This window comes from Budorcas taxicolor, chromosome 12 (genome assembly GCF_023091745.1).
Source record: "Budorcas taxicolor isolate Tak-1 chromosome 12, Takin1.1, whole genome shotgun sequence".
Classification (NCBI taxonomy): Eukaryota; Metazoa; Chordata; class Mammalia; order Artiodactyla; family Bovidae; genus Budorcas; species Budorcas taxicolor.
This window is the reverse complement of record NC_068921.1, coordinates 12,770,663-12,842,751: the sequence shown is the minus strand read 5'-3', so window position 1 is coordinate 12,842,751 and position 72,089 is coordinate 12,770,663.

The window sequence follows — 72,089 nt, the reverse complement described above, 5'->3', positions numbered from 1 at the left end:
CAAGGAGATCCAACCAGTCCATTCTGAAGGAGGTCAGCCCTGGGATTTCTTTGGAAGGAATGATGTTAAAGCTGAAACTCCAGTACTTTGGCCACCTGATGCGAAGAGTTGACTCATTGGAAAAGACTCTGATGCTGGGAGGGATTGGGGGCAGGAGGAGAAGGGGACGACAGAGAATGAGATGGCTGGATGGCATCAGAGACTCGATGGACATGAGTCTGGGTGAACTCCGGGAGTTGGTGGTGGACAGGGAGGCCTGGCGTGCTGCGATTCATGGGGTCACAAAGAGTCAGACACGACTGAGCGACTGAACTGAACTGAACTGAACCCTTCCTTAATGTACAACCTAAATCCCTACTTCTTATGCAAAATAAGAACGGCAGATTCATTTGTCCTGAGGCAAATTGTGTGAATTCTATTATTTTATCAGATTTCGTTTAGATTCAGTGTCACTCTCCTGTGACATATTCAGGCTGATCTTTTTTTTTTTAATTGGAGGATAACTACTTTACAATATTGTATTGGTTTCTTCCGTGCAACATGTATCACCTGTAAGTATGCATATATGTCCCCTCCTTCTTGAGCCTCCCGCCCACCGCCCCCTCCATCTTACTCCTCCGGGTCGTCGCAGAGCACCAGGCTGAGCGCCCTGTGTTATACAGCAGCTTCCCACCTGCTGTCTGTTCTATACATGGTAGCCTATATATGTCAGAGCTGCTCTCTCAGTTCGTCCCACCCTCTCCTTCCCCTGCTGTGTCCACAAGTCCGTCGTCTACGTCTGTGTCTCTACTCCTGCCTGCAAATACTCCTGGTTCAGCATCACCAGTTTTCTAGGTTCAATATATATGCACTAATATACAATATTTGTTTTTCTCTTTCTGACTTACTTCACTCTGTATAACAGGCTCTGGGTTTGTCCACCTCAGTTCAACTGACTCAAATTCGTTCCTTTTACGGCTGAGTAATATTCCATTGTGTATAGATACCACAATTTTACCCATTCATCCGTCCAAGGACATCTAGGTTGCTTCCATGTTCTGGCTACAGTAAATAGTGCTGCAATGAACAAACCTAAAAACAAGATGAAAAGACAACCCTCAGAATGTGGGAAAATAATGCAAATGAAACAACTGGCAAAGGATTAATCTCCAAAATATACAAGCAGCTCATGCAGCTTGATATCAGAGAAGCAATCAACCCAATCAAAAAATGAGTGGAAGACCTAAGCAGACATTTCTCCAAAGGAGACATACAGATGGCTGATAAACACATGAAAAGATGTTCAATGGAGCTCATTATTAGAGAAATGCAAATCAAAACTACCAGTCAGAATGGCCATCATCAAAAAAATCTACAAACAATAAATTCTGGAGAGGATGTGGAGAAAAGAGAACCCTCCTGAGCTGTTGGTGGGAATGTAAATTGATCCAGCCACTATGGAGAATAGTATGGAGATTCCTTTAAAAACTTGGAATAAAACTACCATATGACCCAGCAATCCCACTACTGGCCATATACCCTGAGAAAACCATAATGAACTGTTTCTTACTACATTCTCCTGGCCTCTTACTCACAGAAGGATCAGATACTATAGTGATTATCTTGCAGAGGCTCACTCATTGTTTTTGGAAACAGGCCACAGATGAAGTAACAATAACCACATTGACAAAATAAAGTTAAACCAGCAATACAGTATTATGACAACAGATTGCCTCTTGATTTGAAAAAGCAGAGGTGGTACTCTGGCCTTTTTTTTTTCTTTGTATATACAATATCATTTCCCTTGCCGTTCTGCCTCTATCTACCACTAATAAATCTTCATCCAAGAAAGATAGTTCAAAGTTTTCCCCAAGGGCCCTCAGGCATGACTAACTGGGTGTGGTTGACAATACATGAGAAATTTTACTTCAAAAATAAATATTTCCATTATACTTCCTTAAGGGATACATGAGGTCAGGATATGTTATACAATTCTTCTTCACAGCATATAATTTTCTAATTTTCACCACAATTATTTCTCTTCAAAACAAATTAGAGTTCTTGCCAGAATGTTTCTTACAAGATTGCTTAGAGCAACTAAAAATGAAAAGCAACCTGAATGTCCAACATCAGGGGACTGGTTGAATACAACATATGTGTACCTATCAGTGGAATATGATGTAGCCATTAAAATGATGCTGTCAAAAAAAGTTTATTAATGTGGAAAGATGTTCATTTCATATTGTCTACTGAAGAGAACATATTAAGCAATAATTTATACTATAACATGTATAGCAGAAATAGCATTATGGTTGCAATATAGGAAATTATGTATGTATTATGACGTAGCAGACATTACATTTTACAATGTATGAAATACATTATAACATATATGTGTTAGTCACTCAGTCATGTATGACTCTGTGACCCTACGGACTGTAGCCTGCCAGGCTCCTCTGTCCTTGGAATTCTCCAGGCAAGAATACTGGAGTGGGTAGCCATTCCCTTCTCTAGGGGGTCTTTCTGATTCAGGGATCAAACCGTGGTCTCCTGCATTACAGGCAGATTCTTTACTGTCTGATTTACTGTCTAATGTATTATTCTTTGCTGTCTAACATTATTTCTTTGCTAATCACAAGAACATACCTCTCAGGTTAATGATTTTAGTGTCTATGTATGGGAGGATGTAAGGGTGTGGGCTCATTTTTTAAAGATCTGTTTGGCTTCACCAGATGTTAGTAGTGGCATGTAGGAGCTAGTTCCTCGACCAGGGAATCAAACTCAGGATGCTGTGCTGGGAGTATGGTGTCTCAACCACTGGCCTGCCAGTGAAGTCCCAACGTGTTAGTTCTCTGGCCCTTTCTGGGCCTCAGACTCCATCACTGCCTCTTGGTAAACACTCTTGCAGCATCCTGTACTTTCCTTTCATAGCAAATGAGTGTTTACTTGCTTACTTACTGATTTGGTCTTTTCACTTGAATATAATCTGCTGGAGGGAAGGGACGTGTCCATCTGATACACTGCTGTATCTAAGTGTATCTCGGTTTTAGCAAACAGTTCAAAAGCTGCTGCACTGTTGAATGAAAGAATTACTGATGGACAGAGCCGCGGCCTACAGTCCACGGGGTCGCAAAAGAGTCGGACAGGACTTAGTGACTAAACAAGAACAGCAACGAATATGCACAGAAAAAAGTCTGGAACCTACATATCAAAATGTTAACAATGATTTTTCTGTAAAGAGAGGGATTATGGGTGATTTTTCCTTTCTTAATTTTCTAATTTTTCCACAATGGTTATATACTTTTTTTTTTTTTAATAAAAATGACTTGATGGGATTTTAAAATTGGAAATTGTTTCCGTTGGCTTTTGGGCTGACAGTGCTTCAATCAATTTCAAAATGTCAACGTATTACAACAGTAAGATCTTCACTTCTCACTCAGTCTCGGTAGGTTGGCTGTGGGAGCTGTGTTCTAGGCTCCAGGTTAAGTTCAGTTCCTGCCTCCTACAGGGAGCCCAGCAGAAGGATTAGTTCCTACCTGGCTATGCTGTTCTCATGGCAAAAAGGAAGAAGCCCAAGAGGGACCAGCAGAAACACGCAACACCCTTTAAAACCCCTGCCCAGGATTCACACTGCCCCTTATGCCCACTTTCTGTGGCCAAAACAAGTCAAATGGTCAAGCCCAAAGTCATGGAGCAAGCAAGTGTATTTGCCTCCTAGGAGATGTGGGAGCTTCCCTGATACATCAGGGCTTCCCTGATAGCTCAGTTGGTGAAGAATTCACCTGCAATGCAGGAGACCCCGGTTCGATTCCTGGGTTGGAAAGATTCCTTGGAGAAGGGATAGGTTACCCACTCCAGTATTCTTGGGCTTCCCTTGTGGCTCAGCTGGTAAAGAACCCACCTGCAATGCGGAAGACCTGTGTTCAACCCTGGTTAGGAAGAACCCCTGGAGAAGGGAATGGCTACCCATTCCAGTATTCTGGCCTGGAGAATTCCATGGACTGTATAGTCCATGGGGTTGCAAACAGTCGGACACGATTGAGCGACTTTCACTTCACTTTCACTTTCATGAGGCATAGGAAGTCACACAATAATGGCCAAAATATACTATTACAGGGAGAAAACAAAGATTTGGGCCCAATAACTCAATCTATCACAACATAATACTTTCTAACAAATAAGGTCCCTTTTATGCTACCAAAGTCTAAGTTTAAAAGTCAGAATTGCAAATGAGTATCAAACTCTGAAAAGAAGGGCTGAATCCCTGAACCAAAAGACAGCTTTTCAAAAACACATATGTCAGCGTAGATAATCAGCACAGCCTCAGAATGTAAGGTTAGCAATGCAGCAAAGAAAAGCAAACTGAAGTATTGTATCAGTTGTTGTATGTGGAACTGTTGCATTCAGTAAAATTGGAAAGAAACTGTTGCATTAACGACCCTCAAAGATTTACGCCAGGTTCATATATCCCTATGGGGCTTCCCAGATGGCGCTAGTGGTAAAGAACACTCCTGCCAGTGCAGAAGAAGAGAAGTGGGTTTGACCCCTGGGTCAGGAAGATCCCCTGGAGGAGGGCATGACACCCCCCTCCAGTATTCTTTCCTGGAAAATCCCATGGACAGAGGAGCCTGGCAGGCTACAGTCCATGAGGTCACACAGGGTCAAAAGCAACTAAAGCCACTTAACACACACACATATACATCTGTAAATCAGTGATTCCCAACCAAAGGCAGTTTTGCCATGCAGAGGTCACTGGCAACATCTCTAGACTTGTTTGGTTGTCATGACTTGGGGGGAATGGAAAGGTTGTCATGACTTGCTACTGTGGTACCAAGACTGCTGGAACATCCCACAATGCACAGTGTAGCCCCCACCACAAAGAACTATCCAGAACCCAGTGCCATGAGCATTGTTGACAAATCCCGCTGAAAAAAGACCGTCTTGGTCAGTCCTCTCTCTTATTTATTTTGGATTTGACCCCATGGTCTGCTTCTTCCAATTCGATATTATCCATGATGACCCAAGAAGTATGAAAGTGAATGCTCACTGCAGCTTGCTATCTCTTGCTGCTTTTGGAATCCCAGGAATCATGCAAAGAAGTCTGGACTTTCTGCTAACTGCTAGAGTCCCATGGCCCAGCTACACCGATTATCCCAGGCAACCACCAGTCACGTGAGCAAGGCCATCAGGGCCAGTTGTCCCCTGCAGAACCCACCTGTGGTCATGTGAGTGAACCCAGGCAAACTCGTTAAGGACTTCCCAGCCCCAAATGGACAAACCACAGTAACCTGAGCTAATGAATGATTGTTGTTTTAAGCCATAGGTTTGGGGAATGCTTGTTACATTGCACTTGGCAGGATACAGGCTAAGAGGCTGTAACTGCTTTAGTTATTTCAAACTCTAAAAATTATTGTTAACTTGACTATGTGCATGTATCAGATGGGGTTGTTATTTTGTAGCCAGAGAAATTCAGAAAATTGCTTCCTTGCTCCATTCACTTTGCTGGTATGAGTCCATACCACAATTTGTATTCCTTTGTGGAGGAAAACATGTCAATATCTATCAAAGTGGAAGATAGCATGCAAGTTTTCATAATGTAAATATTTTTTTCCCAATGTCCCAATCAAAAAAATTTCCCAAGGAAGTGTTCCCAACAGGCGGAAGCCTTCAGAGGAAAAGCCAATGCCTCTCCACAGTCCCTGGAATGCTTTGGTATCATGTTCCCATTGTTGTCACCTCTTTACTTCATAAAATTTCCCCTAGTCCATGTTAAATTCTCTCATTCCTGAGTACAAGATCATAGGGCCCCTATAGACCGTGGAAAGGGTTTAGTTTTAACTGAGTAATATATTCAACATAGTATAAAACTAGGCAAAATATACAAAAAAAGAGTAAGGAGATATGAATGCCTTGTAAAGTGAGAAACATGTGTTTCTTCTCTCCATGGGGAAAAAAAAAAAAAAGGAAATTAAAACTACACAGAAATATCAGCTTTCACTTAGAGTCCCCCATGTCTGGGGACTTCCCTGGTGGTCGAGTGGCTAAGACTCTGTGTTCCCAATGCCGGGGCTGCAGGTTTGATCCCTGGTCAGGGAACTGGATCCCACAAGCCACAACAAAAAATCCCACGTGTCACAGCAAAGATCGAAGATCCCGCATGCTGCAGCTAAGACCTGGGGCAGCGAAGAAAAATAGAATCCCATGTCTGATGACACACCATTGGTGAGAATAGAGGACAGTTTCCTCCTCGCATGACAGGAAAGAGAAGCTGTTTTAACACATGCAGAGATAAATTTAGCAGATACCACAGAATTTTAAAAATTCAGTATTTTCCTCCAGAAGCAGGGTCTCTGTTACCCGATGCTCTTTCATTGCCCTTTTGTGCCCCAAACCTTTCAACTCCCCCCTGTTCAGAATGCATTCCCACTGCCCCTGCACCAGGCTTCATCCTTGCCTGACACAATCCCAGACCATCTTTCCAGACTCAGCTCAAAACATCACTTTTAGATGGAGTGGAATGTTTCTCCAGCCTCTGTATTCCCACAGCTTTGAGTTGTTATCTAAATTAGTGCACTTAACACTTTGCTTTGGGATTTATCCCTGAACTATGACTCTTGTCCAATGGACCGGGAGCTCCCACTAGAGCAGGACTCTCTCTCCTTTCTCATTGCACCCCCAGGATCCAGACCAGTGTCCAGCAGAGGGACAACAGGCAATTAACATTTGTTGAATGAATTTGTTGAACCAATTATTGCCAAATTCAGACTTAAATTGAAGAAAGTAGGGAAAACCACTAGGCCATTTAGATATGACCTAAATCAAATCCCTTATGATTATGCAGTGGAAGTGAGAAATAGATTCAAGAGATTAGATCTCACAGGCAGAGTGCCTGAAGAACTGCGGATGGAGATTCATGGCATTGTACAGGAGACAGGGATCAAGACCATCCCCAAGGAAAATAAACGCAAAAAGGCAAAATGGTTGTCTGAGGAGGCCTTACAAATACTTGCGAATAGAAGAGAGCAAATGGCAAAGAAGAAAAGGAAAGATATACCCATTTGAATGCAGAGTTCCAAAGAACAGCAAGGAGAGATAAGAAAGACTTCCTCAGAGATCAGTGCAAAGAAATAGAGGAAAACAATAGAATGGAAAGTCTAGAGATTTCTTCAAGAAAATTAGAGATACCAAGGGAACATTTTATGTAAAGATGGGCACAATAAAGGACAGAAATGGTATGGATGTAACAGAAGCAGAAGATATTAAGAAGTGGCAAGAATACACAGAAGATCTATACAAAAAAGATCTTCACAGCCAGATAATCAGAGTGGTGTGATCACCAACCTAGAGCCAGACATCCTGTAATGTGAAGTCAAGTGGGCCAAAGGAAGCATCACTACAAACAAAGCTAGTGGAGGTGAAGGATTTCCAGTTGAGCTATTTCAAATCGTAAAAGATGATGCTGTGAAAGTGCTGCACTCAATATGCCAGCAAATTTGGAAAACTCAGCAGTGGCCACAGGATAGGAAAATGTCAGTTTTCATTCCAATCCCAAAGAAAGGCAATACCAAAGAATGCTCAAACTATCACACAATTAATTGCACTCATCTCACACGATAGTAACAGAGAAGGCAATGGCACCCCACTCCAGTACTCTTGCCTGGAAACTCCCATGGACCGAGGAGCCTGGTGGGCTGCAGTCCATGGGGTCGCGAAGAGTCGGACACGACTGAGCGACTTCACTTTCACTTTTCACTTTCATGCATTGGAGAAGGAAATGGCAACCCACTCCAATGTTCTTGCCTGGAGAATCCCAGGGTCAAGGGAGCCTGGTGGGCTGCCGTCGATGGGGTTGCACAGAGTCGGACACGACTGAAGTGACTTAGCAGCAGCAGCAGCAGCAGCACACACTAGTAAAGTAATGCTCAAAATTCTCCAAGCCAGGTTTCAAAGTAGGTGAACTGTGAACTTCCAGATGTTCAAGCTGAATTTAGAAAAGGCAGAGGAACCAGAGATCAAATTGTCAACATCCGTTGGATCATCGAAAAAGCAAGAGGGTTCCAGAAAAATATCTACTTCTGCTTTATTGACTATGCCAAAGCCTTTGACTATATGGACCACAACAAACTCTGGAAAATTCTTAGAGAGGTCACTACCAGACCACCTGACCTGCCTCCTGAGAAATCTATATACAGGTCAGGAAGCAACAGTTAGAACTGGACAAAGAACAACAGACTGGTTCCAAATCAGGAAAGGAGTACGTCAAGGCTGTATATTGTCACTCTGTTTATTTAACTTCTATGCAGAGTATATCATGAGAAACGCTGGGCTGGATGAAGTGCAAGCTGGAACCAAGATTGCCAGGAGAAATATCAATAACCTCAGATATGCAGATGACACCACCCTTATGGCAGAAAGTGAAGAGGAACTAAAGAGCCTCTTGATGAAAGTGAAAGAGAAAAGTCAAAAAGCTCACTTAAAACTCAACATTCCAGAAAATGAAGATCATGGCATCTGGTCCCATCACTTCATGGGAAATAGATGGGGAAACAGTGAAAACAGAGTCAGACTTTATTTTTGGGGGCTCCAAAATCATTGCAGATGGTGATTGCAGCCATGAAATTAAAAGACGCTTGCTCCTTGGAAGAAAAGTTATGACAAGCCTAGACAGTATATTAAAAAGCAGAGACATTACTTTGCCAACATAGGTCCATCTAGTCAAAGCTAAGGTTTTTCCAGTGGTCATGTATGGATGTGAGAGTTGGGCTATAAAGAAAGTTGAGCACCGAAGAATTGATGCTTTTGAACTGTGGTGTTGGAGAAGACTCTTGAGAGTCCCTTGGAATGCAAGGAGATCCAACCAGTCCATCCTAAAGAAGATCAGTCCTGAGTATTCATTGGAAGGACTGATGTTGAAGCTGAAACTCCAATACTTTGGCCACCTGATGCAAAGAGCTGACTCATTTGAAAAGACCCTGATACTGGGAAAGATTGAAGGCAGGAGGATAAGGGGACAACAGAAGATGAGATGGTTGGATGGCATCACCAACTCTATGGACAGGAGTTTGAGTAAACTCCGGGAGTTGGTGATGGACAGGGAAGCCTGGCATGCTGCAGTCCGTAGGGTTGCAAACAGTAGGACATGACTGAGCAACTTAACTGAACTGACTGAATAAATGAACTCAATTATTCTTTTAAACTTCTTCCTTTTTTCCACTGTTAATAAACACAGCTTTTTAATTTTTTTTGAAAACCTGGTTGTAACTTCTAGAATTCTTTAAATGAATTAATTTTTAAATGTTAAAAAAAATGGTTCAATAAATTCTTTATTTTTCACTTTTTATTTTGTATTGGCGTATAGCTGATTAACAATGTTGTGTTAGTTTCATGGGGACAGCGAAGGGGCTCAGCCATACGTGTACATGTATCCATTCTCCCCCAAACTCCCCTCCCATCCAGACTGCCACATAACATTGAGAAGAGTTCCCTGTGCTCTATGTCAAGTCCCTGTTGGCCACGCCCGTCCCAAGCTCTCTAACTGTCCCTTACGCTGATCCACCCCCTGGCAACCATAAGTTCGTTCTCTAAGTTTGGGAGTCTGTTTCTGTTTTGTAAATAAGTTCATTTGTATAATTTCATTTTAGATTCCACATATAAGGGATGTCATATGATATTTCTCCTTCTCTGTCTGACTTACTTCTCTCAGTATGACAACCTCTAGGTCCATCTGTCTTGCTATAAATGGCATTATTTAAGTGAACTCTATTATACAGGTGAGGAAATCAAGACTCAGAAACTAGCTAACTTAGCTAAGCTATACACATGTTGACTCATATTTTCCTTTTAATTTGAGAAATACTTTCATACAAATTAAATCTGATGAATAGGAACAAGAGAGAATTAAAACTAAATTGAAAACATGTAAAGGACTCAGCTTATAAGAGGTGGCCCAGGAGCTGCAACCAGGCTTTCTGACTGCAAACTCCGTGCTTTTCCACCGAGCCAGGCTCCTTACCCAAAGTGGATATATGTCATCTGTGCTGACTGGCAGAGCTTTATTTCTTGTTTATTGTTTAGGTGACTTCAATCTTAAGGGTTGCACCAGAGTACCCTGGGAGACACATGTTTGCCCACCAATATTTCGTTGCAGACACAGCCATAAAACCTATGGCTTCTGTCCAATGAACCCTTCCAGTTACCGCAATTGCACAATGAAGCAAATGCAACGTGTAAACAAAATGGCTCAAAACACAGAACGTAGCTGTAGCGGTGACAGCCACGGGAAGCAGTGAGATGCTGAAGAGAGTATGTCTCGCCGACAGCGTTCTGAGCCGCAGACCAGCGCGTTATCTGGTAGCCACTGGGCTCCCAGAGAGCGGCTGGCCAGCACGACTTGGCAGCACTCCCTCAGGCCAGGCTGGTTCCTGGTGGCATCAGGCAGGTTGCCAGGCATCACCCTCTGTGTGTGAGACAGCAGGGCAAGGTGCCCGAGGGCTAGAGACAAAAACATCTGTTGGAGTCACCGAGTTGTTGGTTGCCTGAGTTCACCCGCAGAGAAAGCCAGGAGAGCCGACTGCCAGGCCATTTCCAGGATGTGCCCTGTCCCCGTGAGGGACACTGCAAGCTTCAGGACCTGAGCCCAGAGGTCAGCCAACATGGAAGCAGATGCAAAAGCCTTGCCATCAGCATCTGCCAGCGGACAAGAGCTGGGGGCAGAAGCACAGACCCTCCTGACTCGTGGTAATATGCAAAATGCCAGGTTGGAATTACATCTAAATAACAGCCAAGCGCTGGTGGAAAAGTAAGCGAAAAGACCATCATAATTTTTTTTTTAATGTTACCTTTTCAACAAGACACCAAGTAACAAACAGCTTGATGAATTGTCTTTTTTCATAGAAAATACTGATTCTGAGAGCAGCAATTTTCTATTTTGTTTGCTTTGGTTGGTTTTTATGGACTTAGAACATTTCAGGGACACACGCGTCCATAAAGGTCATCTCCTCCAGTACCCTGACCCTCACACAGAGTGGCCTCAGTCCTTTCTGCTGAGTTAGTCACTCTTTACCGTTATATCAGAGCAAAGTCAGACAGAGCATGTGTCTGCAAAGGCCAGCTAGCTCACCTTCCTGGCAGGATCCTAAAGATCAGAATTATATTCGTCACCCATGACCACCCAAGCCACTTTGCCATTTGGTGCACTGTTTTATTATTTTCAAATCAGAACTTATTCCTCTTTCTCATGATGCCCATGCCTAGATTCTGATTTGGAGAAATAATGTGATCATTTGAAGGATAAAAGCAATATGACCAACTTATTTTCAAAATATATGGGGTATCATTACAGTCCAGGTTCGATGCAGGATACAGGATGCTTGGGGCTGGTGCACTGGGATGACCCAGAGGGATGGTACAGGGAGGGAGGAGGGAGGGGGGTTCAGAATGGGGAACACGTGTACACCCGTGGCGGATTCATGTTAATGTATGGCAAAACCAATACAATATTGTAAAGTAAAAAATAAATAAATAAATAAAAGTTAAACATATCAAAAAAAAAGAGAAAAAAAACAAAATATCTGGGGTACTGTCTAAGTCTGTTTGGACTGCTATAACGAAAGACCACAGACTGGGTGGTTTATGAACTACAGAAATTCATTTCTCACAGTTCCAGAGGTTGGGAAGCCCAAGATTAAGGCGCCAGCACATTTGCTGTCTGGTGGGAACCCACTTCCTGGTTCATAGACGGCCATCCCCTGGTTGTGTCCTCAGATGGCACAAGGGGCATGGGAGCTCTCTGTGGTCTCTTTTTTATAAGAGCATTAATCCCATCCACGAGTGCTCCACCCTCACGACCTCAGCACCTTTTGTAGCCCCACCTCCGAATACCATCTCGCTGGGGATCAGGTTTCAACATGTGAATTTAGGGGAGAGGCAAGCATTCAGTGCATAGCAGACCCCATGCTGGGCACCAGATCTGTTATGCTGAACAAAAGCCAGCAGTTTCCCTTACAAAACTTGATGAGTCTAGCAGGAGATCTTCAGCCATCAAATCGATGAGCTCTGAATGTGGGGAAGGTGTAGAAGCTGTAGCATCGATATATATGCACTATTTTACCATGTGTGAAATAGATAGCGAGTAAGGAGCTGCTGCCTAGCACAAGGAGCTCAGCCCGGTGCTCTGTGATGAGCTAGAGGGGTGGGATGGAGGAGGGTGGGAGGCAGGCGCAAAAGGAAGAGGATCTATGCGTATCTATGGCTGATTCCCTTTGCTATACGGCAGAAATCAGCATAACCCTGTAACGCGATTATACTTCAACAACAAAACTTTTTACAAAGTGGTAAGGCAGACCCCACGACCACACACGAGCTTTCAAGGAAGCCCAGCACTTGCCTCAGGGAACTCAGTGGAAACGATGATCTAAATCACAGGTAACTTTAGCTATTTTTCTGTTTTGAGTCACTCACCTTAAATCTGGCTAGAAATTCCTGAAGATTAAAAGGGCTAGCCATCATAAAAATAGCAGGGTGTTACTCATTGGGTGATTAAACATTATAAAGCCCCTCCAAGGAAGAATAGCATGTGCAAATAGAACTCTGACATAGGGAGCCAAATCTTGATCATAAGCCTGAGGCAGGCTGTTGTAAAGTTGTTCCTGCAGGTAAAGCCCTCAGGGACTTTGTCACTGTGCTGGAAACCTCAGATGGGATTTAACTTGGTCAACTTGGAACTTTTATTCTAATTATTCCCCGGTTCAGTATCCTTGACATGATCCCTGTATTATGCATTCAGCACAGCTTTTTCCCTTGTGCTTTCTTTTAAAAGATTATTTATTTACTTGGCTACCCTGGGTCTTAGTCGCAGCACATGGGATCTTTAGTTGCAGCCTGAGAACTCTTGGTTCTCTGACCAGGGATCAAACCCTGGCCCCCTGCGTTGGGAACTGTAGCCACTGGACCGCCAGAGAATTCCCTCCCCTTGTTCTTTCATCTGTATAATTCAGAATTCATTTTCCTAATGAGTATCCAGCTGTATGCATCTCACTAGCATCACTAAGATGGTAGAAGTATCCTGAAAAATCCACAGTTGACAGAGACCTTCCTCTCAGAGCTTTCCTGGTGGCTCAGATGGTAAAGCATCTGCCTGTAATGAGGGAGACTTGGGTTCGATTCCTGGGTCGGGAAGACCCCCTGGAGAAGGAAATGGCAGCCCAATCCAGTATTCTTGCCTGGAAAATCCCATGGACGGAGGAGCCTGGCAGGCTACAGTCCATGGGGTTGCAAAGAGTCGGACACGACTGAGCGACTGAACTGAACTGAACTTCCTCTCAGAGCTAGTGAGTTTCACAGGAAGCTAGCTCTTGGGGTTAAGAAAACATATAGGGCAAACATACAGTGACATCAAGGCCTCCTCCCCTGACGCCAGCTGGGTGTTTGATGTGGTGACACTCTGAAGCCATGTGATGCCGGGCTCCGGTGCATGATTCACATTGCTAACCTTTGGAAATGCTGAACATAAATGAATGAACCTAAATGCTACCCAGCTGTACAAGAAACACTATTTGTAAATAGTCTGTTCCCTGGTGTAGTATCTGAACTCGGAGAAAGTTACGCAGCAATCTAGCCAGTTCAATAGTTTGTAAAGGAACTACGGTCACAACTTGCGAGTGGCTTTACCTTACCACTTTTGCTGCTAATGAACCATAATCAGCATTTATACTCAAGTATTATTAGTCTTATATTCCTATTTAAAAGAAGTAAATCAGAAGGCCCAGTTCCCTTTGTGTTGGGCTTCCCTAATGGCAAAGAATCTGCCTGTCAAGGCAAGAGATGTGGGTTTGTTGCCTGGGTGGGGAAGATGCCCTGGAGGAGGGCATGGCAACCCACTCCAGCGTTCTTGCCTGGAGGATCCCAAGGACAGAGGAGCCTGGCGGGCTACAGTCCATTGTGTAACAAAGAGTCGAACACGAATGAGCACACACACATACATCCCTTCACGTTACCATCCCCATCACCCAGAGGGACGCAGTCCTTAGAGGGTCCACTTGACTTAACATCTGAAGTCTTACGTCCTATCTGACTGTGCAGCTACAGAGAACATTTAGGATAGGAGTTGGCACCATCTTGAAATCATTTGTTGTCTTTTCAGGAAAAGTATGAGAAATGCTACCACAGTTCTAATGCTGATCAGACTGCCACCAACCTATGTTCAGAAAAGTCACACGGGAACTTCCCTGCTAGTCCAGTAGTTGAGAGTCTGCCTTCCAATGCAGGGGACTTGAGCTTGATCCCTGGCTGGGAAACTAAGATCCCATAGGCCACTGGGCAACTAAGCCGACTTGCCACAACTACTGAGCCCAAGTTCTCTAGAGACCATGTTCCACAACAAGAGAAATCTGGTTATCACATGAAAACTCAGCACAGCCAAAATAAAAGTCTAATGCAAATTTTTTAAAAGTCACATGTGGTAGCATTTGTTTCAAAAATGATTTTCTGATACAGATTCAAAAAGAAAAATGATTTTGCTACTATCTGTCCTAAACTTTAACTCAAAGTGAAAGTGTTAGTTGCTCAATTGTGTCTGACTCTTTTCGGCTCTGTGGACTGCAGCCCGCCAGGCTCCTCTGTCCATGGAATTCTCCAGGCAAGAATATTAGAGTGGGTAGCCATTCCCCTCTCCAGGGGACCTGCCTAACCCAGGGATCAAACCTGGTTCTCCTGCATTGCAGGCAGATTGTTTATCATCTGAGCCACAAGGGAAGCCCCCAAATTTTAACTCAAGTACAATAGAAAAATGAATGGCAGTGTATGGTGCAACACTTAAGAGTGTTCAGTGAGTCATTTCAGCAGAGATGGTGGTAGAGGTCAAAAGCTTATAACAATACTGCTGAGGGTCATGTATAGTTTTATTCTTTTATTAACACTTCTAGACATGATGCCATAGTAAGTAAGACAGCGAATAATTTATCCAGATTAGTCCTTTATTGCATTTTCTCCACACATCTGCTGCTGCTGCTAAGTCGCTTCAGTCATGTCCAACTCTGTGTGACCTCATAGACGGCAGCCCACCAGGCTCTGCCGTCCCTGGGATTCTCCAGGCAAGAACACTGGAGTGGGTTGCCGTTTCCTTCTCCAATGCGTGAAAGTGAAAAGTGAAAGTGAAGACGCTCAGTCGTCTCCAACTCATAGCGACCCCATGGACTGAAGCCCACCAGGCTCCTTCATCCATGGGATTTTCCAGGCAAGAATACTGGAGTGGGGTCAGGGACCTAAGCCTACTGTTTCATGATGACCTAGAAGGGTGGGATCAGCCCTGGGATTTCTTTGGAAGGAATGATGCTAAAGCTGAAACTCCAGTACTTTGGCCACCTCATGTGAAGAGTTGACTCATTGGAAAAGACTCTGATGCTGGGAGGGAGAAGGGGACGACAGAGGATGAGATGGCTGGGTGGCATCACTGACTCGATGGACGTGAGTCTGAGTGAACCCCGGGAGTTGGTGATGGACAGGGAGGCCTGGCATGCTGTGTTTCATGGGGTCGCAGAGAGTCGGACACGACTGAGCGACTGAAATGAACTGAACTGAACTGAAGAAGGGTGGGATGGGAGTGGTGGTGGAAGGGAGGCTCAAGAGAAAGAGAATATACGTACATTTATGGCTGATTCAGGTTTTTGTATGGCAGAAGCCAATCTAACACTGTAAAGCAATTATCCTCCAATTAAAAAGAATGGAGAAAGTAACATGGAAACATATACACTATCATATGTAAAATAGATAGCCAATGGGGATTTTTTTATATGACTCAGGGAACTCAAACTGGGGCTCTGTGACCACGAAGAGGGGTGGCATGGGGTGGGAGGGAGGTTTAAGAGGGAGTGGACATATGTATACCTATGGCTGATTCATGTTGATATATGGCAGAAACCAACGCAATATTGTAAAGCAATTATCCTTCAATTAAAAATAAATAATTTTTTTAAATGCAAAAGAACAGATATGGAAAAACCTTTACAATATACTTTTGAGTAAAAGAAAAGGTGGATTTTTTTTTAAGTAAAAATAAATAAATAAAGACCAATCAGCTTCACACTTCATTCTTCCCACTTTGAGATGCTTCTAATCCATAGGCTTTCTATAAAGTTTTTTCTTTGTGAAGTATGTAGTGAGTTCCAGATGTCATCACAACTGCACATTTCAATAGCTACCTGGTGTTGACTGAGTTCTTCCTCTATATCAGCCATTACATTCAGTGCTTTACAGACCAGTTCTTTAAACCTCACATCAGCCCAATTATTTTGTATATTATTGCATTATATGTTATATTGTATTATTTGATTATTAGTCTCTGTTCAAAAATGACAGAGTCACAGGTTTTAATAAGCATTCTACAACTTGACAGTAAGTATATGGCAGAGCTGGGGATTGAGACTCATTTTAAGTGGCTGTGAGATGTCCAAACATTCCAACCCAACCCTATGTGACCTCTGGGTAGCACTTTAATTGCCCTCGCATGTCTTCTGGTACAAAAAATACCATGTTACTCTCTTTAATTTGTCTCACTTTGGCCCAGAGATTGGGATGCGGTAGAAAAGAGGCCAGTTGCTCATTTGACAGATGACACTTTTAAATCGGGAAAGTTGAGTTGGTGCTGCTGCCATGGCAACTGACCCGGAGAATTTCCTGATAGTTAAGAAACTGCTGGGACGAGAAAGAGGTCCCCAAAGGTTAGCAGGCTTGCTTAAGATGAAGCAAGATATTTTAAAGTCACAAAGCTGAAGCTACATCCTAGTCACAGAAACTATTTTCAATATGTTTGATGTTTTAATGTATTTTGAATTTGATTAATCACTGCTGGAGATAAACTGTATAGGCAACATGAAATTAAATAATCAGTGTGACTAAATTTTTAACTGGTGGTCTTTACTTTTTGGATGAGAAACAAGTTAGAAGAGTCCAAAGATATATTAAATAACATTAACAAGTAGGGAAAGGATGCTGACGTTCCCTTCTGGGGTCTGCATGTATGCTAAGTTGCTGCAGTCGTGTCCAGTTTTTTGCAACCCCATGGACTGTAACCCACCAGGCTCCTCTGTCCATGGGATTCTCCAGGCAAGAACACTGGAGTAAGTAGCCATGCCTTTCTCCAGGGCATCTTTCTAACCCACAAATTAAACCTGCATCTCTCATGTCTCCCTCATTGGCAGGCGGGTTCTTTACCACTAGCGTCACCTGGGAAGCCCTCACTTGGGTCTAAAGATTTATTTAGGGAAATAAAATGTTGAATAAGATCTTGAAAGAGCATTTTAATCAAGAGTCTTCTAGTTGAAGTAACTAAAATAAAAGCTGAACTAACAAGTTTAAAAAAAAAAAAAGGCTTTACCAGTTTACAGGTAACTGTAACTGAAAGGAGAAGGCAATGGCACCCCACTCCAGTACTCTTGCCTGGAAACTCCCATGAACGGAGGAGCCTGGTAGGCTGCAAGTCCATGGGGTCGCGAAGAGCCGGACACGACTGAGCGACTTCACTTTCACTTTTCACTTTCATGCATTGGAGAAGGAAATGGCAACCCACGCCAGCGTTCTTGCCTGGAGAATCCCAGGAACGGGGGAGCCTGGTGGGCTGCCGTCTGTGGGGTTGCACAGAGTCGGACACGACTGAAGCAACTTAGCAAGCAGCAGTAACTGAAAAGTTGAGGAGATAAATCTGGCTTGTCAAAATCAGGATGTTCATGCATTATCCTCAGAAACATTTCCCCTCACTTCCTAGGTGTGCTTCCTTTGTGATGACTTCCTTTTCAGACAGGTTGTTTCTCTGTAGTAGTCCACATGGTTCCTCACTACTCTGAGCTTATGTCCCGTCAGTTTAATAGCGGTAACAGAAGGAAAGTTCTTCTGAACACATCCGTAAAAATATCAGGACAGGCTCCCATTGGCTCACTTACAGTCACATGTCTAAGTGATCCACCAATCACTGTAGGAGAGGAGGGAGTTGTCTGATTCTGGGTGTGGTCAGATAGCCACTTGCGGAACAGTGGGAGAAGGAGAGGAAAATTGGGCTACTATTACCTAAGCGAGGAGGACATTGTGAAGACAGAAACAACAGATTCCAGGGTCCAGAGGACAACTATTCTTAGGCAGTAATTCAGTTTCTGGCAAATAACTGATTTTATTCTCTTGACAAGTTATAAGTTACATACCTCTGATAAGTCTTTGAGTATCTCATCCAGAGAATAACTACTGTGCAGAATTAGCATAGAAATGGGGAGCATGGTGCCTCCTGTACCCACTCCAAACATCCCTACCAGGGCCCTGCAATCCCACCATTCAGTTCAGTTCAGTTCAGTTCAGTTCAGTCGCTCAGTCATGTCCAACTCTTTGTGACCCCGTGAATCCCACCATTAGAGAACCTTAAACCTTTACCAAGTGTCTGAGGCTTTGAAATGGAGTGAGTGAAAGGGTGCTGAAAAGAGAAGTTGAAACACACTGAAGAAAAACTGCCAACCACAAGCTCACTGAGTGCCGACTAGGGCAGCCATCTTTGAATCTGACGCTGGCAACAGTGGATACATACACTCTTCTGGTTGTTTAGTCACCAAGTCATGTTGGACCCATTGCGACCCAGTGGACTGTAGTTTGCCATGCTCCTTTGCCCATGGGGTTTCCCAGGCAAGAATACTGGCGTAGGTGGCCATTTCCTTCCAGGGGATATTTCTGACCCAGGGATCAACCCACATCACATCTCTTGCATCTCCTGCATTGGCAGACAGATTCTTTACTTCTGAGCTACTTGAGAAGTCTACATATATTCATGTGCATATAATTTTTATTATAACTGTTTTGGTACAAAAGTAATACATGCTCATTTCAGAAAACTTGAAAGATACAGATATCAATAAATTAAAACAGCATAAAATTCAACTGTTCCTCCTAAAAACCGTAATTCCAGTCTAATTATGAGAAACTCCAACAAGGAAGCATTCTTCAAAATACCTGCCAGGACTCCTCAAAACTGTCAAAAGTCAATGTAAACTATAAATGTCTTGAGAGACTGTCACAGCCAATAGGAAAATAAAAAGACATCATGACTAAATATAATACAATCTCCTGAGTAGGCTCCTGGAACAGAAAAATAAGAAACCCGAACTAAATATGGACTAGAGTTAATATTTAAATATTTGTTCATTAACTATACTAAATGTAACAGGTAATAATAGCTCATGTATACTCATGTAAGATGGTAATAATCGAGGAAACTGGATGTGGAGTATAAAGGAACTCTATACTATCTTAATTTTCTGCAAATTGAAAACTGTTCTAAAAATAAAGTCTAACTAAATTTTGCAAAAAAAGAAAGAAAGAAATCAGTTGTAATTTCACCACCCAGAGTAAACATGTTAGCATATTAACATCTATATTTACAAACATTTTGCTTATGCATAAATTTTTCATAAAAAGTGGTATTAAACTATTTTCAATTATGTTTTGTTTTTAACAAACCATAAACATAGTCAGTGTTGAGAAATATTTTCCTATAGCCTTATTTTTAGTGGCAACACATGCAGCTTTTTATGCCTAAATGCATCTAACTAGTGCCTCACAGTAAGATATTTGTTTTCCATTTTTCAATACTAATAAATAACAGGTTAGGGTTTTGTCCTTTAGTTCTACAAAATGGAATCCTATCACACATGGTATTTTATATACTGTTTAAGTCACTCACAATGTGCTGTAAATATTTCTGAGTCCATGAACTTGAGCTATGACCTTGAGCCCAAATCTGGAACCTCATCTGTAGCTGCATTCCCTCCCTAGCAGTTCTCAAAGTTCTTTTACATTGGGATTTCATACAGTCCATGAATTTCTGTACAATCCATAGAATTATATCATGAATTAAATACAGCTTTTTATCAGATGAACTTAAGTATGAATTTACATTAAACAGCCCACAACAGGAAAACTCATTTAATAAAGATGCAACTCTCTTCTTCACTGGCAATATCTCCCCCGTTAAAAGATGTGGCCAAGAGTTGGATCTCTGTCCTGGTTCTGGCTCTTTGTTGGCCTATTTTTAAGGGCATCTGCTGGTCCCTATTGTACTCCATCTATGACTACAGACCACAGTGAGCATCATTAGATGATATAAGGACTTATCTACAAATTTCAGAGAATTCCTAGCCTTTCTGCAATTACTCAAAGTTGATTTTTTTTTTTAAAGCACAGAATCTTTATTTCCTTGGTTCTAACCATGTCTGTTTTTATTTGCTACTTCCTTGGTTTGAACCACACTATTTTCCTTGGTTCTAACCATGTCTGTTTTCATTTGCTACTTTATAGGGTGCAATTACATAGTGAGATAAGCTATGTAGAACACTCGGTGTGGCACACTGTTATTGGTTAGTCACTCTGTTATTGGTTAGTATTATGTATACAAATGCTGTAAAGACAGAATCCATAGAATAATGGCTTTAAAATGTCTCATTGTGTTAGGAGAAAGAGTTTCAAAGGCTCTTCTAGATTTTGGCAAGAAAGGATCAATTTCTATGCTGTGTAGCTCCTAAAAGACCCCCAACTTCTCTGTTCTGTAGGTGTCAGTTATTCTGTATGTATTTTTCATGTATCACAATTTGCCTTCCCAGAGGCTGTAATTATAGTTGAAAAGTGAACTTTTTGCAGCCCCACCAGGTCTTTGCTGTGGAAGGTTAATCATAACGATATGCATGTTGGATTTACACATCTGAACAGTAAACTGGGTTTCAGACTTATAGACATACAAGGAATGTGTTCATTTAATATAAAGTTACAGTCTAGCTGTGCCTTCATTATCCCATTTGTGACCTGGGCGTTACAAATCATTCGCCATGTCCCTGTCTACACAACAACTTTGGAAAGATTGAGATAACAGTAATTAAGCTCTAGTGAGTAAAAAGCCTTCAGAAGAAGTACTGTAGGGTGGGTACCTCACTCACAAACACAGAGCTGTTTTTGCCACTGCAATATTTACCACTGTTTAAATACCAAAAAAAAAAAAAAAAGGCTGTTTGCCTACCTAGTTTGCTATTCTACCAATGCTGTGTCTAAGTTAAAAAATAAAAACAAAAACTATTCATATTCCCATTTCTTGTTTATTTGCTATCAACGCGTCCTCAAGACTTTCCAACTTTCCATCCACTTGGGATTTACGGGCTATCACAGTTTCTTCAGTCACCCCATTCAGACTCCAGTCTTGACGGGTTATCTGTTACTTAAGCACTTGATCCTGAGTGCCCTCTCGTTTTATCACGCTGTTTGTTCTTTCTCAGGTTGACTTCACACAGATCTCCACTTCGCATCTGATTAGACAAGATGGCGGCGCTTCCGCATCTGCTCCCGCTGTGGGCCAGGTGAGTGGCGTCCCCACTGCAGGAATTCACTGCCCACGGGGCACTTAGCGGCTCCCGGGAAGAAGCTGACTGGGGGAGGTCCCAGAGCAAACTGGGGAAACAGACAAAGTCGATCCTGGGCCCACTGGGGCGCCTCCAGGCTGCTTCAGCCCATCATTGCTCCTCTGGGTCTGCCTCAAGATGTTACAGTTCTCCCTTCTTGGAATTTACTGTTCCCATCGTCTCATCCTGCAGCCTTGACCTGACCAATCGGTGCTAATACGTGAATGAAAAGGGACCAATTATTCTACCCAGTGAAGAGAACTGCCTCTTAACAGAAGCTTTCTGGAGTTAATGTTGTAACCCAAAGGGAAACTTTCAAAGGAGCAATTTTATAACTCCAAGAAGACTGCTGGAGGACAGGTGTTTGAGACAAATAAAACTTTCAGCACCTCTGAAATTATAGGAGGCAAGCAGCTCTTTATTCTTCCTAAGGGCAAGCCCATCCTTACAAGGGTGGGAAGTGTTCACCAGATGCAAAGTGGAGGAAACTGCAGACAGTTAATCGTATGCACATTAAGCCAAAGGGGAAGATAATCAGTAGGTATCTCATTTACTGCTTTTGCCTTGGAAGAAAGAGAGGGCATGAACATTTACTGAAATTCAACTATGGGCTAGCCATTGTCCCAAGAACTTCATATTTCATCTCTTTCATCCGAAGAATAGCTAAGTAAGTGCTTGCTCTGTATCATATCCTGGATCAAGAGTTTGAAATATAGTGCTTAGTGGAATCCTCCTAGTAATCATATAAATGCTCATAGTATCCTAAAATACTATATAAGTATTATTATCTCCCATTTTCCTGCTAGGAAGTAAGAGTTGGCTAGTCAACTTAGTACCACACAACTAGTCAGAGGCCGAGTAGAAATCAAAGCTTGATGTAATTCCAAACTTTGTGCTCTTAACACAGCTCTTCAAGAAAACTATAAGATCCCATTTTTCAGATAGAGAAACTGAGATCAGAGAAGTTAAATGATTTGCTCAGTGTCTTAGAGCCAGTCAGAAATGGACCCAGCTTCTTCAAAACCAAGTCTATTTGAGGTATAGCCCATGTGCTCCCTCCTGGTGACCCTAGGCAGAAGCAGAAGATGCCTTCCTCCCAAAGACCTTGCGGAAGTAAGTGGGTAATTTCAAGATAAATGATGTGGGTGAAAATCAGAAAATATGTAGAGAAAACACAATGGCCGGTCTTTAAAAAAAAAACAAACTGATTTAATATCTGGGGCTTCATTTATGTGAATAATTGTATGCTGATTCCCAAATGTCTTTTTCTCAATTTCATTATCACCACATTTCAGGGTAGGAGGAGGAAGGACTCAGTTGTTGAAGGAAGGCTCTGAATATAGTTGCTACAGGTAAATTGCTCATGTTGTTTATTCTGATGAATTAAGAACAGTAGGAGAGAGGAAGGTAGAAATGAGATATGAACAAGTGTTGAATGAAAAGCAGCATCTAGGGGCATCAGTACAAAATTATTCTGAGGATGAGGTTGGTGTGAATGGGGGTGAGGCAGACAATTGAGTAAAGAACAAACTTGAGAGGAAGTTGGAGAGGGAGAAACAACCAGAGACATACACAGGCTTCCAACAATTCCATCACAGGAGAAAACACCAACAAGGGTTTATCTCTTTCTCCATAGGTTTCCCTAAAGATGACCAGTGGCCTTGGCCTGTACTTCCTGGGGTTGAATTCATGACCTCATTTCCCTGATCCCCCACCCACTTTGTAACCGAGGCTGGGAGCACACAGGTGTCAACGGAGCCTCCGTTAACCCAACACAGACATGTATGGGGATGGTCGCATAGGGTCAAGAGTGGTGACTGGGTAAAAGCATGGATCTGGGGGCCAGCAGATTTAGTTCCAATCTCAGCTCTATCACTGAAAGCTGAACTCTGCAGTGCCTCACTTTACCTAATTGTAACATGAGCCCATTATGCCAACATCCTAAGGTTGGAGGAGTAAATGTGATCGTGTACACAAAACCGCCTCACACAACGCCTGCCACAAGGGACATTTATGTTCCTTCATCTGTGTGCTTATTGCTGAGTCATGTCAGACTCTTTGCGACCCCATGGACTATAGCTTGCTAGGCTCCTCTGGGGGAGGTGGGATTCCCTGTCCATGGAATTCTCCAGGCAAGAATGCTGAAGCGGGTTGCCATATCCTCCAGGGGATATGTATCGAAGTATGACCCAAGTATCGAACCCAAGTCTCTCACATCTGCATTATCAGGCGGGTTTCTTACCACTAACGCCTCATTGGAAGCCGTTCATCTGAGTAGGGCATTTTAATCAGATGATAGCAAGTCTCCCTACTTTGGCCATTAAATTATGAAGTGAAGTGAGGTGAAGTCACTCAGTTGTGTCCGACTCTTCACGACCCCATGGACTGTAGCCTATCAGGCTCCTCACTCCATGGGATTTTCCAGACAAGTATTGGAGTGGGTTGCCATTTCCTTCTCCAGGGATCTTCCCCAGCCAGGGATTGAACCCAGGTCTCCCGCATTATAAGCAGACACTTTTACCATCTGAGCCACCAGGGAAGCCATGACTAGTTGTTTAATTTCCTCCCATAGGGTTTAGGCGAAAACTAGAGTCCTCTTCAGAATCAGTATCAAATTATTTTAATATTTTCATGTCTCTTAAACCTTTAATCATGGTTTTGATTTGGAGGAACATTAAAAAATCATTCAACACAAAATCTGATAGATGAACGATAATTTTGGTTTGTTACAAAATACAGACAGAAGGAAGACAGAAAGGAAGGAAGGGGATGAAGGAGTGGGAAAGAAAGAGGAAGACAGAAAAATACCTGAGCTACTAACTTTCTTGGGTGACTGAACTGATAAAAGGTTAGTCTAAGAAGGACTTTCTAAAACAGGCTTCAGCAGTGTCACCAATTTGGGATAAGAGCCTACTTGGAGAGTGACAAGAGAACAATATTTATTTGGATATGAATATCCTTTCGTATTTGAATTAAAAAAAACAAACAAACAAACAGAGGCATGCAGTCACACTTTGTCATCCTCTGCAAACAGGACCAAGGGAGGGGGTGTGATGACATCCCGTAGGCTCCCCCAGCATCCCCTCTCAGAGACCCTGGTGGGTCATGCAGTCACCTGGTTACACATCCCTTGTTGGCAGTCTACATGCCTCTGCAAGGATAAGACAGACCTGGTCACGTTTACCCCTGTTGTTTTCTCTGCATTCACAAGGTATTCTGAGAAATAGTACGGAAACGCCAGTCTGAAAAATGAGGAGAAGCAGATTCAAATGCTGGTTATCTGTGCAAATACTCAGCATTGCTTAGCTTCCCTGAGCCTTTGTTTCCCCAGCTATTCATCTGTAAAATATCTGGATTAATCTTAAAAGGCCCCTTTGGAGCCCCACATTCTGTGAGTCCTGCTACTTTCCTTTGTCTTCAGAGAACCAGTGTGACTCTAACCTTTCATAGATGCATTTATCAGGAATTAATGAAGCTTTGCGGGTTTCCCTGGTGGCTTAAATGGTAAAGAATCTGCCTGCAATGCAGGAGACCCAGGTTCAGTCCTTGGTTTGGAAAGATCCCCTGGAGAAGGAAATGGCAACCCACTCTAGTATTCTTGCCTGGAGAATCCCATGGCTAGAGGAGTCTGGTGGGCTACAGTTCATGAACTGAAGCTTTAGATTTGAGGCCACTTACCTCTACAGGGCCCTTCTTGGGGCTTAGGATGGGGTTCTGTGTTCATGTGATCACATCTTTTTGTAAAATTTGCCAAAATAGATATTTTTATGTTTCTTTTCTTAAAGAGGACCCTCAAGATCGTTTAAAGCTCAAACTTCACAAGATCTCAATTTGTGTTGTACAGAGGAAATATTTCTTGCCAAATCCACTGATCAGAGTTGTGAAGAGTAGACAGAATCACCAAGGGATCAAGTAAGTCTAGAAGCTTGTTTAAAAAGCAACCGCTTCCAACTTCCGCCACTTCTTATCTCCCATTCAGCTTGTTCTGCTTTTTTAGAGCGAGAAGCTGAGACCTTGAACAGCACAATGACCAATCCAAATTTATAACCTGAACTGAAGCCATAAAATGCATTCGATAATAGGGTACTGTTCTCAGCCCTAGTAATGGGGCCACCGAAACCCCTGAAAACACGTGGTGATCTATTTTACTAACAAGAAATCACAGACGGCTTGGAACCGCTAGTGAAAGGGGATGGAGCACGTTGCCATCCTTAGAAGGTCAGTTTTCACATTCACCTCCTGCTTTTTTATATCATTTAAAATACTGTAGCTGGCGGCTGTTTTTCAAAGCCTGGCAGTGATTATTTTTACTTTCAATTACACTCACCCAAATAGCAACTACTGCTCTGGGAACAGACTGGGCTGGCATTTAATTGGTTTCCAAGACAGAGTGAGTCTTCATAAAAAATTTGTTTGTTTGTTTGTTTTAATGATTCCTCCCAGTTTCTTTATGCCCCCTGGGACACGCTTTCCTAGAAGATGTCTTCAAATCCCAAGCCTCTGACTTGCTTTTGGGGTGCAACTAGCTACAAGCCTTCTGCCAGGGCCTCAGAAGCCACCTCGAGGTTCTGGGAGTTTGCGCCAAGCTTCCTGCACTGTCTGAGGGGCCCGCACTCTATCAGGCTGCACCGCAGTCTGGTTCCCAGTCTGTCTCCTCAGGGAGAGCATCAGGGATGGAGCATTCCAATCCCAGAGGAAGCCCGTTGCCATGCGATTACTAAACACCAATTCTGCTCCAGCTGTGGGGGAGCCAGGAGAAGCATCCTTGGGGGGTAAACTACACACAAACATATTTATTCAACTTGTTGGGAATGTGAGCTACTAAGTGCTATTTCACAAGCCACTTATGCAATGGTCAGCCTACTTCCCGAAACTTGTCCTGCTGGCTGTGCGGGTAGGAAAGATATATCAAGGAAATTTTTCTAAACCAACAATAATTATACAAGTATTAAATGCTACATTCCTTTGTCCTTGCAAATTGTTTCTTTCCCCAATTTGTCTCCTACCGTGTCTCCTGCCCCGGGCTCTGCCTCCATCCGCATCCAGTATTGTTCTCTAGAGACATCAGTTGTCAAACACACTTAGCTTTCCATCAAAAAATTACTTGTTGGGACTTCCCTGGTGGTCCAGTAGTTAAGATTTTGCCTTCCAAGGCAGAGGATGCAGGTTCAGTCCCTGGTGAGGAAGCTAAGATCCCACATACCTCTTGGCCAAAAAACCAAAACGGAAAACAGGAGCAATATTGTAACTAATTTAATAAAGACTTAAAAATGGTTCACATCAAAAAAAAGTCCTTGAAAAGTGCTTACCTTGTGCCAACACTGGGTTTTGCTCTAGGGGAGCAAAAAAATCAAGAATAGTTCCTGCCTTCTTTGAACCCACTGGGAATGCTGGAGGCATGAAACAGAGCACACAAGTGAATTGTAATAAGTGATGGGATGTCTGCTTCTGAATCTGTGTGCACGTGTCTTTAGGGGCTGCCCAGGAGAAATGTACAGTGGAGATCTGCAGTGATCCAAATATTTCATATGAGGAACATGTTCTACTGCTTTTTAAAAAAATTATTCATTTTTAATTGAAGGATAATTGCTTTAGAATACTGCATTGGTTTCTGCTATATATCAACACAATTAATTCATATCTGGTGTATTGGTTTTCTATTGCTACCGTGAAAACTACCATGAACTTAGCAGGTTAAAACAACATTCATTCACTATGACACAGTTTTGCAGGGCAGAAGCATAGCTGGCTCGGCTAGGTACTCTGCTTAGGGTCTCCCAAGGTCAAAGTCTTGGCTGGGGCTCTCTTACCTAGAGAATCTGCTTCCAACTCATTTGAGCTTTGGGCAGTTTCTTTCTTACTCATGGTTCCCATGTGGCCCCCTCTATATTCAAGCCAGTAATGGTGGGTTGAGCCCTCCTTATACTTTGAATCTCTCTGACTTCCTCTTCCCCTTTCAAGGGTTCATGTGATTACATTGGTCCACCTGGTGATCCAGGATTATTGCCCTACTTTAAGGTCAGCTGGTTAGTGACCTTAACAGCTGATTAGTAATATCTGCAAAGTCCCTTTTGCCACATAACAACATAACCACAATACTAATACCAGGGTCAGAGATCCCAGAGGGCCAAAATTCTATCTATTTTAGTCCACTCCCAGCTCCCAGGATTCATACCGTGTCATACACAGAATACCTTCACCCCCTCCCAAGATCTCCAGAAGTTTCATCCCACTATTGCACAAGTCAGTTCAGTCGCTCAGTCGTGTCCAACTCTTTGCGACCCCATGAACCGCAGCACGCCAGGCCTCCCTGTCCATCACGAACTCCAGGAGTTCACTCAGACTCACGTCCATCAAGTCAGTGATGCCATCCAGCCATCTCATTCTCCGTCGTCCCCTTCTCCTCCTGCCCCCAATCCCTCCCAGCATCAGAGTCTTTTCCAATGAGTCAACTCTTTGCATGAGGTAGCCAAAGTACTGGAGTTTCAGCTTTAGCATCATTTCTTCCAAAGAAATCCCAGGGTTGATCTCCTTCAGAATGCACTGGTTGGATCTCCTTGCAGTTCAAGGGACTCTCAAAAGTCTTCTCCAATACCACAGTTCAAAAGCATCAATTCTTCGGCATTCAGCCTTCTTCACAGTCCAACTCTCACATCCATACATGACCGCAAGAAAAACCATAGCCTTGACTAGACGGACCTTAGTCGGCAAAGTAACGTCTCTGCTTTTGAATATGCTATCTAGGTTGGTCATAACTTTTCTTCCAAGGAGTAAGCGTCTTTTAATTTCATGGCTGCAGTCACCATCTGCAGTGATTTTGGAGCCCAGAAAAATAAAGTCTGACACTGTTTACACTATTTCCCCATCTATTTCCCATGAAGTGATGGAACCAGATGCCATGATCTTCGTTTTCTGAATGTTGAGCTTTAAGCCAAGTTTTTCACTCTCCTCTTTCACTTTCATCAAGAGGCTTTTTAGCTCCTCTTCACTTTCTGCCATAAGGGTGGTGTCATCTGCATATCTGAGGTTATTGATATTTCTCCCGGCAATCTTGATTCCAGTTTGTGTTTCTCCCAGTCCAGCGTTTCTCATGATGTTCTCTGCATATAAGTTAAATAAGCAGGGTGACAATATACAGCCTTGACCCACTCCTTTTCCTATTTGGAACCAGTCTGTTGTTCCATGTCCAGTTCTAACTCTTGCTTCCTGACCTGCATACGGATTTCTCAAGAGGCAGGTTAGGTGGTCTGGTATTCCCATCTCTTTCAGAATTTTCCACACTTTATTATGGTCCACACAGTCAAAGGCTTTGGCATAGTCAATAAAGCAGAAATAGATGTTTTTCTGGAACTATTGCACAAAATTCCACCTAAATCTCATCAGTCCAGACGTCCCAAATCTCATCTAAATCATCTAAATTAGGCTATGGGTATATTCCACTAAGTACAGTTTTGGGGGCACAGTTTTTCTCCATCCGTGCACCTATGAAACTCAAGAAACAAATTATCTGCTATCTAGCATACAAAGATAGGACAGACACAGGATAACAGAGACATTCCTATTCAAAAAAAGAGAGGGGAGCAGATAGAGAGAAGTCACCAGTCCAAATCAGTATTAATATGCAGCCAGACAAACTCCGTTAGAGTTCGATGCCTGGAAATAATTCTCTGCGGCTTTCAGTCCTGCCTTCTGAGTCACTAGGCAAATTGAAATAGCACTAATTATATTCCAGGCACTGTGCTATAAGCTTTATATATATTGACTTATTTAATTCTCCAACTACTGCATGAAGTACACTGCAATTAATTATGCTTGTTTCACAGACGAGGACTCTAAGGCATATAGAGGTACAGAGCTTGCCAAGGCTGTACAGTTGGGCATTGAAGATTTGGACTCAAACCCAGGCAGTCTGGCTTCACGGCTGCTACACTACCCGCCAGTCTCTTGAAAAATAAGTAATAATTTTAAACCACTGAGTTCTGCTCAGGAAGGGAGGAATTTGGAGAGTATTTCAGGCTTTCTCCATTACACAGCACTATTTCCTCTGAGATACGCGTGCATGTTTGCATGTCCGTGCGCAGGGCTCAGCTTCAGCACAGAGGATTAGGAGAATACCTACTATCTCTGTGGTGCGTTATAGAGGTGAGAGTGTTAAGGAAAATCCCAAGTCTTGGACCGCTTACAAGTAAAACGCTTCTCCAAAAATAATGTTTAAATGTGCGTTCCTTCCACTTCAATATAATCTGTCCTCTTAAGAAAAGAAAATCATTACTCTTCATGTCTTTATAGACAGTTATTTTCCAGTCATCCTTTAGTCTTTGCCCCTGATGAAGGAACACTCGCGTTTCATATTTCTTCACAGAAATCTGGCATCTAGCTGTGGTTAGGCATGGTGCCTCAGAGGCGTTGGACTACCTGAATCTGGATGCTGGTCCACCCCTTTGGTGCTCCTGAATCCCAGGAGACTTGCTTAACTTTTCTGAGACTCATTTGTAATACGGAAAGTATATCAGATCCCGTCTCATAGCATGTGTGCTAAGTCACATCTGACTCTTTGTGACCCTATGGACTGTAGCCCACCAGGCTCCTCTGACCATGAATTCTCCAGGCAAGAATACTGGAGTGGGTTGCCATGCCCTCCTCCAGGGCATCTTCCTGACCCAGGGATCAAACCCACGTCCCTTACGTCTTCTGCATTGGCAGGCAGGTTCTTTACCACTAGCACCAACTAGGAACCACCCCCGACCCCGACACCTCATAGAGATTTTGTTAATCACAAAATGCATATAAACTCTATGTAACCTGGGATCTGATAAGTCCTCAATAAATCTTAGTTACTGTAGACTTCTTATTTAAAAGCATTTCCTTGTTTTTATTTTGTATCGTTTCTAATTCCCTCTATGCTATAATAAGATACAATTCTATGTATAAAAGAATTATTCTTTCTATTCTATTTTATTGTTTGAAATAAGTGTGGTTCTGAAACTTTGCATTATACAGAATTTTCTATAAAGTTAATTCATTCCTCATTTTAGTAATAATCTGAAATGAAACATCAACAATTCTTAAGTTTTACATTATGCATTGAATATTCATTTTCATACAAACCCAGTTTCATTTTGGCTTTTCATGATAATACATTGATGGATAGTATGTCCCAAATATCTTTCTCTTGTTTAGGTAGCCTATGTGTTTTTCCCAATATTTTGTGGAATTTTTGTTCCAACCCTAAATAGGAAGTTGGCAGTTAACCTGAACACAATGGACTGTCAAAACACATGAAAGTTCAATCACAAGAAAGAAGTCTGTGATAGAATGAAAAGATCTGAATTTTAGACTTTACAGCTATTAGGGTGGCTACTATAAATAAAAAGACTAAGAACAGAAAATAACAAGTGAAAAGAAGGATATAGAGAAATTGGAACCTTTGTGCACTATTAAGAAGATTGTAAAATGGTAAAACTGCTATGGGAAACATTAAAGAGGAGCCTCAAAGCAAATGAAACTACCATATAATCCAGCAATTCCATTTCTAGGTAAATATCCAAAAGAATTGAAAGCAGGATCTCAAAAGAGATATTTACACACCCATCTCTGTAACAGTGCTATTCACGAAAGCAATTCAAATGTCCATTGATTGGCAATTATATAAACAAAAGGTGATATATACAGGTAATGGAATAATATTCAGCCTTAAAAAAGAAGGAAATCCTGACGTGCTACAGCATGAAACCTTGAGGATGCTGTGTTCAGTGAAATAAACCAGTCATAAAAGGACAAATACTAGATGATTCCATTTATATGAGATATTTAAAGTATCAGTGCTAGGGAAAGGGGACAAAGGAGAGTTATTTAATGAGTATAGCATTTCTGTTCTGCTAGATACAGAAACTAACAAAGTTCTGAATATCTATATCATAGCAATGTGAATATACAAAATACTACTGAACTGTACACTTAAAATGCTTAAGATGGTAAAGTTTATGTCATACGTTTTTTACTACAATTTTTTGAAAAGGAATAGGATGTACAATACCAGAGTTAATTCTAATTTGAAGCGTATGATTTCAGTGATGATGAGGTGCGTGAGTGGTAAGACTCTGCCTGCCAGTGCAGAAGATGCAAAAGACCCAGTCTTGATCCCTGGGTTGGCAACGGCAAGATCCTCTGGAGTAGGAAATGGCAACCCACTCTAGTATTCCTGCCTGGAAAATTCCACAGAGGGACCTGGTGGGCTATAGTTCATGACATTACGAAGAGTATGACACGCCTGAGCACGCAAAAGCAAAAAAACAAGCCATATGTCAATATAGCTTCATTGATTCTAACAATGCTGATGGGGAATGTTGATAGTTGGAGGGGGTGAGGGGCTGGGGGAGTGGCAGGGGGTTATGGGAACTCTCTGTACTTTCTGATCAATTTTTCTGTAAACCTAAAATTGCTCTAAAAAAATCAGTGTGCTTAAGTTCTGAATTCTTGGCTATGTAAACATTCTAAATATCCGATGGTACCTTCAGAAAGACCTAGCTTGGTGTATCACAAGTGAGAACTTTAGTGGATGGCCTCAAAAACATCACCAATGTGGGGTAACATGACCTATAGCCTATGATCAAATATGTTCCTTTGGGAATCACTCCTTTGGAATAGGCAGAACTGTTTTTTCACCTGCAATGTAAGAGGCCACAGTAAATGACCACTGAGGCCAGTGTGACCACTGCATGGCTTTATGAGACTATGAGTACGGGCCCTATACATGATCTCATTGAGTAAAAAGTTGTAAAATAGATGACTTAACTTGGGATTTGTGCTTGTGATTCATGCTTACATAATACCAGATTCACCATTTAGAGATGCAAAGAAAAAAAAAAAAGACTGTTTCTGTGAAATATCACTTAACTATAACTTGAATTATCATACGTAGCACCTAAAAGTAATTCCGTCGCCTTTATTTAAAAATAATTACAGCCACAAAATAAGTCTCCACATATTTTTTAAAAGATTGAAATTATTACAAAGTATGGAATGGAATAAAGCTGGAAATAAATAGCAGAAGGAAAATTGAAAAATTCACAATAGAAGGAATTGAAGAATACACTCAAACAACCAACAGATATCAAGAAGTCATAAGGAAAATTAGAAAACACCGTAAGACAAATGAAAATTGTGCTTTTACAGCTCAGTCATGTCCTACTCTTGTGCCACCCTATGGAATGTAGCCCACCAGTCTCCTCTGTCCATGGGATTCCCAGGCAAGAATGTTGGAGTGAGTTGCCATCTCCTCCTCCAGGGGATCTTCCTGACCCAGGGGTCAAACTCCTGTCTCATTAAGTTTCCTGCATCGGCAGGCAGATTCTTTATCACTGAGCCACCTGGGAAGCCCCAGATGAAAACAAACCTGTGAAATGCAACAAAAGCAGTGTGAAGAGGGAATTTCATAGCTATAAATGCACACATTAAAAAAGGAGAAAAATCTATCTTAAATTAACAAACTAATTTTATACCTCAACAAACAAGAAAAAGAACTGTGTGTGTGTTAGCCGCTCAGTCGTGCCGGACTTTTGCGACCCCATGGACTGCAGTCCACCAGGTTCCTCTCTCCATGAGACTTTCCAGGCAAGGATACTGGAGTGGGTTGCCATTTTCTTCTCCAGGGGATCTTCCCTGGAGATCCTCTGTTCCTTTGGGAATCACTCCTTTGAAATAGGCAGAACTCTCTGTTTTTTCACCTTCAATGTAAGAGGCCACAGTAAATGACCACTGAGGCCAGTGTGACCACTGCATGGCTTTATGAGGCTAACTTTTTTAGTTAGAAAAAGAACTAACTAAATCTAATGTGAGCAGAAGAAAGGAAATAATAAAGATTAGAGCAGAGACATTCCCAGCTGGCGCTAGTGCTAAAGAACCCACCTGTCAAAGCAGGAGACATATGAGACACCAGTTCGATCCCTGGGTCAGGAAAATTCCCTGGAGGAAGGCATGGCAACCCACTCCAATATTGTTGACTGGAGAATCCCATGGACAGAGGAACCTGGCGGGCTGCAGGTCATGGGGTCACAAAGAGCTGGACACCACTGAAGTGACTTAGCCCACAGCATAGCACAGAGCAGAGATAATGAAATAGGGAATAGAAAAAACAATAGAACAACAAAAATAAAGCAATAGAAACTGAGTTTTTTTAATCAACAAGAAAAGACAAATCCTTAGTTAGATTAACTATTTTAGAAAAAGAGAAAAGTCTCAACTTCAACTTAAATTAAAAATCATAGCAAGAACCTTACAGCTAATGCCACTGAAATAAAAAGGATTATAAGAGATTACTATGAAAAATTTTATCCAACAAATTGGATAACCTAGAAGAAATATTTAAATTTCTAGAAACACATAACCTGTCAAGACTGAATCATGAAGAAATATAAAATCTTAACAAACCAATAACTAGTAAAAGATTGAATCAGCCGTCAAAATAAGAAAAGCCAGGACCAGATGGTTTCACTATTTCACTAGACTATTAGCAAACATTCAAAGAATTAACACCAATCCTGCTCAAAGTCTTCCCATAAATTGAAGAATAAGGAGACCCTCCAAGCTTAGTCTGAGGCCAGGATACCCTGCTATCAAAACCAGGCAAAGACACTACAAGAAAACAACAAATCAATATTCCTGAAGCAAAAATCCTTAAAAAAAATTCTAGTAAACAGAATTCAACAGCCTGTCCAAAGACTTACATCTTGATATAACTTATTCCTGGAATTCAAGGATGCTTCAACATACACAACACATCTGAGTCACTCCTAATGAGATAGGAGAACCTAGAGTTTATTACACAAGGTGAAGTCAGTCAGAAAGAGGGGGACAAATATTGTATATCAGCACATGCATATGGAATCTAGAAAGAGGGCATTGATGAACCTATTTGTGGGGCAGCAACGGAGCACAGCCATAGAGGACAGATTTGTGGACACAGTAGAATAAAGAGAGGGTAGGACGAATTGAGAAAGTCGCATAGAAACACATACATTATCATGTGTGAAAGAGATAGCAGGTGCGAAAGTGCTGCATGGCACGGAGCTCAACGCAGTGCTCTGTGACAAGCTAGAGGGGCAGGATGGGGTGGGAGATGGGAGCGGGGGTCGGGAGGGAGGGGATATATGTGGCTGATTCATGCTGGTGTATGGCAGAAACCAACCCAATACGGTAAAGCAATTATCCTCCAGTAAAAAAAGAAAAATATATATATTGTACCACAATAACAGAATGAAAGATGAAAACCACATGACCATGTCAACTGATGCAGAAAAATCATGAGATCAGGAAGGAATCAATGACTTCATTGTGGATTTGTCCTTCATTTTCCAAAGCTATAGATGGTCCAGGCATCAAGCTTGGCAAAGACAAAAGCCCCCCAAGTGAGCTTGAGAAAAGAGATAATGAGGTTCCTGTCCCCTAAAGGGGTCAGAAGGATAGGAGGAGAAACAGGAAAGAATGTAGAAGGAAATATGTTTTGATATGTGGACGTTTCACAGGCAGAAAGGGAATTTCCACAGAAATAGCCCATGGATTCTAAGGCGAAGGTTCAACAATCAGCGAAGCGTCCATCATCCTTTTTATCTAAGGTTCAATTCCAGAGAGACTCCACTTATCAGAGAGCATCCATTAGGAGGGAAATCTTTTGCATTAAAACTTCGTCCTAATGGAATCAAGGGAGGGAAGATGTTTTAGCAAAGGATATTAATCATCCAACAAACTCTAAAATTTCCTGTAAATGATACCTAGAATATATTACAGCAACTTCTATTGAATAATTATTAAGTACTGTGATAAAGCTCTACGTGAAGTGCGTTTCATTCATTAACCATTTAACTCACAATGAGGCAGGTACCGTTTAATGTAACCTCAAATAAATGAATGCTTAGAAGGGTGAAGTGATGTATCCCATAACATACAGCTGCTTAAGAGTCAGGATTTGAACCCAGGTCTGTCTGGGTTCAAAGCTTAAGATCACAATGCTGTCTCCGTGACTTTGCAGTTCAGATCGTGGCTCCTTTCCTTACTATCCTGAGGAAATCAGTATAGAGCTGCCTCCGGCAACGCTGGGTTGAGAGGAGGTTATTTCTGGCCACAAGAATGAGCCTTCTCTCATTCTCACCCTGCAAAATAGCCTCCCTCTCTCTTCTCCAAACAGAACTACCAGGGATAATTGGGCTCATTAAGTTGATCAGACTCCTACTGCCTTACAATTTGAGGACACAGTTAGGAATAGAGCCATTGCGCAATGAATATAGCAAAGAAGTCAGGCCCTGTTACTAATTCCCTTTTTAAAAAGATTAATGAAGGGAGAAATACAGATCTTTAAAGAAAGAATCCAAAAAGATGCTGAAAGTTGTGGGCTCCTACAAAGCTAGTCTAGACATTTACTTCTTGCTTGTGGACTCTAACGGAGAAGGAAATGGCAACCCACTCTAATATTCTTGCCTGGAGAATCCCATGGACATAGGAACCTGGCAGGCTACAGTTCATGGGATTGCAAGAGTTGGACAAGACTTAACACTATCTTTTGTGGACTCTAAAAGGTATTGGAATTAAATCTATGTATGCGTAATAGCATATATTGCTATTGGAGAAGGAAATGGCAACCCACTCCAGTGTTCTTGCCTGGAGAACCCCAGGGACGGGGGAGCCTGGTGGGCTGCCATCTATGGGGTCGCAGAGAGTCGGACACGACTGAAGCGACTTAGCAGCAGCAGCAGCAGCAGCAGCAAGGACAATCAGTCTAGACCATATGTAACACTAGAAAATGGGGCTATATGCCTTATAGACGGTGCCAATATATAATTTCCCTGGAAGATAAAGATTCTACAGAGCAGACTAAGTCAGATGAGCTGAGATATACTGGGCTACATCTAATGGAAGCTTGGAGAAGGCAATGGCACCCCACTCCAGTACTCTTGCCTGGAAAATCCCATGGACGGAGGAGCCTGGTAGGCTGCAGTCCATGGGGTCACTAAGAGTCAGGCACAACTGAGCGACTTCACTTCACTTATGCTTAATAGATTTCACTTAGACTTAAACTTGCTGGACTTATCTAGATCAATTTCACTTTGACAAGTCAGATGCTCTAGCCAGTGAACTGAGCAGGTTTCACTGGAAACCAGTGAAGAGTGTGGAGAGGAGGCCAGCTCTTGCCCTCTTGGGCTGGGAGGCCCAGGGGTGGCTTTACTCCAGGGATTCTCATTCTGTAGAAGGTTGGCTGGCTCTTCATTTTGCTTGGTATTCATTTGGTAACAAAGGGGCAAGGCTCTGGGCTTTACCCAGCCACACTAGGTTTTTCCTGTTGTCTTCCAAACCGGTCATCATGAAAGAATCCTGCCCTTGCGAACACATGTATGTACATATCCCTGTCTGTATATCACAGAAAGTTGCTGTTGTGCTTTTGGGATCCAATCTTCCCTACATTTTTGCCATTAGAAAAGTATTAACTTTTATGAAGTGATGAAACCTATGGTGGTTTTAGTAGCTAAGTCATGTTGGACTCTTTGAGACCCAAGGAGCCTACCAGGTTCTTCTGTCCATGGGATTTCCCAGGCAAGAATGTTGAAGTGGGTTGCCATTTCCTCCTCCAAGGGATAGAACCTGGGTCTCCTGCATTGCAGGTGGATATTCTTTACCAGCTGAGCCACCAGGAAACCCAATAGAATGTATACACACTTGTATTAGTTTTTTACTGCTGCTGTAACAAATTACCAAAACCAGAATAGCTTGGAAAAACACAAATTTACTTTTTTAAAAATGAATTAATTTATTTTAATTGGAAGCTAATTACTTTACCATATTGTAGTGGTTTTTGCCATACATTGACATGAATCAGCCATGGGGTAGGTGGGTCAGATTTACTTTTTTACACCCCTGGAGTTCAGAAATCCAAAAGTGGATAGGCAGAACTGGGTTCCCACTGGAGGCTCTGAGGAGAACTTGTTCCCTTGTCTTCCCTGTCTGAGATAGGCTGCCTGCATGCCTTGGTTCAGGGCCCCTGCCTCCATGTTCAAAGTCAACAGTTCGACATTCATCCGCCTGCCCTCTTTTATACAAAGTCTTGGGATTACATTGGTCCCACCTGAATAATCCGGGATAATCTTCCCATCTCAAGATTCTTTTTCTTTGGAATTTTTATTTTATTTTACTATTTTCTGCTGTGCTGGCTCTTCGTTGCTGTGTGCAGGCTTTTTTCCCTCTAGTTGCAGCGAGTGGGGGCTAGTCTTCATAGTGGCGGGCGGGCTTCTCATTGCAGTTGCTTCTTTTGTCTAGAGGCACAGGCTCTAGGTGAGCGGGCTTTAGCAGATTTGCTCCAAGGCATGTGGGATCTTCCCAGACCAAGGGTTAAACCCATGTCCCCTCTTCTAGTGGGTGAATTCCTAAACCACTCGACCACCAGGGAAGTCCATATCTCAATTCTTAATCATACCTGCAAAGTTCCTTTCATCATGTAAGAGTGAGATATTCACAGGTTCTAAGGACAAGGACATGGATGTCTCTTGGAGAGTTGGAAGAGGGACTACTCACCATAATACACATCTGGTTGTTTTTACTGGACTTTGTTGTCATAATGACAACTTAGAAACCTTACGCTCAGACAATAAAGGATTTGCCTACAATGAGGGAGACCCAGGTTTGATCCCTGGGTCGGGAAGATCCCCTGGAGAAGGGAATGTCAACCCATTCCAGTACTCTTGCCTGGAGAATTCCATGGACAGTGGAGCCTGGTGGGTTACAGTCCATGGGGTCTCAAAGAGTCAGACACGACTGAGCAACTAACACACACATACACACAGGTTAGTTCCCAGTGTTATTTTTAGGGGGTGAAGTGTGTGTGCGTTGTTGCTGTTGTTCTAAGTTTTACTCTCTGTGAAACCAAAAGATGGGTTATACAGTTGTGAACATCCAGCCAGCCAAGAGCTGAACCTGCATTTGTGTGTGTGTGTGTGTGTTCTCAGTCACTCAGTTGTGTCCGACTCTTTTGCAACCTCGTGAAACATAGCCCACCAAGCTCCTCTGTCCATGGGATTTCCCAGGCAAGAATACTGGAGTGGGTTGCCATGTCATTTTCCGCAGGATCTTGCCGACACAGGGATCAAACCCGCGGCTCCTAAATTGGCAGGTGGATTCTTAACCACTGAGCCACATGGGAAGCCCAAGCCTGAACTTAGATAAGAGAAAGAAGAGCAGAGCAGAGACAAGCTGTCTCATAGCTGCTCAAGCGGGGAAAGATACCAAACGATTACTGCTTATATTCATGCATTCCACAGGCACAGAGGTTCTTACCGGGCACTTTGTATGTGCTTGGCACAATGGAAATGCAAAGAAAGATAAAAATAGGATTCTCCAAGGGCTTCCAGTAAAGTCAGAGCAGCAAGACACCTAGGAACCAGAGAACAGCCCTACAGTAAGGGAGTTTTTTTTTAATGTTTCATTTTGAATGCAGAGTCCGGTTTTCATCATTTTTTATCCTGGCTGCAGCCGGGCAGAAGAGCTATAGCACCCTGAAGCGAGAGAAACATCCCCACCAGCATTTTGATGGTAGATATTCAAAAGCTGAACACATTCACATATTATATTCACCTTGAAACTGCAATAATGTTTTGGCTACTGGAACAGGGAGTCAAAACACATGAGAGTTACTGACCAAACATTTTCAAAAATGTGGGTTCAAAAAGAGATAAACTATGCTTCTGCATGGCTGTACTCCAAGAAGGGCACACAAAGAGATTCTTTTTTTAAAGATGCTATGCCCAAATGAACATCAAAGAGATAGTTTTTAACCGCTGATGATTTTTTTGTTGTTTGGGCTTTTAAAAATTTTATTTTAAACAGGAAAAACTGGGTTTGTTCTTGGGGGCTGGTTTGATTTTATCTTCTTTTAAATATTTATTTATTTTTAATTGATTGATGATGGCTTTACAATATTGGTTTGATATCTGTCATACAGCAGCATGAATTAGCCATAATGTACATATGTCCCTCCCCCTTGAACCTCCCTCCCACTTCCCACCCTTTCCCACCCCTCTAGGTTGTTACAGATCCCTGGTTTGAGTTCCATGAGTCATACAGCAAATTCCCATTGGCTGCCTATTTTATATACAGTGCTGTGTATGCGTCCATGCTGCGCTCTCCATTCCTCTCAACCTCTCCTTCCTCTCCCCAGCCCTAGTCCATACATCTGCATCTCCATTGCTGCCCTGCAAATAGGTTCATCAGTACCATCTTTCTCGATTTCGTAAGTGTGTATATATGTGTTAGTTGCTCAGCTGTGTCCGACTCTTTGCAACCTCGTGAAATGTAGCCCACCAGGCTCCTCAGTCCATGGGATTCTCCAGGCAAGAATACTGGAGTGGGTTGCCATGCCCTCCTTCAGGGCTAGATTCCATATATATGCATTAATATACAATGTTTGTTTTTCTCTTTCTGAATTAAACCTCACTCTGTATAGTAGGCTTTAGGTTCATTTACCTCAGTTCATTTACCATTCAGTTCAGTTGCTCAGTCATGTCCGACTCCTTGCGACCCCATGGACTGCAGCACGGCAGGCCTCCCTGTCCATCACCATCTCCCGGAATTTACTCAGACTCATGTCCATTGAGTCGGTGATGTCATCCAACCATCCCATCCTCTGTGATCCCCTTCTCCTCCCACCTTCAATCTTTCCCAGCATCAGGGTCTTTTCAAATGAGTCAGTTCTTCACATCAGGTGGCCGAAGTATTGGAGTTTCAGCTTCAGCATTCGTCCTTCCAATGAACATTCAGGACTGATTTCCTTTAGGATGGACTGGTTGGATCTCCTTGCAGTCCAAGGGACTCTCAAGAGTCTTCTCCAACACCACAGTTCCAAAGCATCAATTCTTCGACACTCAGCTTTCTTTATAGTCCAACTCTCACATCCATACATGACTATTGGAAAAACCATAGCCTTGACTAGACAGAACTTTGTTGGCAAAGTAATGTCTCTGCTTTTTAATATGCTGTCTAGGCTGGTCATAACTTTCCTTCCAAGGAGCAAGTGTCTTTTAATATCATGGCTGCAGTCACCATCTGCAGTGATTTTGGACCAAAAATATAGTCTGTCATAGTTTCCATTGTTTCCCCATTTATTTCCCATGAAGTGATGGGACCGGATGCCATGATCTTCGTTTTCTGAATGTTGAGTTTTAAGCCAACTTTTTCACTCTCTTCTTTCACTTTCATCAAGAGGCTTTTTAGTTCCTCTTCACTTTCTGCCATAATGGTGATGTCATCTGCGTATCTGAGGTGATTGATATTTCTCCTGGCAATTTTGATTCTAGCTTATGCTTCATCCAGCCCAGCATTTCTCATGATGTACTCTGCATATAAGTCAAATAAGCAGGGTGACAATATACAGCCTTGATGTACTCCTTTCCCTATTTGGAATCAGTCTGTTGTTCCATGTCCAGTTCTAACTGTTGCTTCCTGACCTCCATACAAATTTCTCAAGAGGCAGGTCAGGTGGTCTGCTATTCCCATCTTTTGGAGAATTTTCCAGAGTTTGCTGTGGTCCACACAGTCAAAGGCTCTGGCATAGTCAATAAAGCAGAAGTAAATGTTTTTCTGGAACTCTCTTGCTTTTTTGATGGTCCAACAGATGTTGGCAATTTGATCTCTGGTTCCTCTGCCTTTTCTAAATCCAGCTTGAACATCTGGAAGTTCACAGTTCATGTACTGTTGAAGACTGGCTTGGAGAATTTTGAGCACTACTTTGCCAGCATGTGAGATGAGTGGCATTAGAACTGACTCAAATACATTGTTTTATGGTCGAGTAATGTTTTATTTTATATATATATATATATATATATACACCACAGCTTCTTTATCCATTCATCTGTCAATGGACATAACTGATGGGTTTCTTTTTTTTAAGAATGATAATCTATGAAAATATCCTAAAAAGCCTAGTTGAGTTTTATGTATTCCCACACTCCTGCTGCACATGGAATCTACAGAAACAGCAGCCAGAAGTCCAAGTTCACCTGACCAGTGCTGTACCCCCAGGCGGAGACTGTGGCTCAGCCACTGAAGAAGCCTCACTGTGGATCAGAATCATGTCAGGACCAGCCCCATGTAGCTCATCCTGCAGGTGCTTGAACAACCCAAGAAGGTAAGAAGTGTACACTGCCTCATGGCGTACACTCTATGTGTGAAAAGCAGTCTTCCCATCACCTCTGCTTCAACATATGGCCATGAAAGAGAGATAGTGGGTGATACAATGATGAGAACAGCTAGAATTTATTAAGAACCTACTGCATGCCAAGCCGGAGAAGGCAATGGCACCCCACTCCAGTACTCTTGCCTGGAAAATCCCATGGACGGAGGAGCCTGGTGGGCTGCATTCCATGGGGTTGCGAAGAGTCAGACACGACTGAGCGACTTCACTTTCACTTTTTACTTTCATGCATTGGAGAAGGAAATGGCAGCCCACTCCAGTGTTCTTGCCTGGAGAATCCCAGGGACGGGGGAGCCTGGTGGACTGCCATCTCTGGAGTCACGCAGAGTCAGATACGACTGAAGCGACTTAGCAGCAGCATGCCAAGCAGTGGTCTAAGTATTGGACTACCCAAAAAGTTTGTTCAGGTTTTCCATAATATCTTATGGAAAAACCCAGTCAAAAATTTTGGCCAACCCAATACTTAGCACGTATTAGTCCTTTAACCTTCTAGCATCTTACAAAGTAGATAGTATTATCTCTCCCTTTCATGATGCAGGACTGTATGACAGAAATGTGATTTGCCAAGTGAGTAAGTAGCCAAACTGGAATTTGAATCTAAATGGTGAAAGTCACACTCTCAACCGCAACCCTAGATCACCTTGCTTTATAGCAAGGGTCCTGGGGCTGGGAGCAGGCCTTCAGTGTTTGGAACAGAGTGGCTCTTTAGACAGGTAACCCAAGCTGATGAAAAAGAACCAAAGAGTTGGAACCATGCAGGCCAGGCTGGAATCCATTCTGGCAGTGAGCTCTCGAGGGCTTAGTAGGACTCACTGCAGAGTTCATGTTGTGGTCTGTCGGGTTACCATCATCTGGCTTGGAGAGACGTGTGGGCAAAGAGCCCCTGACCTCTGGTTGGAGTTCCAAAAGCTGGTCTCCAAGGGAAGAACCCAGCTATCATCCATGAAGAGTCCTGCTTTTGTTAGCTCTACTGATCCAAGAGCTTGAAGACTGCTTCCAATCCTTCAAAACAAACTCAAAGCAAGTTACAGAAATCTGATACAAGAAAAGGGCCTCTTCTTCAATGATCACAGACTGGGAACATGTCCAGTTCGCTGGGGCCTGCTCCAGAAGTATTGCCAGAATATTACTCGCTACTCAGAAATCCCCAAGGGTGCTTACTATGGCTCATGAACTCCAACGACAAGCAGAAGAAAGGCTTTCTTAAAGTTTTTCAGATATCTGCTCTGTTGAGAACCAAGCAAACAAAACACATTGTTCATCTGTCAAAATTGTCAGTTTATTCCCCATCCCACCACTGCGGCATCAATATATTAATGTTTTCTTTTATAGAAGATAATTTATATATATATATATAATTGCATATCATGTATATTCCAGATCTGAGAAATAAAGACTGCCTTCTTACTCTATGATTTTAGGTAGATTTTTGCTACTGCAGTCTTATCTTTCATGTGTGCATGCTAAGTCACTTCAGTAGAGCCCAGCTCTTTGTGACCCTGAGGACGGTAGCCCCCCAGGCAAGAATCCTGGAGTGGGCTGCCATGCCCTCCTCCCGGGGATCTTCCTGGCCCAGGGATTGAATCTCCCTCTCTTGTGTCTCCTGCACTGGCAGGCAGGTTCTTTACCACTCGTGTCACCTAGGAAGCCTGTCACATGACATGGTTTTCAGTAGTAGAAAAATGCAATGAAAAATCCAACACTATTATAGCCTAGAGTGATTATAACCAAGAAGCCACTTATATTTTCATGAAATTCACCCACTGTAATGGACTCCAGGGGAACTGCATTGGACACCATCCTGAAAGACCTATGGTGCTGACACAGTCACAAATCATCATCAAATTTGCCTAGCGCATATTTATTTCTTTGTATTAATACAAAATAAGTTGGGTTCTTGTTTGTTGGGTTTTTTAAGCAAAAGAGCAGATCTCAGAACTAATTTTAAATTTCTTTGTAATTGATTCATAGTGAAAGTATTGATTCATTGGGGAGTTTCTAGGTCATACATGCATCTTTCATTGTTATTAAAAGACTTCCAATCATATGTGTGCCTGTGTATTTCACTAATATGAAACATATGCAGTCACATTTTGAAAAACTATCTAGGACACATCAAATCATTCTCCTTTTGATCACAGATGGTTATTCAGTGTGGTTATTTAGTCTAATTTGAAGAAAACCAAAACCTTGTGTAAATTACTGCCAAAATAGGAGAGAAAAAACCTGATTTTTAATTTTTATTAAAATTAAATTATTGCTATTATTGCTTTTATTTCATGGAGCCAAGAGTCTAAAAAATGCCATTTTAATTTAGAGTGTAGGGTATAGATGTGTATGTGTGTATTTCACTAATATGAAAAACAGTGGCAACTAGGAGGGAAGGTGATGATACAGGTTAGATTGGTCTTCAACCTCAAACCAGTCATAAGTCTACAGGTAGGGTATGTACAACATTTATACTTGTGTTTTTCTCATTGGAAAGAATCGGACATGGGTGGGAAGGATTGAAGCCATGACTAATGCCCTGAGAAATTTTGTGCCAGGCTGGGTTCCTGGGGACTGGCTCTGACTGTTAGTGACCTTTGTGTTCTGATAATAATGTTTGAAAACTAAATATTTGACATACGAAAAATACCTGGCCATCTCCTAGGACTGGTGTGAAAGCACCTTAGAAAACCAGGCACTCAACTTCCCAACAGAAGAAAGAGATGGGAGAAGCCTCTGCTCCTTCAAGGTATTTTCTTCCCTCTCTTTTTCTTCATGAGTGCACTCTAGCCACTCACGTGTTGTACTTGAGGCCTCCTTCTGGTAGGTTGTAACCCAAGTCTGTGCGGACAGGCAGCCAGCTCTTTACAAAGATCATCCCTGCCTTAGAGAGCCCAGGTGGATCTGCTGAGCTGTGCCAGAGACTAGGAGCAACCAGGTCACATTCTTCCTTTATCCTGCTTGGAGGAGTAGAGAGAATCACTAAGCCACCATGTTGTAAGAGTACTCAATCTCCCGTGCCATTTAATGGAATGCTTTTTTTTTCTACAAATTTCATTAATGGCTCCCAGAAATAGAACTGTACTACACTGAATGGTACACATATTATGAGACATACACCCAGTGCACAAGATGCTTGCAATCCTGTTGAGGCTGAAATATTTATGTTGAAATTCAAACCAAGCTATGAATAAACTCCAAGAGATAGTATGTTGGGAACCGTTAATGTCTAGTTGGTAACTGAAGTCACACAGGACACCACTGATGTTTGCTGGGAGGATGTTCATGCTCCAGCTCTGCTGACCTTCCTCCAATCCCTCACACAGCCAAACGCCCCCAGATCTTTGCAGATACCTTTCCCCGAAATCTAGCTAACTGCTAGAGTTCATTTCTCCTGGAAAACCTTTCCTTGATCCTTTAATGTGTTCCTAATTGCACTCCTTGCCCCGAATTTCCCCTATCATATCACATTGTACTGTAATTATTTATTAAATGATCTCCCTGATTAGACAACAGCATTGCAGACTAGAAACCACACACAGAGCATAAGGATAAACTCACTATAGTCCTAACTCTACAACTTGTTGGCTATGTAATAGTTGGATGAGGTTCTTAGCCTAGAATCTCTAAGCATCCATTTTCTTAGGAATAAGAATTGTACTTACTCTAGGTAGTTGTGTCAGCTGATAAAATGCATGGAAACACTAGTATGAGCCTGGAAAGGGTTCCAGAAATGCCAAAAAATATAGAAACTATTACAATATTTGTATTCTGCATTATCTTTTTATTTAAGACTTTATAAAAGCTTTCATTCATTTACTCACTCATTATTGTGCAACGCAATGGTATAAACCCATTCTTTGTTGCATTTCCAGAGTTATGATAAAGCTTGCATCCACTATACACTCTAGTGTTCATTCAATGAGTTATTGAAGAATGAAAATTCTGTTCATGAGACTTGAGCAGACCAGGGAACACTGCCCATCTCACAGCTTCACTGATTCTGTATTTCTGAAGCTCTTGCATTGTAGGAATCAATGTGTGTCTCTGTTTATCCATGTGTGCATGTATGTGTGTATGGGAACATACATGGATAACATATCAATCTGGTCAAGCTCCTACTCAGGAAATAGTCCCTAACTTAAATAGATCAACAAAGTAATAACTATTCCTACAAAATACAGCCTAAATCTTTATATGACTTCAAACTTAGGTCCATTTATCAAAGGCCACAGGTCTGGAAAAAACACCATACAGTGGAAACCGTAACCCACGGTTTTTCTGCCTCACAGCACGTCTTAAAATCACCTCCCTGTGTTCCTCTTATGCCTGTGCTCCCACTTCCCAGTTTGTATCTTGCTCTATTATTTATGAGCCTGAACTATAAATACTTTGAAACATGGAAGATTTCGTCAGTTGGGTACAATTTAAGTGGCTTTTCAGTACTATATACTTACAACATCTTATAAATATTTAGAATTATCATAATAATGGCTCTGCTGACTCACAATAAATTCTGTATTTTGTGTAGGGATGATTGCCAAATTGATAATCTAGAAAATTGGAAAACCCCGTCAAACTTCATGACCTGTTGGTCCCAAAAGAGTATCTTTCTAATTACTGGAAGAGCCTGAGCACTGAACTTAGCTGTCTTGGAAGTTGATCTGAAAAGATAAACATCCCAAAATTTACCTCTTTGGAAAAGATAAGTAAAAGAAATATTTTCCACTGAAGACTGTGTCCATTGAACTGTATCTCAAAAGCCAAATAGTTCTCAGGAAGTGTATAAAAAAAAAAATCACAGAAACACAAAGTGCCCACCATGCTTGGGAATGGGGTTCCGGACGAGGATGGAGAAACAGTGAGTGAGAACACCAGGAAATGATGCTGCACATGTGCAATCATAGCGCTCAAGAACGAGCCTTGACTGCTATAGAAGAAGCTTGGATTTAATGCCAAAGGGTAACGGCTCTCCACTGTGGTCCCTGGACCAGCGGCATTACTATCACCTGGGAACTTGAAAAATGCAACTTCTTACATATATACATATGAGTGATTCACTTGGCTGTACAGCAGAAACTGACACAGCAGTCAGTATAAAGCAACTGCACTTCAATTAAAAAAGGGTTTTTTAAAGAAAGGTAAGAAAAAAAAATCCAGAGAGTTCCAGAAAAATGTCTATTTCTGCTTTCTTGACTATGCCAAAGCCTTTGACTGTGTGGCTCACAATAAACTGTGGAAAATTCTGAAAGAGATGGGAATAACAGACCACCTGATCTGCCTCTTGAGAAACCTATATGCAGGTCAGGAAGCAACAGTTAGAACTGGACATGGAACAACAAACTGGTTCCAAATAGGAAAAGGAGTACATCAAGGCTGTATATTGTATATTGCTATATACTTTATATTGCTATATACTGTATATTGCTATATACTGTATATTGCTTATTTAACTTATATGCAGAGTACATCATGAGAAATGCTGGGCTGGAAGAAGCACAAGCTGGAATCAAGATTGCCAGGAGAAATATCAATAACTGCAGATATGCAGATGAAACCACCCTTATGGCAGAAAGTGAAGAGGAACTAAAATGCCTCTTGATGAAAGTGAAAGAAGAGAGTGAAAAAGTTGGCTTAAAACTCAACATACAGAAAACTAAGATCATGGCATCTGGTCCCATCACTTCATGGGAAATAGATGGGGAAACAATGGAAACAGTGTCAGACTTTATTTTTCTGGGCTCCAAAATCACTGCAGATGCTGATTGCAGCCATGAAATTAAAAGACACTTACTCCTTGGAAGGAAAGTTATGACCAACCTAGACAGCATATTCAAAAGCAGAGATATTACTTTGCCAACAAATGTCCGTCTAGTCAAGGCTATGGTTTTTCCAGTGGTCATGTATGGATGTGAGAGTTGGACTGTGAAGAAAGCTGAGCACCAAAGAATTGATGTTTTTGAACTGTGGTGTTGGAGAAGACTCTTGAGAGTCCCTTGGACTGCAAGGAGATCCAACCAGTCCATCCTAAAGGAGATCAGTTCTGGGTGTTCATTGGAAGGACTGATGCTGAAGCTGAAATTCCAATACTTTGGCCACCTGATGTGAAGAGCTGACTCATTGGAAAAGCCCCTGATGCTGGGAGGGATTGAGGGCAGGAGGAGAAGGGGACGACAGAGGATGAGTGGGTTGGATGGTATCATCGACTCAATGGACATGCGTTTGGGTGAACTCCGGGAGTTGGTGCTGGACAGGGAGGCCTAGCATGCTGCGATTCATGGGGTCGCAAAGAGTCGGACAGGACTGAGCGACTGAACTGCACTGAAGAAAAAAAAAATGCAACTGCTATATACAGATGGCCAACAGACACAGCATCACTAAAGATGTTGAAAAAATGCTCAACATCACTAATTATTAGAGAAATGCAAATCAATGAACACTGGGGTGTATGTACCCTCTTGAAACATGTTTTTCTATGGTTATATGTCCAGGAGTGGGATTGCTAGACCATATGGTAGCTCTGTGTTTAGTTTTTTAAGCAACCTCCATGCTCTTCTCAGTAGTGGCTGTACCAATTTACATTCAATGAAGTATCACCTCACACTGGTCAGAATAGCCATCATCAAAATATCTACAAGTAATAAATGCTGGAGAGGGTGTGGAGAAAAATGAATCTTCCTACACTGTTGGCGGGAATGTAAACTGGTATAGCCACTACTGAGAACAGTATGGAGGTTGCTTAAAAAACTAAACACAGAACTACCACTTGATCTAGCAGTCCCACTTCTGGGCATGTAAACGTCTCAGAAGGGTACATATACCCCAGTGTTCCCTGCTGCACTGTTTACAGTAGTCAAGACATGTGCTCAGTCACTTCAGTCAGGTCCAACTCTCTGCGACCCCATGGACCATGGCCCGCCAGGCTCCTCTGTCCATGGGATTCTCCAGGCAAGAACACTGGAGTGGGTTGCCGTTTCCTTCTCCAGTGATAAAGTATGAACTGAAGTGACTGAAGTGAAGTCGGCCAGTCATGTCCGACTCTTTGCGGCCCCACGGACTGTAGCCCACCAGGTTCCTCTGTCCATGGGATTTTCCAGGCAAGAGTACTGGAGTGGGGTGCCAGACATGAAGCAATCTAAATGTCCATAGACAGATGAATGAGTAAAGAAGGTGTGGTATATACGTACAATGGACTATTGTGCGTATGTGTGATAGTTGCTCAGTTGTGTCCAACTCTTTGCAACCCTTTGGACTGTAGCCTGCCAGGCTCCTCTGTACATGGAATTCTCCAGGCAAGAATACTGGATTGGGTTGCCATTCCCTTCTCCAGGGGAACTTCCTGACCCAGGGTTAGAACCCGGGTCTCCAGCATTGCAGGCAGATTCTTTACCATCTGAGCCACCAGGAAAGCATACACAACAGAGTCTAACTCAGCCATTGAAAAGAATGAAATAGCGCTGCTTGCAACAACATGGATGGATTATCAAACTGAGCGAAGCAAGTCAAAGACAAATATCATATGATAGTGCTTAGATATGGAATCCGAGAAAAAGAAAATGACACAAATTAACTTATTTAAAAAACAAAAGGCAGACTCAGAGGCAGTCTTAGAGAATGAACTTATGGTTACCAGGAGGAAGAGTCAAGAGCAAGGATAGACTTGGAGTTTGGGATTGACATGTACACACTGCTATATTTAAAAGAGATAACCAGCAGGGGCATACAGTAAAAAATAAATAAATATATATATATATTTTTTAAATGAAACTTCTCCAGCCCCAACCCAGACCTACTGAATAAGAAACTCAAGGGCTGGGGCATAGTTACCTGGTGGAGAACCCTCCGCCAGGGAACTCTGATGCTCCCTGAGTGTGAGAACCACTGCCATAGAGAATGATATAATCAGATCTGGGTATGCTGGTAATGATGTGGAAAATGGACAGGAGGGGAAGGAACTGAAGGTGTGGAGGCCTGGAAAAGAATAGTGAAAATATTGGTTCATTAGGGAGTTTTGTATTTTATCTATGTTTTAGCAAGTCTAAGATATAATCAATTATTAGTCACACCATTATTTATCTCTAGAAAGAAAATGTCTGCCAATTTAATGTTAACACAATGTCTCTTATCATTGGAAATTTTTGTTTTGTATCTATTGATTTAGATTTATCCTGACAGATTTTTACGGTACATCACCCATGGGCATACACGGATAGGAAAATAAAAGCAAAATAATTTATTTAATGTGTTCCTAGCACTTTTTCACAATGTCTGACTCTTCCGGAATATTTTTCCACTCAAGAGCCATCTGGAGGTTTAATGATGCTTAATTTCTTTTAAAAATACTCCACTACTGGGGACTTCTTTGGTGGACTTCTTTTTTTTTTTTTTGAATTTATTTATTTATTTATTTTTAAATTTTAAGATCTTTAATTCTTACGTGTGTTCCCAAACATGAACCCCCCTCCCACCTCCCTCCCCATAACATCTCTCTGGGTCATCCCCATGCACCAGCCCCAAGCATGCTGTATCCTGCGTCAGACATAGACTGGCGATTCAATTCTTACATGATAGTATACATGATAGAATGCCATTCTCCCAAATCATCCCACCCTCTCCCTCTCCCTCTAAGTCCAAAAGTCCGTTATACACAGCTGTGTCTTTTTTCCTGTCTTGCATACAGGGTCGTCATTGCCATCTTTCTAAATTCCATATATATGTGTTAGTATACTGTATTGGTGTTTTTCTTTCTGGCTTACTTCACTCTGTACAATCGGCTCCAGTTTCATCCATCTCATCAGAACTGATTCAAATGAGTTCTTTTTAACAGCTGAGTAATACTCCATTGTGTATATGTACCACAGCTTTCTTATCCATTCATCTGCTGATGGACATCCAGGTTGTTTCCATGTCCTGGCTATTATAAACAGTGCTGCGATGAACATTGGGGTACATGTGTCTCTTTCAATTCTGGTTTCCTCGGTGTGTATGCCCAGCAGTGGGATTGCTGGGTCATAAGGTAGTTCTATTTGCAATTTTTTAAGGAGTCTCCACACTGTTCTGCATAGTGGCTGTACTAGTTTGCATTCCCACCAACAGTGTAGGAGGGTTCCCTTTTCTCCACACCCTCTCCAGCATTTATTGCTTGCAGATTTTTGGATCGCAGCCATTCTGACTGGTGTGAAGTGGTACCTCATTGTGGTTTTGATTTGCATTTCTCTAATAATGAGTGATGTTGAGCATCTTTTCATGTGTTTGTTAGCCATCCATATGTCTTCTTTGGAGAAATGTCTATTTAGTTCTTTGGCCCATTTTTTGATTGGGTCATTTATTTTTCTGGAATTGAGCTGCATAAGTTGCTTGTATATTTTTGAGATTAGTTGTTTGTCAGTTGCTTCATTTGCTATTATTTTCTCCCATTCAGAAGGCTGTCTTTTCACCTTGCTTATATTTTCCTTTGTTGTGCAGAAGCTTTTAATTTTAATTAGATCCCATTTGTTTATTTTTGCTTTTATTTCCAGAATTCTGGGAGGTGGATCATAGAGGATCCTGCTGTGATTTATGTCTGAGAGTGTTTTGCCTATGTTCTCCTCTCCCAGATGGTGGACTTCTTTGGTTAAGATTTCACCTTCCAATGCAGGGAGTGGGGGGTTGATCCCAGGTCAAGGAGCTAAAGATCCCACATGACTCATGGCCATAAAACCCAAACCATAAAACAGAAACAAATTTAATAAATACTTTAAAAATGATCCACATCAAAAAACTCTTTAAAAGCACTCCAGTATTGTCTCTTGGAGAAGGAAATGGCAGCCCACTCCAGTGTTCTTGCCTGGAGAATCCCAGGGACAGAGGAGCCTGGAGGGCTGCCATGTATGGGGTCTCACGGAGTCAGACACGACTGAAGCGACTTAGCAGCAGCAGCAGCAGCAGCAGCAGTATTGTCTCTGGGGTGTCAAGCAACTGAGGCCCATTCTGCAAGTTTAGGTGCAGGTGACAGGCTGTGGTATCTACCTCATGACTACTGCTCAGCCAGCAGAAACTCGAAGGTGGTCCTGACTTGGGAAATATTAACGACTGGGAAGTAACATCACTGACTCAAAGGACATGAGTTTGAGCAAACTCCAGGAGATTGTAAAGGACAGAGGAACCTGGCATGCTGCAATTCATGGGTTGCAAAGAGTCGGACACGACTGGGGGTGATGGGCATCTTAGAATTGATAAATTCCCATTGAAAGCTAATCCATGCCTTAAGGGGCAGAAACAAGAGTGAGACGAAAGAGAAGGCAGAGACCAGTGACATTTCATGGGTGGATTCTAAAGCCTATGTGGCCAATTAGATATTGGGGGAGAGGAAGGCAGATGACTCTTCAGTTCTAATCTGAGTAACTGGGTGGCATACCCTTAACAGAAATAAGAAATTCAAGAGAAGGAGTAGAATTTACAGCAGAAGGGAAGAAGTAGGTAAGAGTGAAGTGAGTTTAGTTCCAAGCTTTTTTGAGTTTGAAGATCTTGAGGGATAGCCAGGTAGAGGTGAAGATGTACCTGTGAATACAAATTTATAAGCTCAAGCACTGGGGGTTCATGGTGAAAGCTACATAATTCTTAATCAGTAGCATTTAAATGGTAGTTGAGACCAGGGGATTGAGAACTCTTCCAAGGTGACAATATGGACAACTTGAAGCGAATCGGTAGCAGAACAAAAACAAAGTGGAAGAATTGGATAGAAATAAGAAAGAGCATTCAGACAGAGAAAACTTGCTAGATGATGTTTACGTATTTTGGGAGCTCCTCGACGACAAAGCTGTCTTCTTTCTAGTCTGAGTTACCAGGGTTTTGCTTAACCCAGTAATGAAAAAGGTGGCTCAAGGGCCTAAAAGGTAAACATTTTTTAGGGAGGAATTGGCCAGTAATACCAAATGTGACAGTTGATCCTTTTAGATCAAGGGGCCACTAAATTTAGTGAATCTAGTTTCATTCCCAGCATTATCACCTCATTTTACAACTAAAGAAAGAAACAAGAATAGACATGCCCAAGGGCAAAAGTTGGCTGGTGGGTAAGCAAAAACAGGACACTTGTCTCTTCACTCTTGTCCTGGGGCTATTTCTTCTACACTGAGCTTTTCCCCTCAAAGAGGGGAAAACCTCTGGATTCAAGCAACCTCAGTGAAGTCAAAGTCACTCAGTCGTGTCCGACTCTTTGTGACCCCATGGACTATACAGTCCATGGAATTTTCCAGGCCAGAATACTGGAGTGGATAGCCATTCCTTTCTCCAGGGGATCTTCCCAACCCAGGGGTTTAACCCAGGTCTCCTGTACTGCAGGCAGAGTCTTTACCATCTGAGCCACCAGGGACCTCAGAGAGGCTCAAATACATCCATGATTATCAGAGAAATGCAAATCAAAACTATGACGAGATATCACCTCACTCTGGTCAGAATGGCCATCATCTAAAAGTCTACAAATAACAAATACTGGAGAGGATTTGGAGAGAAAGGAACCTCTTATGCTATTGGTGGGAATGTTAATCGGTGCAGTCACTATGGACAACAATATAGAGGTGCCTTAAAAAGCTAAACATAAAGCTACTATATGATCCAGCAATCTTACTCCTCAGTATACATCCAGAGAAAAACTCTAATTCAAAAAGATACATGCACCTCTGTGTTCATAGCAGCATTGATTACAATATTCAAGATATGGAAGCCACCTAAATGTCTACTGACAGATTAATGGAAAGAAGATGTGGAATACTACTCAGCCATTAAAAAGAATGAAATAATGCCATTTGCAGGAACATGGATAAACCTAGAGATTGTCATAATAAGTGAAGGAGGTCAGATAGAGAAAGACTAATGCCATATGATATCATTCGTATGTGGACTCTAAAAAAAGAGACACAAATGAACTTATTCACAAAACATAAATAGACTCAAAGACAGAAAACAAACTTATGGTTACCGCAGGGGAAAGGAGTGGCAGAGAATTAAATTAGGAGGTTGGGATTCACATATACATACTTCTATATATCAAATAAACAATCAATTTGGACCTACAGTGTAGCGCAGGGAACCACACTCAATATTCTGAAATTTGTATAACAGAGAAGAGTCTGAAAAAGAATATATATACATGTATGCATGTATAGGGGCTTCCCAGGCACAAGTGGTAGAGAAATCTCTTGCCAATGCAGGAGACATGAGAGACTCGAGTTCAATTCCCAGGTGGGGAAAATCTCATGGTGGAGGGCACAGCAACCCACTCCAGCATTCTCCAGCTGAAGAATCCCATGGACAGAGGAGCCTGGTGGGTTATGGTCCATGGGGTCACAGAAAGAGCTGGACATGACTGAAGCGACTTAGCAAGTGCGCCCATATATGGATAACTGAATCACTATGCTGTCCATCTGAAACTCACATAACATTGTAAATCAGGTATACTTGAATTTAAAAAAAAAAAAATCCATCCATTAGAATGAGCTCTGCTAACACAGCCACCTCACTCCACGGAGCAGAAGAGAGCTACAGAGAAGAGCAAAGGGCCTGGTGTCAGACAGGCACTCCAGGTCTTGCTCTAACAACTGGACATTGTGTGTAGAGCCCTCCACAAAAGAAAAAACGCAGATGACTTGAATCTCTGGGTCACAACTTGAGCCAGAATTTTCTATAACACTTGCTACATGTAACAGGATGGGAAGAGACACGGCAAGCAGGTCGAACTAAAAAAGAACAAGCTTCTCTGCTGTGATATTGGGTCTTTAAACGGGAAACTCATTCCAGATTTTATATGTTGCTGTTCAGTCCCTCAGTCGTGCCTGACTCTTAGTGACACCATGGGCTGTAACACGCCAGGCTTCCCTGTCCTTCGCCATTTCCCGGAGCTTGCTCAAACTCATGTAGATGAGCAAAATTTGAATTCAGTAAAGTCAAAACAAACTGACATCATTCTCTTTAATAATAATTAAGCTGTACTCATTGTTGTTGTTTAGTCACTAAGCTGTGCCCAACTTCTTATTGCAACACGTCAGGTTTCTCTGTCTTCCATCATCTCCTGGAGTTTGCTCAAACTCATGTCCATTGAGTCAGACGAAACATGGTTCCCTGAAGAAGAGCATGGCAAACCATTTCAGTATTCTTGATTGAGAACCCCATGAAAAGTATAAAAAGAAAAAAAAAAAAGGAGTTACAGTACTCCTCTTGCAGCTGATGACATCCTGAAAAAACAATTTTTTTTCTCAAGAACAATGATTCTCAAGGACCAGAGAGCTCAAAAATGACCCTGAGAGGGTCCCTCCTTCAAAGATTCTGGCGTAGCTTAAGTGGGCTCAGCCACTGAAGTTCAAAAATCTCTGAAAATTTATTCCAGGAGAAACAGTGAACATAACATTTCCCACATTTCAAAACTCAAAGCTTTCAAAGATCAGGTTCCTCGGCTCATGCCCTCTGTGTGATCCTTGCAGGGCCCTAGGATCTGTAGGATGAGACATTTGTGGTCACAGCCCTTGTGGCTTCAGCGTTTTCATCAATAGAGACATATACAGAGGCACAGAGGTTTCCAGAAGCCCCCATCTGGCAGAGATGACTAATGGGGCTTTCCCACTGACATCCTAGCAAAGGTGCCAAAAATATATTCGTTCCAGATCACAGCCTTCTTAGAGCAGTTCCTCCCAAGACATTACCCTGACAGATGACCTGGCTTCCTTTTACAGCCTACGTGCCACCCACCTGAGTAACCTTCCTCCACAGACCGGGGGGCACAGAAATGCATATCTGGCCTGCATCTCAGAACTAAATCCTTCCCAGCAAATGCCGACCTTGCTATAAACTAGGGAGAAGTCGTTTTTCTTCCACTAGGCAGCCTGCAATTTTCACTCGCTTTTCTATCCAATGGCCAAAAAAAAAAGTGAAAAGCAGCTGGGATCTAGCTAAAATTGCAATCAAAGGAGCACCAAGTGGGTATGAAAGCAAATGCAAACTTGTGAAGTCATTATTGGCTGATTGCTATTGGTCGATTGCAGAAAAATCATCAAAGACTTTTGTATAAAGTGTGTGCGTGCTCAGTCACTTCAGTCAAGTCCGACTCTTTGCGACCCCATGGACCAGAGCCCACCAGAATCCTCTGTCTATGGGTTTTTCCCAGCAAAACTACTGGAATGTGTTGTCATGCCCTCCTCCAGGGGATCATCCTGACCCAGGGATCAAACCTGCATCTCTGCATCTCCTGCACTGCAGATGGACTCTTTACCACTGAACCACCAGGGAAGATCATAAAGTAGAGGGAAGAAATTGAGTGATGGGTGATTTCTTCACTGATAAGCCCTATCCAGTCAGTGCTTGTAAAAACAAGTTGGGCTAAAAAATACAGAATAAATTTACTCAGAGACCACTCTCACAAAGACAGGCAAGATCTCAAACTAGGGATAAGACACATATTATCATTGATATAACCCTAATTCAATAATAATTGATTTTTCCCCTTCGATTTGCGAAGAGACGATTAACCAGTAGCCATAGTAAGAAGTAGGTATCAGGAGCAGGAAAAACTGCTATTAATTTAGTGACCTTGGGAAAGTCACGCAATATCTCTGGGCTTCAGTTTACTCATAAATAAAATAAGGAAGTTAATTTACATAATCTCTAAGGTCCCTTTCACCTCTGAGGTTCTGTGTCTATAACAGAGACCTTTGGCTATTGACAAGTTTACCCAAGACATTAAGCATGGTGAGGTGGATCTTAGAGTATCAAAATAATAAATCTTTCAACAAAGATAGGAACTCAGATAAATACGTAGCAGCAAGAACAGATTAAAGCATTGTAAGGATATCGGAGCTGCTAAGCTGGTCCTGGAATATCAGATCTAATGAATCCACCTCTTCGAGAATGCCAAATTATTTTTAAACAGCATCTTAGGGAAGAGAAGCCCTGCTGGTTATTTAAAAGACTGAGAAATGAACAAAATGAAATAAGCTATTTTATTACCAGAGGCCTCAGAGCCTTTCCTGCACTATCCAATAGAAAAAAGTGTGAAAGTGCTAGTCATTTAGTTGTGCCTGACTCTTTGCAACCCCAGGGACTGTAGCCCGCCAGGCTTCTCTGTCCATGGGATTCTCCAGGCAAGAATACTGGAGTGAGTTGTCATTCCCTTCTCCAAGGGATCTTCCTGACCCAGGGATGGAACCCGAGTCTCCTTCATTGGCAGGCAGATTCTTTACCACTGAGCAACCAAGGAAGCCCTTATCCCATAGAACGTTCCTGCAGTGATGGAAAGGCTCTATCTGTGCACTTTTCAATATTGTGGCCACCAGCCACACGTGGCGCTTCAGCACTGGAAATGTAGCTAGCGCCACTGAAGAACTGGTTTTTGTTTTTGCTTTGTTTATTTTTAAAAGGTTTATTTTTTTTAATGTGGACTGTTTTTAAAGTCTTTATAAAGTTTGTTACAATATTATTTCTGTCTAATGTTTTGGTTTTTTGACTGTAAGGCATGTTTGATCTTAGCTCTTCAACCAGGGATCGAACTCACAACCCCCTGCATTGGAATGTGAAGTCTTAACCACTGGACCACCAGGAAAGTCCCAGGAACTCTTTTTAAATTGATTAAATATTAATAAATATTCATTTGTAGTTAAATAGCCATATGGCACTACTAATCCATGTAGAACTGATACTGTAAGCATTAACAAGGTTAGCCTAAGAGGGATATAATGCATGGATCATTTCCCAAACTTGTTGGGCCATACAACTGTGTTTTTAAAGGACTGAAATACCTAGCAAAATCATTTAGGAAGGATTAGGCTTTGAGCCATTGCTGAGTGGAGTGGTTGAAGTCCCAGGAGACCATTCTAGCTTAGACATGCTAACCTAGCCATCAAGGGCACCCATCATCACTCTGTGATATGGACCGGGCTACGTATTTTAACATCACCTCACAATTCAATCACATCAAAATCTCCCAAGTCCTGAAAGACACCCTTTGCCTCCCACTGCAGGTCCAGTCTGCAGAATTCCACCTAAGCTGCTCCTTTCCACCAAGCCTAAAACACTGTCAGTCTATTGCTTCTGGGCTGTCCCAGGCACTCTTGCCTGCATGAGGATACATCATTATCTCAACAGTCATTGAGATAGCGGCATTCCATTCTATAGGTGAGAAATGTGAGGCTCAGGCAGATGAAGGGAGTTAGTTGCTCAAGGTCACGTATTTGGTTAACAATGCTTGACCTCCATCTTTGCATGTGTCCTGTAAAGCATTCTAACCAAATTTTTTATATTTATTTATCTGGCTGAGCTGGGTCTTAGTTGCAGCATGTGAGATCTAGTTCCCTGACCAGGGAATGAACCTGGGCCTCTGCATTGAAAGCACAAAGTCTTACCCACCAGACCATCAGGAAAGTGCCCCCCTAATGATATTTTGAGTTGAATCTTTCCTCCAAATGTCTAGGACCCATAAAAAAAATTTTGAATTAATAAAATCTTAAAATACCAAAGATTTATACTTGCCTGAGTAGAACAGTTTGTTTTATAAGGTTTGCTCATGTTATTTCTTGTGAATTATGATAAATGCAAGGAAAGTTTAACAATCATGGAATGAAAGAACCCAATATGATTTTACAAATGTGTATAAATCCTTTCCTCAAAGAAATCCTCCCCTCAACCTGGAATAATCATATGCCTCTCAGTTGAAAATCCATATTGGTGTGTAAATAAGCAGCTACAAATTTCACTCACCCAATTATTTATCCTTTCCTGAGTATGCAATCAATTTGGTGTTTCTAAGCGTCATTTATTTGGACCACAATCACACATACAACTGCTCATTTTTGCATCTAATTCAGGCTTGGTTCCTCCAGTGGCTGCCTGTGGGCCAAAATCCTTGAATCAATTTGTCATCACATCAGATGTGAGTGCATTTGACTGTGACCTACACAATTTTAGAAATCAAGTTTTTTCAGCAAGGTATTGTTTCTTGAAACATCATTTGGCCTTGCGGGAAATTGACTGGAAACTGGAGTTACTCTCTGACTCAGAGTTCCAAATCCAGGCATTGCCCAAAGTAGCCAAGGCAGTCCCTGAAGCATGTCAATGAGGTGATGCTCCGCAAATTACACAGGGCTGGCCAGCTACTAATGAAACTCACTGTACTCAATTTGGCCCTTTAGATTAAAATATAATCACTTTCAATCAAATACATGGCAGTCATCACTTTATCTGAAATAAATCTGTATACACTTAATGTTATTGTTGTTTCGTCACTAAATGTGTCCAACTCTTTGTGACCCCATGGACTGCAGCATGCCAGGACTGCAGCATGCCTGTCACTGTCTCCTGAAGTTTGCTCAAACTCATGTCCATTGAGTTGGTGATGCTATCCAACCATCTCATCCCCGTCACTGCCTTCTCCTTCTGCCCTCAATCCTTCCCAGCATCAGGGTCTTTTCCAATGAGTCCACTCTTCCCATCCAGTGGCCTAAGTATTGGAGTTTCAGCTTCAGCATCACTGCTTCCAATGAATATTCAAGGTTTATTTCCTGTAGGATTGACTAGTTTGATCTCCTCGATTTCCAAGGGATTCTCAAATGTCTTCTCCGGCACCACAATTTGAAAGCATCCGTTCTTCAGCTTAAGTAATAGCGAACTTTATTATGACATGCACTGGAAAAAATGTATACCACAGTTCAGTGTTCATTACAATACTGCACGCTATTATGCCATGCTTGGTCATCTCAGTGGTCATGAGAAACCTAAAGGAAAGGAAGGGGTGGGGAGTAAACGCAATGAAAGCAAAATAGAGGGTCAGCTAAAGGGAGATAAAAAAGGGTTCAGAGGTTAAATCTGGGTCATCAGGAGGAAACCTTGTACAAAGTGACCAACCACATGAGGGCCTAGGGAATCTTGGAGATGATTAAAGAGATGATTAAGTGACCAAACTCTCAAAGGCACAGGGGTGGATATAGGGAGGGTTGTCAAGAAGGATAAAGCTGATTAAGGAGGGTTGAGTGGGAAGAGGGGAACAAGCAGGTCTGCTCACAAATCCATCCAGCGGCAAAAGCTCAGGGGGACTATGGAAACTGGGGATGCACCGCCAAATCCTACCACCTGGGACACTTGTTAATATCACAATGCCCCATCCCACTCCAAAGATTGGGAATCTGTGTTTTTAACAAGCACCTCCAGGTAATTCTCATGACAGATGAGTTTGGGAAGCACAACCTGTGAAGAAGGGCATTAATGGAAGGCTATTTATTAGCCTTGAATTCGAATACTGACCCCTCCATCCACCAGCCCTGTGTACTTGGGAGAGACTCTCATTCCTTGACTCTCTGAGCCTTGGTTTCTCATCCACAAAAATAAAAATGTGTTTATGCCCAGTAGCACTCCTCCACATTAGGTATTATTATCATTATGCACAAGACAGGAGTGATTAACTACTTTGTGATTAAGTACTTTGCTCCAAATCACACTGCTGGTCAATGGCAGTGAGTTAGTGAGTGAGTGAAGTCACTCAGTTGTGTCCAACTCTTCGCAACCCTATGGGCTATAGCCTGCCAGACTCTTCCATCCCTGGGATTTTCCAGGCAAGAATACTGGAGTGGGTTGGCATTTCCTTCTCCAGGGGATCTTCCTGACCCAGAGACAGAACACAGGTCTCCTGCCTTACCACCAGACTCTTTACCATCTGAAAGTGAAAGCAAAAGTGAAGTCGTGTCCGACTCTCTGCGACCCCATGGACGGTAGCCTACCAGGCTCCGCTGTCCATGGGATATTTTCAGGCAAGAATACTGGAGTGGGCTGCCGTTTCCTCCTCCAGGGGATCTTCCCAATCCAGGGATCGAACCCGGGTCCCCTGCATTGCAGACAGACGCTTTACCGTCTGAGCCACCAGGGAATGGCAGAGCTGATATCAAACCAGAAGCCACAGGAGGTACAGTAGATCCCACATGCTGCGACTGAAGATCATTTGTGCAACAATTAAGACCTGGTGCAGCCAAATAAATAAAAATTATAAAAAATAAATGAACCAGAAGCCACCTGCTCCAGGCGTCACGCTCTTAAGCCCAACCATGTTCTGCCTCTCCTCCCGGAAAAGAGCACTGAGGACCACAGAGGGCAGACCAGGGAATTTACATTAATTCTTATTCACATCAGATGATAACTTGATGTTCCCACTTACATAAGTTACTCGGTAAATAAGCACAGTTCACTCAAATTAATTTTGAATCAAGCTTTTCTTCCCCAAGATTAATATGAATAATTTATAGGAATCAAGCCATGACTCCACCTGGGAGATGACTCAGGCACATTAATAACAAACCTCACAGCTAAAAATGATACCACAGGGGGTAGAAACGAATATTCAACTAGGTACCGAGTACTGCCCCCACACCCGTTACCTACACTGTGTGTCTAGGTGTAGGTCTGAGCTAACAGAATTCACCATGTGAGACCACCTGCCCCAAGTGGGTTCACCTCTACCCTGCTTTACAGATTCTTCTCAATGTATTCCTTGGTGGGAAATTTGCATTCTCTCCGAAATCAAGTCTTACGAGTTCATTTCTGAAGACACTGCGGCATGTATCAAAATGAAGATCTAATCACCTGTTGTTCCGACAATGCATTTTTATTTTACCAGGATGTGTGAAGTGATTGTTTCTCATTTGTCATCACGTGCTGCACTCTAGGTTGGAGGGAAGATGCATCCTGAAAGATAGGACTTGACACCAGAAACGAATCCTGAATTTTCCGTTTAAAGAGCATATATGTATATATATTGCAGAAGACAGAGTCTCTTGGGGGCTGTTTTTTAAAATTTTTACTCAAAGTTCTGAGCCTTTGACTGTGTGGATCACAATAAACTGTGGAAAATTCTGAAAGAGATAGGAATACCAGACCACCTGACCCGCCTCTTGAGAAACCTATATGCAGGTCAGGAAGCAACAGTTAGAACTGGACATGGAACAGCAGACTGGTTCCAGATAGGAAAAGGAGTACGTCAAGGCTGTATATTGTCACCCTGCTTATTTAACTTCTATGCAGAGTACATCATGAGAAATGCTGGGCTGGAAGAAGCACAAGCTGGAATCAAGATTGCCGGGAGAAATATCAATAACCTCAGATATGCAGATGACACCACTCTTATGGCAGAAAGTGAAGAAGAACTAAAGAGCCTCTTGATGAAAGTGAGAGAGGAGAGTGAAAAAGTTGGCTTAAAGCTCAACATACAGAAAACTAAGATCATAGCATCCAGTCCCATCACTTCATGGGAAATAGATGGGGAAACAGTGGAAATAGTGGCTGACTATTTTTCTGGGCTCCAAAATCACTGCAGATGGTGACTGCAGCCATGAAATTAAAAGATGCTTACTCCTTGCAAGAAAAGTTATGACCAACCTAGACAGCATATTAAAAAGCAGAGACATTACTTTGCCAACAAAAGTCCGTCTAGTCAAGGCTATGGTTTTTCCAGTGGTCACGTATGGATGTGAGAGTTGGACTATAAAGAAAGCTGAGTGTCAAAGAATTGATGCTTTTGAACTGTGGTGTTGGAAAAGACTCTTGAGAGTCCCTTGGACTGCAAGGAGATCCAATCAGTCCATCCTAAAGGAGATCAGTCCTGGGTGTTCATTTGAAGGAGTGCCTGATGTGAAGAGCTGACTCATTTGAAAAGCCCCTGATGCTGGGAGGGATTGGGGGCAGGAGGAGAAGGGGACGACAGAGGATGAGATGGTTGGATGGCATCACTGACTCGACTGACATTGGTTTGGGTGGACTCCGGGTGTTGGTGATGGACAGGAAGGCTTGGCATGCTCCAGTTCATGGGGTCGCAAAGAGTCAGACATTACTGAGCTCCTGAACTGAACTGAACTAAAAGTTCTGAGAATAAACAAATAGAGAAGAAAGACAATGGCTAAACTGTGGACAAAATAAATACAGGTTTATTGAAGCAAAGAAAAGTGGGGATGAGCCAAATTATATATTTTTAGAAAGGTTCTGTGTTACCATAGCCGAAAGTGGGGTCCGACTGCCTGCCACTCAAAAGCCAATAAAGAGGCCAGCTTGGTGGAAAGGAAAGTTTGTTTTATTTTGGAGGCCAGCAACCATGGGGAAGTGTCGACTCCTGTCCAAAAGCCAACTCCCCACCCTACCTCTGCCCCTGTGCTGACAATCAGAGGGCAAGTGCTTTTATTGGCTGAAGGAGAGGGCTACATGCAGAAACAGTACAGTCAGCTCTGACAGTCATCTTGAAGTGGGTCATCGGAGATCTGACCAGTGTCATTTTGATCGTTTTATGTACAGTTAATCTTCAGTTCTCTGGTCAGTTTGTTCCCCTCTCCTTGAGGTCAGTTCCATAATTAGAATTATAGCAGCTTATGTCATGGCTACAGACTGGTCATCTTGTGGATAACTTCTTCTACCTGGTGGGAGTTTCAGCATCTACAAGACGGATCATAGGATACGGCTCAGAATATTATCTATAGCTCTTGAGAAGGAACTAAACGTCCCTGACTGTGCTTAATGTACATTATCATTATTTGGTCTCCTTTGACTGTTTTTCTTGGTTTCTGCATGTTCTCACTTCTCTGATTAAACTTATTCTTTGGCTGAAGTTTTTCACAGACAGAAGGCAGGGAGAGGACATGGGAGGTCAAGGACCGTAGGGTCCTGTTCCATTTCATTACCACAAAGAAGAAAATGATTCCAGAGGAAAATTAAGTAGAGCAGGTAGATAAGATTTGATGGGCCCTTGCCTTTGTAAAAGACTAAAATTCAACAACTAGATAATCCTTTCTTTGGCTTGGAGCTAAATGCCAGTGGAAGACATTCTAACCTTTGTCTTTCTTTGTGTAGAGAATCTATCCTCACCTATTCACGTGACCTGCGCCCCCTAAGCTGTAGCTGACTGGATGAGGGCAATCCACATCACCCAGAGAGAGTTGGTGCAAAGGCTGGGTTGAGCCAAGCTGATGCTTTCTCTCTAGACTTAGGACTAAGGAGCACAGAGCGGATCATTCTTTAGTAGAGAGTTGATTGCTAAATTCGACTAGAGCCAGGATTAGAGATGGTGACATGGCCAGCCAAAAACTATGGGAGAGATATATGAGTAGGGTGGGAAAGTCGATCTGAAGAAAGAGGAGATCAATAGAGACAAGCAGAGGAAAAGACCATGTGCCCTGATAAGTCTCGCTCTGGAATTTGTGGATTCAGCTTCAGTAATCTGCTTATACTTTTTTCTGGTTCTTGAGGGTCAGTGAGATGGACTATTGCATTCTTCTTCTACATCTTTTTTATTTGAGCTTGGAAGTGGAAGTGAAAGTCGCTCAGTTGTGTCTGACCCTTTGGGACCCCATGGACTATACTGTCAATGGACTTCTCCAGGCCAGAATACTGGAGTGGGTAGCCTTTCCCTTCTCCAGGGGATCTTTCCAACCCAGGGAATGAACCCAGGTCTCCCGCATTGCATGCGAATTCTGAGCCACCAGGGAAGCTATTTGAGCTTATCTCATGGGTTTTTGTTTTGTTTTAATTCCTTGTCACCAAAGGATCAATGTACCAGATCTTGACATTGGTGGGGAACTCACACCAGGCGCCAAAGCCAACTCCTATGTCCTCACAATATTTTTTATAAGAATTGTCTGACCATATTGAAGCAAAAGAATGCCTTCTTTTCATTCCTCCCCAGTGACAGATGGTCTGCCTTCCAGAAGCTTTTGTATCATCTCACTTGAAATATTCAAAGGAGGTTTCCATGCTCTGGAGTTCTGGGTAGTGAGGTTTCTATCATAAGAAATGTTCAGAACGAGGTTAATTGATCATCTGGAGGAGATGTGTAGGAGACAAATGGAAATACCCAAGAGGTGTTTAAATGAGATCACCTCTACTCCTAACCTTCAGTTTCTAGGGTCACCCTGGCCTCTTTGGTCAGACTGCATGTGTGCTTGGGCTCAGTCATGCCCAGCTCTTTGTGATCCTGTGGATTGTAACCCACTGCCAGGCTCCTCTGTTCATGGAATGTCCCAGGCAAAAATGCTGGAGTGGGTTGCCATTTCCTACTCCAGGGAATCTTCCTGACCCTGAGATTGAACCCATGTTTCCTACATCTCGGGTTCTTTACCACTGACACCACCTGGGAAGCCCCCTTTGTCAGACTGCAGGTGCCCAATCTTCTGTCATTCCCCTACAACCATCTTCCTATGTTCTCACCTCATTTGAACGTGCTCCCATTTGCCAATGTCCTTCTTCAAGAGTGACCCTCAGAACCAGCCAGGTGTGATCTGACCAGAAAAGAAAACACCCTGCCACTTCTTTTGTCTGCCTTCCCTTCCAAGGAGAGTACACTCTAACATTGAAATGATGCCTCAGCAACGGCTCCAACTGAACCTAGGGTCACCTCAACTGTCCCGAGTAGTAGCAACCTGGACACAGATTTTGATAGGAGGCTGGAAAGGAGGGCATGTGCTCAATGGTGTGCAAACCCACTGCCTTTTGGAAAGACACCATTACCTTGGGGAAGGACAGCCAGTAGGTAGGAAGGGAAGTAAGACAATTCCAGGGGTAAGTTCCCTGTTGCAGTTTCCTCTGATTGACCCTTGGGCTCACCAGAGGGCACTGGTGGTAAGGAACCCACCTGCCAATGCCAGAGACATAAGAGATGTTGGTTCGATCCCTGGGTCGGGAAGATCCCCTGGAGGAGGAAATAACATCCCACTCCAGTATTCTTGCCAGGAGAATCCCATGGACAGAGGAGCCTGGCAGTCTACGGTCTATGGGGTCTGCAAGGAGTCAGACATGACTGAGCATCTGAGAACCTTATTGATCGCAGGAATTCAGCACCATGGAGACAGCCAACCCCAAATCTCCAGAACAATGTTTTCATCCGCCTACAGTCTAGATTATACCAAAGAACTTCCCTTCAGAAAGTCTCCCCTATCCATACTTCCAAGTTAACTGTCTGAGCATACCTGAAACCTAGACATCCAAAGATTCCACTGTGAAAACATTTTATGGTTTTTTAAAAAAGAATCAGAGAAAAGGGTTCCCAAATACACAAGAATGTATCCCAGGCATGGCATAGTGGAATGATAAGAGTGAAGAGAGCGCCTTCAAGTCAGCTGTGTGCTGTTTCACTGAGATACAATGACAGTATCCGACTTGGCATCCCACCACCCATGCGCCTACCCCCACACACACTCACATACACATATTCATATTTCAAATTGTGTCTTTAGCATCAGAACAAACAGGGAACTTCTGTAGATTGATGATTCCCACATTAAACCCAACCTATCAACCTGGGATGATTGGCCAGATAATATTCTTGAAAATACTCTCAAGGATTCTCTAGGGGCTTCTTCCCCCACTTCACTCCATGTCATGTGGGTACACAGTGCCCCATTAGAGGTGTGCACTCAAGACATTCCAAAGAATGCTATATCCATCTCTTTGTGCATTCATTCAAAATTACTCAGCATCTGCCAAGAGCTTCCCTTCCAAGAGCTTTCCCTCCAAGGGCTTACCCTGGAGGGAAGAGTCACAAGATTACATCTCTACCAGTCGTTCAATATAACGATGGGTGCATGTTCAGTCGTGTCTGACTCTCTGCCACCCCATGGACTGTATCCTGCCAGGCTCCTCTGTCCATGGGATTTCCCAGACAAGAATACTAGAGTGGATTGCCATTTTCTCCTCCAGAGGATCTTCCCAACCCAGGGATTGAACCTGGATCTCCTGCATGTTCGGATTCTTTACCGAGTCACCTGGGAAGTCAACACAATACTGTACTGGGTAAATAAATTGCAAAAGCATAATACACCATAGGAGTTTAGGGGAAGGGAAGGTGAAGTGTTGGCAGGTTACACCTTCCTGAAAAGCAGGGGAGGTGAGTTGGATGATGAAGCCTCAGTCTGAGCATGGGTCACAGGAGAACGGAGGAGCCTGGCTGTCATTTCCACTGCCAGCCTGGAGGGCTGCAGGGAATCATTATCCTCGCACGCCTGAAGCATGATGTCTTGAATGTTCCCGGCAACTCAATTACGGCATGCAAATTTTCCGCGGAGTTGACTTCTTGGTCTTCGAGAGCCACGCACACGCTCCTTTGGGCTGTCTGCACGGGGAAAACATTGTTGGGAAAGGAGCCTGAGGACCAACCACTGGAAAGTGCACTCAATTGCACTTTGGTTGAGATAATTGCTGCGTTTTGTGTGTGTGTGTATGTGTGTGTTTTAAATTGTAGGCTCTGGAGGTGACCACAAGCAAAATTTGTGACAGACATTTGACACTGAGAAACTGCCGTGTACAGGGTGAAACTTTTCACATCCTCAACCCCTCCCCTCCCCCCAGACTGGTTTGTTGACTAACAAAGGAAAATTATCTAAAACCGCTGGAGTACGTTAGCCAAGTCTTCCCTTTTGTCGTAAGGCTCTTTGTGCTGGGCATCAGGATTTCTCATGGTTACAGGCACGCGGATTCCCTTCCAGGCAAGCCCATTCAAGTTCACGGCCCGGGTGACCTTGGCAGCCCAGCAGCCCCATCGGCTCAAAGTGTTGCTTCTTGAGCTCGAAAGTGCGGATTTGCAGAGACCCTCACCTGCAATGCAGGAGACCGGGTTTGATCCCTGGGTCAGAAAGATCTGGAGAGGGGAATGGCAGTCCACTCCAGTGTTCTGGCCTGGAAAATTCTACAGACAGAGGAGGCTGGCAGGCTATAGTCCATGGGATCTCAACGAGTCAGACGCGACTGAGCAGCTAACACTTTTCTCACCCATCGTGGCCTCCAAAGACTTCATAGCCTTGATCGGCTCCTGTGCAGCAACCTCCTTATCCTCTGGGGAGATGTCCTCCTTTGTTCCTTTCTGCCTGTGGCCACCTCTGTCTCCAAGAAAGCAAAGCACACCAGTCCATCAAGTGGGGGAAAAAAAAAATCCCCAGCCTCATGGAAGTAACAGAGAGGGCTGTCGGAGATATTCTCCCTGCCCGCAGCCATCAGGACCCTGTGCTGACTGCCAGCATTGCAAGGATGTAATCAGAAGGACTGAGTGGAGAGCTCAGAGAGACACTTGCCTGGCAAATCTCCAGCCTCAGCCGGGGCGGCAGGTCCAGACCAGCGGGTGGGAGCTCGCCAGCTGCCTCCATTATATTCCCAAGGGCACCTCCAACAAGATCCCAGGACTCCTCCGGCTGACTTCCCAAGCTGGCTTCCCTCCCAGAGGAGCATTCTTCCCTATTGGCCTTCACAATCCTACTTCTCATTGTCGAGAAGGCACGACAGCAAAAGTATTAGATTGGGAGGTCATACTGACGTTGTGCCTGCCATCTTTTGGACTGGGGGACCTCAGGGAAGCTCTCCGTGGCTTGGTTCCATCACCTGAGAAGTTAAAATAATATGCATCTCCTGGGGTCCTGGGGAAGACTCAGTAAGACAGCGGAGGTGAAAATGATTACCTACCATGGCGCCTATCCCATGGTTTGTCACAAATGAAAATAAATGGCCCCACAAACTACCTTAATGAATCAATCAAGATGTACTTCCGGGGAACCTGTGTGTGTGCTCAAAGCTTCCCCTGTGGTTCAGCAGTAAAGCATTTGTCTGCAGTACAAGAGGCTCAGGAGATGCAGGTTCGATCCCTGGGTCAGGAAGTTCCCTGGAGTAGGAAACAGCAATCCATGGCAGTATTCTTGTGTGGAAAATCCCATGTGCAGAGGAGCCTGGTGGGTTATAGTCCACGGGGGGCGGGCGGGGAAGGTCAGACAGGACTGAAGCAGCTAAGCACACACACAATGAAGATGACAAAAAAGGACCAAGTATTTCTTTTCCCTCGAGGAACTTATAGCCTAGTTGAGGAGATGATGTAAGCGTGGGCCATAAGAAATTTGAAAGCAGCGAACAGGCATCCAAAATAAATGCACTCTGTATGTGCCACGGAAATCTCAAAGAAGGAGCAAGAGCAAGACAGGAGACTCAAGGAAGGAGAGGTGTTAGCAGAACCTCGAAGGCTGAGGAGGACTTTGACAAGCCCAGAAGACATCCATCCCCCGGAAAGGAAGGCTTTCAAGGAAATGTTAGCGTCCCATGAATTCCCACCATCAAAGCTGATCTCTCAAGGGCCCAATTGCCCTTGAAATATTATGAAAACTCAAGCTCCATTCTAGCATATAAAAGAAAGAAGGGCATCTACTTACTGCCTCCTCCATGAGGCTGTCTTAGATTCAATACAGGAACTATGGTTTACATCTCAGACAGTAAAAAATGTGCAATGCAGGAGACCCAGGTTCGATCTCTAGGTCGGGAAGATCCCTTGGAGAAGGGAATGGCAATCCACTCCAGAATTCTTGCCCAGAGAATTCCACGGACAGAAGAGCCTGGTGGGCTACAGTCCATGGGGTCTCAAAGAGTTGGACATGACTGAGCGAGTAACACATGGTTTTCCGACCTCAGAAAGAGAACCGAAGGCAAGATAAAGACAAGAGAAAGTAAAGCATGCATAGGGATGACCATCTGTGTTTGCTGGTTTAGTCTTCCTTCCAATGTGTAATTACCCTGCCAAGGGCTGAGCTGGCCATTTGGAGAGACGATGATGCAGGTCAAGCAAATAACCCACACATGAGGAAAACAACCTACAGACCGTGGACTGCATGGACCGGGCTTTTCTCTTAAAGGAGATTTGTGTTTGCCAACTAGAAACAAGACCCTGCCTCAGAGCATTTTAATTTGGTAGGAAACATCCAACTCACAGCTCTTCAGCAAAGTCTAAAGTGCTGCCAACCACCTTACCCCTAGAATAAAACATAAGACGGTATTATTTTCATTTTGTGTGAAACATTCAAAGTTCAGGGCTGGAAAATGGTGTGTGGGCTGATGTCTGATAGTGCAGCCAGTTATTATGTAGTGACTCACGAGAAATTTCCAGAGCTACCACACCTTAAAGTTAAACTCACTCAAGCCAGACAGTAAACTATTAGTAGAGATATTTTTGTAACCATAATTTCTAGTCTTTTAACTAATTTTTTTTAACTTGCAGGATAGCCAGTTTTGTAAAAGTTATAGAGCTTTTTTTTTTTTTTCCTGGCATCAGGGTTTTGGAATATTTATCCTTTTTAAAAACAATACAAAATAAAAACATGCCCTTGGGGTATTTTAAGGAATTTTTCGGCCTACCAGCTTGGTCAACCAGCGTTGTCCTGGCGCACTGACTCCACCGCGTCAGCCAGCCCGGCTGCCCACCACAGGAAGGACTCAGCTCAGCACTCTTGTGGTTGTGGCCGTGTCTGCCCCAGGTACCCAAAAGGAAGTCTGTCTGTGGCCAGGCCAAGCAAGATGGCACCCCACGAGGAGTAGGGAGACCTGTTGACAAGACACCGGAGCTTGGGGAGAGGCTACTATGAGGAGGAGCTGCCAAGCTTTTCTCTGACACCAAAGGAAGCAACTAGCAAAGCATGCATCCCTCCAGGATAGCCTTTATCCCTCCCGCTGAGTCCAGTTGGGGTCCCCTGCATTAATACACTTCATGTACCCAGCAGGAACCCACGATGAAGCCGCACCTACCTGTGTGCAAAAACCCAGAGCTGGAAACTTCTACTGAACATCAGCAGGTCTTTAGAGAACTTCCGAAGGGTAGAGCTTGAGTCTCAGGATCTCTCCATAGCAACTGTGGTGGTGCTGGAGAAGACTCTTGAGAGTCCCTTGGGCTGCAAAGAGATCCAACCAGTCCATCCTAAAGAAAATCAACCCTCAATGTGCATTGGAAGGACTGGTGCTGAAGCTGAAGCTCCAATACCTTGGCCACCTTTTGTGAAGAACTGACTCATTAGAAAAGACTCTGATGCTGGGAAAGATAGAAGGCAGGAGGAAAAGGGGGTGACGGAGGCTGAGATGGTTGGATGGCATCACCGACTCAATGGACATGAGTCTGAGCAAACTCCAGGAAATAGTGAAGGACTGGGAAGCCTGGCGTGCTGCAGTCCATAGGGTCGCAAAGAGACAGACAAGACTGAGTGACTGAACAAAAACAATAGCAACTGCACTGACTGGCTTTTCTTCATACAGTTTTGTTTTGTTTTCGTTGTTGTTTGTTTCTCTTCGGCTGCACTGCAGGGCACGTGGGAATCTTAGATCCCCAGCCAGGGATCGAACCAAAGCTCCTTGCAGTCGAAGCGCAGAGTCTTAACCACTGGCCCACCAGGGAAGTCCCCCTGCAGTTTTAATCCTCATAATGTTTTGCGATCAGATCTGTAATGGAGAGGGAACTCGTGGGCTACCACGGCTGGTGTTTTGATTCTGTATTGCTGAGCTTAGGGCTTCACACACTCTTCAAATGGGATGGATGAAATAGAAATAATATACAGGTGTCATTGTCCATTTATTCCCATCTCTGACACCACTGCCAGAATCTCAAATGCCTTACAAAACTCTGTCATAGAGCAGTACCTCCCTCTCTTTTTACATGCTCAGTAAATGGAGAATTGATGACTGACCTCCAAAGACCCTCCCTTTTCAGGAGTGGGGCTGGGGGAGTGGGCTTGAACTTGTGGAGGTGAGTAGAGGCTTCCTGCCCAGGCTCAGCCAGAGGAACCGCGAAAGTGCAGGGCCAAGGCCGAGGCTGGGAACAGGAGACGGGGAGGATGTTGACGCACCACAGGCAGGGCTTGGGATTTTTCTGGGTTAGGAACACAGACTGTGCACACACCTCAGTCATCAGCCCCTGCAAGACAGAGTCTGACAGAGGGGTTAGAGGGCACAGAGGAGTCAGAAAGATGAGGGCTGAAGCCACGTCTGTCCCTGGACTGTTGTGTCTTGGCGCTGAGCTGGCCCGCAGCACGTAGGTGCTGCACCAGTGACATGTTGCTGAGTTTGGGGACTGGAGGATGGGGATGGTTGAGGGAAGACTGTGTACTATAGGGAGACAGAGGGCACCCCCCTCCCAGACCATAGGTGTCTGGACATAGAGGGTAGCCCACGTTCCCATGTTCTCTGTGCATCTTTCCTGTTTAAATGTCCCCCATGGCTGGGATGGGTCAGTACAGGGAGGCCTCCTTAGGGTAGGAGATCCCACACTTCTCAGCAGGTTTCTTCTGAACCCAGCCCTCTGTGTTCTACCCAGGTCAGGACCTAAGGGTTGGGGGTCTCCCTGTATGCTGTGTTTAGTTGCTCAGTCACGTCTGACTCTTTGCCACCCCATGGACTGTAGCCCACCGGGATCCTCAGTCCATGCGGATTCTCCAGGCAAGAATATTGGAGTGGGTTGCCAGGGCATCTTCCCAACCCAGGGATCAAACCCAGGTCTCCCATGTTGCAGGCAGATTCTTTACCATCTGAGCCACCAGGGAAGCCCAAGAATACTGGAATGGGTAGCCTATCTCTTCTCCAGGGGAACTTTGAAGCCCCATATTCCTGGCCTGCCTTACACATCTTGAAGGCAGTTTCTAGCTAAGAAAGTCTTCACCCACCTCTCCTTTATCTTTCTACTAAAGCGCTTTATCCGTCATCCCATCTTGGTGAAT